Below are 72,089 nucleotides of genomic sequence, written 5' to 3'. Positions count from 1 at the left end.
ACCAGGCAGCCCACACCACCCATCCCTCACCCAGCAGCCCACACCACCCGTCCCTCACCAGGCAGCCCACACCACCCGTCCCTCACCAGGCAGCCCACACCACCCGTCCCTCACCCAGCAGCCCACACCACCCGTCCCTCACCTGGCAGCCCACACCACCCGTCCCTCACCAGGCAGCCCACACCACCCGTCCCTCACCAGGCAGCCCACACCACCCGTCCCTCACCAGGCAGCCCACACCACCCATCCCTCACCCAGCAGCCCACACCACCCGTCCCTCACCAGGCAGCCCACACCACCCGTCCCTCACCAGGCAGCCCACACCACCCGTCCCTCACCAGGCAGCCCACACCACCCATCCCTCACCCAGCAGCCCACACCACCTGTCCCTCACCAGGCAGCCCACACCACCCATCCCTCACCCAGCAGCCCACACCACCTGTCCCTCACCTGGCAGCCCACATTACCCGTCCCTCACCAGGCAGCCCACACCACCCGTCCCTCACCTGGCAGCCCACACCACCCGTCCCTCACCAGGCAGCCCACACCACCCGTCCCTCACCAGGCAGCCCACACCACCCGTCCCTCACCCGGCAGCCCACACCACCCGTCCCTCACCCAGCAGCCCACACCACCTGTCCCTCACCTGGCAGCCCACACTACCCGTCCCTCACCAGGCAGCCCACACCACCCGTCCCTCACCAGGCAGCCCACACCACCCGTCCCTCACCAGGCAGCCCACACCACCCGTCCCTCACCCGGCAGCCCACACCACCTGTCCCTCACCTGGCAGCCCACACTACCCGTCCCTCACCAGGCAGCCCACACCACCCATCCCTCACCCAGCAGCCCACACCACCTGTCCCTCACCCAGCAGCCCACACCACCTGTCCCTCACCAGGCAGCCCACACCACCCATCCCTCACCCAGCAGCCCACACCACCTGTCCCTCACCAGGCAGCCCACACCACCCGTCCCTCACCTGGCAGCCCACACCACCCGTCCCTCACCAGGCAGCCCACACCACCCGTCCCTCACCAGGCAGCCCACACCACCCGTCCCTCACCAGGCAGCCCACACCACCCGTCCCTCACTCACATCTCATTACTCAACTAGGTGAATTTCTATATTTTCACGAGTGATTGTGCAAGTCGGAGAAAATAATATTTATAAAAAAATTGAGACGATTCAAATATTATGTAATAATTACACATTGCCAGATATTCATCTTAAAATGTTAATCATATACACAGTAACAGTACCAATAATCAGAAAAAAGTGTTCAGTCTGAATAAGAGAAGTGCTCCATGTTGGGGGTAATGAGAAGTGCTCCATAATGGGTGTATGAGAAGTGCTCCATAATGGGTGTATGAGAAGTGCTCCATAATGGGTGTATGAGAAGTGCTCCATAATGGGTGTATGAGAACTCTGACGGGTGTATGAGAAGTGCTCCACGACGGGTGTATGAGAAGTGCTCCATAATGGGTGTATGAGAACTCTGACGGGTGTATGAGAAGTGCTCCACGACAGGTGTATGAGAAGTGCTCCACGACGGGTGTATGAGAAGTGCTCCATAATGGGTGTATGAGAACTACGACGGGAGTTCAAGATTTTGTACAAAGTCAGAAAGACAAGACGGAATCTCAACATATTTATAATTTTGCCAACATCGGCTAAGAAAACATGTGTGTATGGCAGCTACTGTTAGTGTTATAATTTGCTGTAGATAGACATTACTTTGTAACTTGTAGAATATATTATTAGTACACAATTGTGAGTGAAGTATTACATTTCTCAAACTGGTTGATCTGTCTCATAATGTTAAGATTTTAATATACTGTAATGATATATATATGTCCCTTATTGCCACTTTTAGCTCCTTTAAAAGTGAATCGTATCTAAAGCATCTTGTAAATTTGTATTTTTCTATATAGAAAAAATTCCAGCGTTCATCTAGCAAATGTACAAAGGCGCCGGGTGCGTGTTAGTCTTAAGTTCACAGTATTGTGGAGACATTAAGTGATGCAGTATATTTTGAAATGAAACGACAACAACGGTCTTCCATTAATTAATCAGGGTAGCTGCAATATATACTTTGTGGGGTCCACTGTGTTGGTCAGTGTAGCATAGTACACTGTGTTGGTCAGTGTAGCATAGTACACTGTAAGACCACCGTGTTGGTGTGTGTAGCATAGTACACTGTAAGACCACCGTGTTGGTGTGTGTAGCACAGTACACTGTAAGACCACCGTGTTGGTGTGTGTAGCATGGTACACTGTAAGACCACCGTGTTGGTCAGTGTAGCATGGTACACTGTAACACCACAGTGTTGGTCAGTGTCACACAGTTCTCTAGTCTTGACCCTCCATAAAGCAAGACAAAGTTATCCCTCAAATAACACAAGAATGCAACCCTTCTTAGTCTGAAGTTTATAAAGCTTAGTCTTAAGTTTATAAAGAAAATTATTTACAGTAATATTTTTACAGTTAGTCTAGATTTAAGCAAATATTATATTTATTTTTAGGTAGTTATGCTTAATTAATGTTGAGACAAAAGCAAGACAACTCTGTTAGTGAATAAGGAGGCTGTAGATACATGAAGATGGTAAATCCAACAATGCATGCCTTTGGCTGGCCCACTTCAGAGGGTGGCTGACCTGTTATTCCTTTTGAAATTTTGCTTGTCAGTGGGAAGAAGTGTAGTACAAACACCTGTAGATTTTTCTTCTTTTTTAACAAGTCTATACATATTTGCAAGCGAACGGCCAGTAGCTAGCTATCGTATGTTTGCGAGATGAAAACTTGCACTTTTCTGGCCTTAGTCTATAGGTCATCAGCATTCCTAGGATGAACGTGCCTTATTCTGAAGACCGCTGGCTCAGCGGGGGAAGTCAACACCACTAGGCATACGAAAGGAGCTCAACATGCCTCCATAAGGTGGTGACCAGATCTGAAGCATCATACCGTGATGACGGAGGAACTAGTTAAAGGTTCACGGAAGCCATCAAGTTGACTACCTTGTGTCTGATCAGTCTGAATTCAGAGTGCCAATAATACATGTGTAAAAACTAGTTTTTTAAGCTTTAATGTAGGCCAGTATGTACTGAATTAATTATATGCTGCTAATTGAACAAGATAATTGTTTGATAATTAGTGAACTTGTTCTAATATTATTCCTTGTCACAATGTTGGTATGGATGGCCTTGATGGGCAGTGTTGGTAGTGCAAGGAAACTAGTCTAGGCTGCTCACCCTCTAGCTGACGACTGCTTCTCTGGCACAAGGGGGACATGCGCTCCCAATGGTGACATGGGACTTTTGGCTCCTTTCAGGCACCTGGTCACTGTGACAATACAAAAGTTCTGGTTCATTGAGAATTGTTCGTGGTGATGATACATCAATCCAGGCTTTTGTGAGATATACGTACAGCTACACGTGACGCTGGCACGCTGTTTTAGCATACACAGTACTTGTCTACACTGTTCAGACATGACTGGAGTTCTACCACACCTCTCGGTTTTACGGTGAAACTCCCAAGAACAGATGTTGCCAAACCTGCATGCCAGTGAGCAGAATATGATAGTGTAATGTTTAAGAGCACCATAAGGTCATGCCAGTGAGCAGAATATGATAGTGTAATGTTTAAGAGCACCATAAGGTCATGCCAGTGAGCAGAATATGATAGTGTAATGTTTAAGAGCACCATAAGGTCATGCCAGTGAGCAGAATATGATAGTGTAATGTTTAAGAGCACCATAAGGTGATGTAAATATACTTAATAAAATTAGAACTTTCATTTATATATTTGGATATTGTGTTTCACTTGACCCTCTCACCACAAGCAACAACAGAGTCATGTATTGATCGCTGGTCAACACTGATCAACAACTAGCCGTGATCACAACCTCAACTCTGCAACCCCCCCCCCCCCACTGCCACAATTTCAACTCTGCAACCCCCCCCCCCCACTGCCACAATTTCAACTCTACAACCCCCCCCCCCCATTGCCACAATACATGTCTCCTGGTACACAAAAGTTTACAACGTGTGCGCTGTATAAGAATAAAACTCGACCGCATACATCAAGTAGTCAGCTCTCAGCTGGTTGTATAATATGGGAAACAAAAAGGTATAACAAATTCCTATATTATTCACCCCCCATACCCCCATACCCCATGTTGAGTGGCAGTGTACCTCACACCCATCCTGTGAATGGTAGCGGCAAGGCACACTTCCTCTCACTTATAGCCTCTTATCACTTAGCAATATGTAGGTATCTGGGAGGTAGACAACTGTTGTGGGTTGCATCTTTGACAACACGAGTACTGTACTTGACTTATGAGGCCCTCAACAAGACAGGTGTCCTGTCCCCCAAGTCTGGGGTACTATAAGGACACTAAACGGTTATAAGACTGGTCCTCACCATTATAATCTGACTAATGCCTCAACCTGTTTAGTGTGGCAATAGTGACAATTATTTGATCGAAATGTATATTTTATATTCATTGAATGTCTCGCCCTCAGGAGTTCAAGTTACTTCAAGCTCCTCATGTATAAAACTCACAGGGAAGGATAAGTACACAACTGACATAACCTTTATATCATATGATGCAGCCCATCCTCCTGCGTTGGTAGTACTGTTCCAGTACTTATAGTAATGACAAGGACCAGAGTACATTTACCAATATTCAACGCAATTAGAAAGTAGAAATCGGACATATTGAATTCGGACAGATTGTTAAAGATTTTCTATTTATGTTGCAGAGACAAACTGAAGTAACCTAACCTTCCTGTGCCTAATACACACTCTCCGAGGCCTAATATAGTACTGCTATGTTAGAGTTGGGATTTTTTTTTTTTTTGCTTATTTTTTTGCCGACACTATAAAGTGAATAGTACAAAACTCTACTACGGTATCTGAGTAGTACATCAATGTTTGTACAGTACTGTACTATGGTGTTATATAAAGTACTATCTAAACAAGAGGATGCCTTGTATGATAACTATAAAATTGTCAAGGTGTAATTAGTATTGGTAAAAGTAGAATCTACAAAAAAATATTATATTAACAACAGTTAATCTGGGCTAACAACCATACTAACCAGGCATGACAGAGCGGATCTCATCGGAACCTTTAAAATACTAAACAATTTGGAGAATGTTGATCCGGACAATTTCTTCAAAAAAGTCAGATGTGCCACGAACGAGGAGCAACGGGTTCAAGCTCGACAAGCCACAATGTAGGACAGAAAACAGAGATGCTTCCTCACCCATTGGGCAACCCGTTCTCGCACTTTCTTACACTCAATATTGACTTATTAAATAAGTGCATATGTGGCATACTAATTTATTGTGAATATTTTAGTTTACCTTGAAAAGCTTCATAGAAAACACCGACCTTTACCTAACCTTCTTAATATGTTAAGATAAGCATCTTATTGCTTTGTAATAACAGTTATTACTTAATCTATACCTATATTAGGTTAAGTAATAATTGTAATTACGAAGCAATAAGATGCTTATCTTAACATACTAAGAAGGTTAGGTAAGGTCGGTGTTTTCTATGAAGCTTTTCAAGGTAAACTAAAATATTCACAATAAATTAGTATGCCACATATGCACGTATTTAATAAGTCAATATTGACTAAACGAAAGTGCGAGAACGGGTTGCAACGGGTTATAAACCCGTGGAACTGCCTACCTGCCAAAGCCGTAAGTGCCAAAACTGCTAAGTTTTAAAATACAGCTGGAAAAATCATCAGAGCATATGGGGGAAGACCTTTAACAAGCTGCCGGCTTTCTGTCCTCTTCGAGGTCACTAATATTTGTGGCCCTCAGGTAAACTCAGGTAAACTCAGTAATCTACTAAGAGTTCCTAGCTGTGTAAGGTTGTGTAATAGAGAACAACTTGACTTATGTGCAGCTTACGTGAAGTTATGTCTGGTCTGGAGGCGAGGACGTTGAGATAATCAAATACATCACAAAGGAATAGTGTAGCTTAGGCTATTTATACCATCCTGAAGGTCAGGACCCGAGTTCATGAAGCAGTTACACAAGCACTTACGAACCCCCAGGGGCCAGATTCACGAAGCAGTTACGCAAGCATTTGCGAACGTGTACATCTTTCCTCAATCTTTGACGGCTTTGGTTACATTTATTAAACAGTTTACAAGCATGAAAACTTGCCAATCAACTGTTGTTATTGTTATAAACAGCCTCCTGGTGCTTCGGAGCTCATTGACTGTTTAATAATTGTAAACAAAGCCGCCAAAGATTGAGAAAAGATTTACAGGTTCGTAAGTGCTTGCGTAACTGCTTCGTGAATCCCGGTCCGTCTAATTACCACAAGCTTCACAAAGCTTCCTGGCAGTACGTTAGTAATGAATAAATATGATATATTTACTTATTATAATGTTGGTGCTGAATGTACATCAAGAAAAAACATAATTTTAATCTGAAAAAGTATCTTTTTATAAAGAAATTAGACGAAAATAAAGAGCTGGTGACGCCAAATCAAGTCGACGATCCAAGCGTCGGTTAGGTTAGGTTAGGTTAAGTTAGGCGGTAATTAGACGGACCCAGTACAGATAGTTCTTCCTTATCTCCCCAAGACCCAAAATCTACACCTAGTAAAATCACAATCAAATACAAAGTACATAAAATAGGAGGGCATCTAGGAGGCAATGTCCTGAAGGGGCGCTACATGGGCTATACAACTCAGTTTCCGTTCTCGCACTTGGTTATAGTCAATATCTTGCTTATGAATAAGTGCATATGTGACATATTAATTTAACAACAAACCACCGAACCCAACGTTAAGCTCCACAAGTTACCTTATTCAGCGAGGTGGCCGCACTACCCCCGTGCCTCCTGGTGATGTGCCTGGTGCTGGTCTTGGTGGTGGTGGTGTGTTGCACAGAGATGCTCTCTCTTGGTGGTGTGTTACACAGAGATGCTCTCACTTGGTGGTGTGTTACACAGAGATGCTCTCTCTTGGTGGTGTGTTACACAGAGATGCACTCACTTGGTGGTGTGTTGCACAGAGATGCTCTCACTTGGTGGTGTGTTACACAGAGATGCACTCACTTGGTGGTGTGTTACACAGAGATGCACTCACTTGGTGGTGTGTTACACAGAGATGCACTCACTTGGTGGTGTGTTGCACAGAGATGCTCTCACTTGGTGGTGTGTTACACAGAGATGCACTCACTTGGTGGTGTGTTACACAGAGATGCTCTCTCTTGGTGGTGTGTTACACAGAGATGCTCTCACTTGGTGGTGTGTTGCACAGAGATGCACTCACTTGGTGGTGTGTTACACAGAGATGCACTCACTTGGTGGTGTGTTGCACAGAGATGCACTCACTTGGTGGTGTGTTACACAGAGATGCACTCACTTGGTGGTGTGTTGCACAGAGATGCACTCACTTGGTGGTGTGTTACACAGAGATGCACTCACTTGGTGGTGTGTTACACAGAGATGCTCTCACTTGGTGGTGTGTTACACAGAGATGCTCTCACTTGGTGGTGTGTTGCACAGAGATGCTCTCTCTTGGTGGTGTGTTACACAGAGATGCACTCACTTGGTGGTGTGTTGCACAGAGATGCACTCACTTGGTGGTGTGTTACACAGAGATGCACTCACTTGGTGGTGTGTTACACAGAGATGCTCTCACTTGGTGGTGTGTTACACAGAGATGCTCTCACTTGGTGGTGTGTTACACAGAGATGCACTCACTTGGTGGTGTGTTACACAGAGATGCTCTCTCTTGGTGGTGTGTTACACAGAGATGCACTCACTTGGTGGTGTGTTGCACAGAGATGCACTCACTTGGTGGTGTGTTACACAGAGATGCACTCACTTGGTGGTGTGTTACACAGAGATGCTCTCACTTGGTGGTGTGTTACACAGAGATGCTCTCACTTGGTGGTGTGTTGCACAGAGATGCTCTCACTTGGTGGTGTGTTGCACAGAGATGCTCTCACTTGGTGGTGTGTTACACAGAGATGCTCTCACTTGGTGGTGTGTTACACAGAGATGCTCTCACTTGGTGGTGTGTTGCACAGAGATGCTCTCACTTGGTGGTGTGTTACACAGAGATGCTCTCACTTGGTGGTGTGTTGCACAGAGATGCTCTCACTTGGTGGTGTGTTGCACAGAGATGCTCTCACTTGGTGGTGTGTTACACAGAGATGCTCTCACTTGGTGGTGTGTTACACAGAGATGCTCTCACTTGGTGGTGTGTTACACAGAGATGCTCTCACTTGGTGGTGTGTTGCACAGAGATGCTCTCACTTGGTGGTGTGTTGCACAGAGATGCTCTCTCTTGGTGGTGTGTTGCACAGAGATGCTCTCTCTTGGTGGTGTGTTGCACAGAGATGCTCTCACTTGGTGGTGTGTTACACAGAGATGCTCTCACTTGGTGGTGTGTTACACAGAGATGCTCTCACTTGGTGGTGTGTTGCACAGAGATGCTCTCACTTGGTGGTGTGTTGCACAGAGATGCTCTCTCTTGGTGGTGTGTTGCACAGAGATGCTCTCTCTTGGTGGTGTGTTACACAGAGATGCTCTCACTTGGTGGTGTGTTGCACAGAGATGCTCTCACTTGGTGGTGTGTTGCACAGAGATGCTCTCACTTGGTGGTGTGTTGCACAGAGATGCTCTCTCTTGGTGGTGTGTTGCACAGAGATGCTCTCACTTGGTGGTGTGTTGCACAGAGATGCTCTCTCTTGGTGGTGTGTTGCACAGAGATGCTCTCTCTTGGTGGTGTGTTGCACAGAGATGCTCTCACTTGGTGGTGTGTTACACAGAGATGCTCTCACTTGGTGGTGTGTTACACAGAGATGCTCTCACTTGGTGGTGTGTTGCACAGAGATGCTCTCACTTGGTGGTGTGTTGCACAGAGATGCTCTCTCTTGGTGGTGTGTTGCACAGAGATGCTCTCTCTTGGTGGTGTGTTGCACAGAGATGCTCTCACTTGGTGGTGTGTTACACAGAGATGCTCTCACTTGGTGGTGTGTTGCACAGAGATGCTCTCACTTGGTGGTGTGTTGCACAGAGATGCTCTCACTTGGTGGTGTGTTGCACAGAGATGCTCTCTCTTGGTGGTGTGTTGCACAGAGATGCTCTCACTTGGTGGTGTGTTGCACAGAGATGCTCTCTCTTGGTGGTGTGTTGCACAGAGATGCTCTCTCTTGGTGGTGTGTTGCACAGAGATGCTCTCACTTGGTGGTGTGTTACACAGAGATGCTCTCACTTGGTGGTGTGTTACACAGAGATGCTCTCACTTGGTGGTGTGTTGCACAGAGATGCTCTCACTTGGTGGTGTGTTGCACAGAGATGCTCTCTCTTGGTGGTGTGTTGCACAGAGATGCTCTCTCTTAGTGGTGTGTTGCACAGAGATGCTCTCACTTGGTGGTGTGTTGCACAGAGATGCTCTCACTTGGTGGTGTGTTGCACAGAGATGCTCTCTCTTGGTGGTGTGTTGCACAGAGATGCTCTCACTTGGTGGTGTGTTGCACAGAGATGCTCTCACTTGGTGGTGTGTTGCACAGAGATGCTCTCTCTTGGTGGTGTGTTGCCAAAGACACACCAATACTGTCAGGACACTCCCCCCCAACACTGGACCATGTTAGGACACTACCCCCCAACACTGGACCATGTTAGGACACTACCCACCAACACTGGACCATGTTAGGACACTACCCACCAACACTGGACCATGTTAGGACACTACCCACCAACACTGGACCATGTTAGGACACTACCCACCAACACTGGACCATGTTAGGACACTACCCACCAACACTGGACCATGTTAGGACACTACCCACCAACACTGGACCATGTTAGGACACTACCCACCAACACTGGACCATGTTAGGACACTACCCACCAACACTGGACCATGTTAGGACACTACCCACCAACACTGGACCATGTTAGGACACTACCCACCAACACTGGACCATGTTAGGACACTACCCACCAACACTGGACCATGTCAGGACACTACCCACCAACACTGGACCATGTCAGGACACTACCCCCCAACACTGGACCATGTTAGGACACTACCCACCAACACTGGACCATGTCAGGACACTACCCACCAACACTGGACCATGTTAGGACACTACCCACCAACACTGGACCATGTCAGGACACTACCCACCAACACTGGACCATGTTAGGACACTACCCACCAACACTGGACCATGTCAGGACACTACCCACCAACACTGGACCATGTTAGGACACTACCCACCAACACTGGACCATGTCAGGACACTACCCACCAACACTGGACCATGTCAGGACACTACCCACCAACACTGGACCATGTTAGGAGAAAGTGACGTGTCCCGTTTTCTGTTTTAGCTCCTCTGGCTTAAGTTGTTTCACTAGGAAACTAACCTTAAATTAACTGTTTTTATGACGTTTTGAAACCTTAGGAGATGTTGCCGTCCTCCTGACCTGCCAGGAGATGTTGCCGTCCTCCTGACCTGCCAGGAGATGTTGCCGTCCTCCTGACCTGCCAGGAGATGTTGCCGTCCTCCTGACCTGCCAGGAGATGTTGCCGTCCTCCTGACCTGCCAGGAGATGTTGCCGTCCTCCTGACCTGCCAGGAGATGTTGCCGTCCTCCTGACCTGCCAGGAGATGTTGCCGTCCTCCTGACCTGCCAGGAGATGTTGCCGTCCTCCTGACCTGCCAGGAGATGTTGCCGTCCTCCTGACCTGCCAGGAGATGTTGCCGTCCTCCTGACCTGCCAGGAGATGTTGCCGTCCTCCTGACCTGCCAGGAGATGTTGCCGTCCTCCTGACCTGCCAGGAGATGTTGCCGTCCTCCTGACCTGCCAGGAGACACAAAACTTACTGTTTTGGGCACATTTCATTTGTAAATTAAATTTTCATTTTGTATTACGGCAATTTGCGGCCGTAGCGCATATGAGGGAAGAGTGACGTGGGTAATGACATATGAGGGAAGAGTGACGTGGGTAATGACATATGAGGGAAGAGTGACGTGGGTAATGACATATGAGGGAAGAGTGACGTGGGTAATGACATATGAGGGAAGAGTGACGTGGGTAATGACATATGAGGGAAGAGTGACGTGGGTAATGACATATGAGGGAAGAGTGACGTGGGTAATGACATATGAGGGAAGAGTGACGTGGGTAATGACATATGAGGGAAGAGTGACGTGGGTAATGACATATGAGGGAAGAGTGACGTGGGTAATGACATATGAGGGAAGAGTGACGTGGGTAATGACATATGAGGGAAGAGTGACGTGGGTAATGACATATGAGGGAAGAGTGACGTGGGTAATGACATATGAGGGAAGAGTGACGTGGGTAATGACATATGAGGGAAGAGTGACGTGGGTAATGACATATGAGGGAAGAGTGACGTGGGTAATGACATATGAGGGAAGAGTGACGTGGGTAATGACATATGAGGGAAGAGTGACGTGGGTAATGACATATGAGGGAAGAGTGACGTGGGTAATGACATATGAGGGAAGAGTGACGTGGGTAATGACATATGAGGGAAGAGTGACGTGGGTAATGACATATGAGGGAAGAGTGACGTGGGTAATGACATATGAGGGAAGAGTGACGTGGGTAATGACATATGAGGGAAGAGTGACGTGGGTAATGACATATGAGGGAAGAGTGACGTGGGTAATGACATATGAGGGAAGAGTGACGTGGGTAATGACATATGAGGGAAGAGTGACGTGGGTAATGACATATGAGGGAAGAGTGACGTGGGTAATGACATATGAGGGAAGAGTGACGTGGGTAATGACATATGAGGGAAGAGTGACGTGGGTAATGACATATGAGGGAAGAGTGACGTGGGTAATGACATATGAGGGAAGAGTGACGTGGGTAATGACATATGAGGGAAGAGTGACGTGGGTAATGACATATGAGGGAAGAGTGACGTGGGTAATGACATATGAGGGAAGAGTGACGTGGGTAATGACATATGAGGGAAGAGTGACGTAGGTAATGACAGCCAAAGAAATATCAAATCTTTCTAACTAAACAAATTTATTAATAAAAGACAATTATCATGTCTTCAGTAGCGCAAAAACCCAACCACATTTACCTGGAATGAGCCACAACTGTCTCAAGAGTTTGCCAGACCTCTGAGGCCCGAGGGTAACAAGGTGAGCCAGACCTGTCACCTCACCCTAGACCAGACCGGATCCGGCCAAGACAGCAGTAACAAGGTGAGCCAGACCTGTCACCTCACCCTAGACCAGACCGGATCCGGCCAAGACAGCAGTAACAAGGTGAGCCAGACCTGTCACCTCACCCTAGACCAGACCGGATCCGGCCAAGACAGCAGTAACAAGGTGAGCCAGACCTGTCACCTCACCCTAGACCAGACCGGATCCGGCCAAGACAGCAGTAACAAGGTGAGCCAGACCTGTCACCTCACCCTAGACCAGACCGGATCCGGCCAAGACAGCAGTAACAAGGTGAGCCAGACCTGTCACCTCACCCTAGACCAGACCGGATCCGGCCAAGACAGCAGTAACAAGGTGAGCCAGACCTGTCACCTCACCCTAGACCAGACCGGATCCGGCCAAGACAGCAGTAACAAGGTGAGCCAGACCTGTCACCTCACCCTAGACCAGACCGGATCCGGCCAAGACAGCAGTAACAAGGTGAGCCAGACCTGTCACCTCACCCTAGACCAGACCGGATCCGGCCAAGACAGCAGTAACAAGGTGAGCCAGACCTGTCACCTCACCCTAGACCAGACCGGATCCGGCCAAGACAGCAGTAACAAGGTGAGCCAGACCTGTCACCTCACCCTAGACCAGACCGGATCCGGCCAAGACAGCAGTAACAAGGTGAGCCAGACCTGTCACCTCACCCTAGACCAGACCGGATCCGGCCAAGACAGCAGTAACAAGGTGAGCCAGACCTGTCACCTCACCCTAGACCAGACGGGATCCGGCCAAGACAGCAGTAACAAGGTGAGCCAGACCTGTCACCTCACCCTAGACCAGACGGGATCCGGCCAAGACAGCAGTAACAAGGTGAGCCAGACCTGTCACCTCACCCTAGACCAGACGGGATCCGGTCAAGACAGCAGTAACAAGGTGAGCCAGACCTGTCACCTCACCCTAGACCAGACCGGATCCGGCCAAGACAGCAGTAACAAGGTGAGCCAGACCTGTCACCTCACCCTAGACCAGACGGGATCCGGCCAAGACAGCAGTAACAAGGTGAGCCAGACCTGTCACCTCACCCTAGACCAGACGGGATCCGGCCAAGACAGCAGTAACAAGGTGAGCCAGACCTGTCACCTCACCCTAGACCAGACGGGATCCGGTCAAGACAGCAGTAACAAGGTGAGCCAGACCTGTCACCTCACCCTAGACCAGACCGGATCCGGCCAGATGGTGGGTGGAGGCGCTGCCCTCCAGGTCAGCCACCAGGGTGACATAGTCGACCAGGTCCACGACGCCCGTCAAGGCCTCCACCAGCGACGACTCGTCCACCTGCGGACGTCAACACTTGTACACCCTCCACCCGTCAAACACACCCGTCAAATACACAAGTTTCCAGTCAAATATCATCAATAAAGAGCCTGACATTCAGACAGTTCAGTAATATAGTTTTAAAAAAGACAGGCGTTCCAGGAGGTGTCGACGGAGGACAGAGCTGGCTAGGACAGTGCCGGATAGGAGAGTGCCGGATAGGACAGTGCCGGATAGGACAGTGCCGGATAGGACAGTGCCGGATAGGAGAGTGCCGGATAGGAGAGTGCCGGATAGGACAGTGCCGGATAGGACAGTGCCGGATAGGAGAGTGCCGGATAGGAGAGTGCCGGATAGGAGAGTGCCGGATAGGAGAGTGCCAAGGTACACTAACCTGACAAGGAAGATTGTCGTGGATGTTGGGTCGACAGCGCCAGTCGACCTCCCGACACAAGGCCTTGTAGTCGACCTGTCCGTCCTCTGTCATGCTGAGAAGGGGAACAGGGGTCAGTATGGGGTCATACTCTATCCTCCAGACTATCCCCGTCCCTCACCAGTGACAACAGACTATCCCCGTCCCTCACCAGTGACCACAGACTATCCTCGTCCCTCACCAGTGACCACAGACTATCCCCGTCCCTCACCAGTGACCACAGACTATCCTCGTCCCTCACCAGTGACCACAGACTATCCTCGTCCCTCACCAGTGACCACAGACTATCCCCGTCCCTCACCAGTGACCCTAGACTATCCTCGTCCCTCACCAGTGACCACAGACTATCCTCGTCCCTCACCAGTGACCACAGACTATCCTCGTCCCTCACCAGTGACCACAGACTATCCTCGTCCCTCACCAGTGACCACAAACTATCCTCGTCCCTCACCAGTGACCACAGACTATCCTCGTCCCTCACCAGTGACCACAGACTATCCCCGTCCCTCACCAGTGACCACAGACTATCCTCGTCCCTCACCAGTGACCACAGACTATCCTCGTCCCTCACCAGTGACCACAGACTATCCTCGTCCCTCACCAGTGACCACAGACTATCCTCGTCCCTCACCAGTGACCACAGACTATCCTCGTCCCTCACCAGTGACCACAGACTATCCCCGTCCCTCACCAGTGACCACAGACTATCCTCGTCCCTCACCAGTGACCACAGACTATCCTCGTCCCTCACCAGTGACCACAGACTATCCTCGTCCCTCACCAGTGACCACAGACTATCCCCTTCCCTCACCAGTGACCACAGACTATCCTCGTCCCTCACCAGTGACCCTAGACTATCCTCGTCCCTCACCAGTGACCCTAGACTATCCCCGTCCCTCACCAGTGACCCTAGACTATCCCCGTCCCTCACCAGTGACCACAGACTATCCTCGTCCCTCACCAGTGACCACAGACTATCCTCGTCCCTCACCAGTAACCACAGACTATCCTCGTCCCTCACCAGTGACCCTAGACTATCCTCGTCCCTCACCAGTGACCACAGACCGTCCCTCACCAGTGACCACAGACTATCCTATGTGGTGTGAGTGACGGAGTTACCTGAAGGTTACCTGTTAATGAGTGCATCAATGAGGGTGCTAGTGAGGGGCGGCCGGATGGCTTTGAGTGCCGCCCTCACAGTGCCGGATGGTAGCCGCCCACGGCCCTCCACGTCACGCCCACGGAGGCCGGATATCAGGTCCTGGACCCCTGCAGGGAGAAGCCAAACTTGAAGCAGACGTCAACAACAGCCCTGAGGCACTCCACCCACTCCCAGGGAGCTCCACCCACTCCCAGGGAGCTCCACCCACTCCCAGGGAGCTCCACCCACTCTCAGGGAGCTCCACCCACTCTCAAGGAGCTCCACCCACTCTCAGGGAGCTCCACCCACTCTCAGGGAGCTCCACCCACTCTCAGGGAGCTCCACCCACTCCCAGGGAGCTCCACCCACTCCCAGGGAGCTCCACCCACTCTCAGGGAGCTCCACCCACTCTCAAGGAGCTCCACCCACTCTCAGGGAGCTCCACCCACCTTCAGGGAGCTCCACCCACTCTCAGGGAGCTCCACCCACCCTCAGGGAGCTCCACCCACTCTCAGGGAGCTCCACCCACTCTCAGGGAGCTCCACCCACTCTTAGGAAGCTCCACCCACTCTCAGGAAGCTCCACCCACTCTCAGGGAGCTCCACCCACTCTCAGGGAGCTCCACCCACCTTCACGGAGCTCCACCCACTCTCAGGGAGCTCCACCCACTCTCAGGGAGCTCCACCCACCTTCAGGGAGCTCCACCCACTCTCAGGGAGCTCCACCCACTCTCAGGGAGCTCCACCCACTCTCAGGGAGCTCCACCCAGCCTCAGGGAGCTCCACCCACTCTCAGGGAGCTCCACCCACCTTCACGGAGCTCCACCCACTCTCAGGGAGCTCCACCCACCCTCAGGGAGCTCCACCCACTCTCAGGGAGCTCCACCCAGCCTCAGGGAGCTCCACCCACTCTCAGGGAGCTCCACCCACCTTCACGGAGCTCCACCCACTCTCAGGGAGCTCCACCCACTCTCAGGGAGCTCCACCCACTCTCAGGAAGCTCCACCCACCTTCAGGGAGCTCCACCCACTCTCAGGGAGCTCCACCCACCTTCAGGGAGCTCCACCCACTCTCAGGGAGCTCCACCCACCTTCAGGGAGCTCCACCCACTCTCAGGGAGCTCCACCCACCTTCAGGGAGCTCCACCCACTCTCAGGGAGCTCCACCCACTCCCAGGGAGCTCCACCCACTCTCAGGAAGCTCCACCCACCTTCAGGGAGCTCCACCCACTCTCAGGGAGCTCCACCCACCTTCAGGGAGCTCCATCCACTCTCAGGGAGCTCCACCCACCTTCAGGGAGCTCCATCCACTCCCAGGGAGCTCCACCCACTCTCAGGGAGCTCCACCCACCTTCAGGGAGCTCCACCCACCTTCAGGGAGCTCCACCCACTCCCAGGGAGCTCCACCCACTCCCAGGGAGCTCCACCCACCCTCAGGGAGCTCCACCCACCTTCAGGGAGCTCCACCCACCTTCAGGGAGCTCCACCCACTCCCAGGGAGCTCCACCCACTCCCAGGGAGCTCCACCCACCTTCAGGGAGCTCCACCCACCTTCAGGGAGCTCCACCCACCTTCAGGGAGCTCCACCCACTCCCAGGGAGCTCCACCCACTCCCAGGGAGCTCCACCCACTCCCAGGGAGCTCCACCCACCCTCAGGAAGCTCCACCCACCCATCAAGGAGCCCCACCCACCTTCAGGTGTAGGATCTTACCTTCAAAGTTGTGCCTCTTCAGGTGTAGGGCCGTCAGGTGTGTAAGGTTGTGACGGGTGAGGGGGCGGGGCCTCTCCTGGCGGTGACGCCGAACCAGTGTCTTCACCTGTTGCTGAGTCACTGTTGTCCCTCCTGTAACACTGTCACTGGTCAGTGTACCTGGCACTGGTCAGTGTACCTGGCACTGGTCAGTGTACCTGGCACTGGTCAGTGTACCTGGCACTGGTCAGTGTACCTGTCACTGGTCAGTGTACCTGGCACTGGTCAGTGTACCTGGCTCTGGTCAGTGTACCTGGCTCTGGTCAGTGTACCTGGCACTGGTCAGTGTACCTGGCACTGGTCAGTGTACCCTGGCACTGGTCAGTGTACCTGGCACTGGTCAGTGTACCTGGCACTGGTCAGTGTACCTGGCACTGGTCAGTGTACCTGGCACTGGTCAGTGTACCTGGCACTGGTCAGTGTACCCTGGCACTGGTCAGTGTACCTGGCACTGGTCAGTGTACCTGGCACTGGTCAGTGTACCCTGGCACTGGTCAGTGTACCTGGCACTGGTCAGTGTACCTGGCACTGGTCAGTGTACCTGTCACTGGTCAGTGTACCTGGCACTGGTCAGTGTACCTGTCACTGGTCAGTGTACCTGGCACTGGTCAGTGTACCTGGCACTGGTCAGTGTACCTGGCACTGGTCAGTGTACCCTGTCACTGGTCAGTGTACCTGGCACTGGTCAGTGTACCCTGTCACTGGTGAGTGTACCCTGGCACTGGTCAGTGTACCCTGTCACTGGTCAGTGTACCTGGCACTGGTCAGTGTACCCTGTCACTGGTCAGTGTACCTGGCACTGGTCAGTGTACCTGGCACTGGTCAGTGTACCTGGCACTGGTCAGTGTACCCTGTCACTGGTCAGTGTACCTGGCACTAGTCAGTGTACCCTGGCACTGGTCAGTGTATCTGGCACGGGTCAGTGTACCCTGGCACTGGTCAGTGTACCCTGGCACTGGTCAGTGTACCTAGCTGGCACTGGTCAGTGTACCCTGTCACTGGTCAGTGTACCCTGGCACTGGTCAGTGTACCTGGCACTGGTCAGTGTACCTGGCACTGGTCAGTGTACCCTGTCACTGGTCAGTGTACCTGGCACTGGTCAGTGTACCTGGCACTGGTCAGTGTACCTGGCACTGGTCAGTGTACCCTGTCACTGGTCAGTGTACCTGGCACTGGTCAGTATACTCTAGCTCACGCCCTCAATATCATTATTATTAATGAACAAATCCACAGATGCCTTGATTAGGGTTCGAATCCATACACAGGGTGTTCCCAGACTTGTTCTTGTCGCCTGTACCACGACATACAAGCTGTACATGGGTTCGAATCCTCCCCACAGCTCCTGTGGATTAATAATATAGTTATTGTGAGTTCTCTGAGAATTATTAATAATTTTACTGTTGTAGAACCGAGTAGAAACATGTCTGACCTAGAGCTGAGGCCAGCGCCGCCACCGCCAGGGAGGTGGACACGAACCCTGACTTGTCTGGGTCTCGGGCTGCTAGACGGTGTAGCAGGTCAGCCAGCTGGTGGTGATCCAGGCACCTGCGAGCCTCGTCCAGGGCCACGTTGTAGTTAGCCTGTGGGAACTGTCAGAGAGAGTAGTCAAGCCATTCACCTATGTATTCATACATGTTCTTCCCCATGTATATATGTATGTATACATGCGCATATACAAGCAGTTCAACGCACATATGCATATGTATACGCGTGACCCCAGGCCTGTGACCCCAAGGGCAAAGAGCCGCCAAGACTGACAGTCTCTTGTTTCCCAATCGTTCCCGCCATCCTCCTGACGTCACCAGACCGGCGGTGAAGCAAGCCGCTGTCTTCCTGTAACAGAGCCGTTCACTGTCACAGATCGCGGCGCGATAAGAGCCAGATATGTGTGTATTTCGCCCGCGATCTCCGGCTTGTTGGTTCAGTAACGGGGAATATGGCGCCGGCTCTTGGAATGTTGTTGTGGCCGCCATGTTAGGCTTCTGCTCTCTTTGTTTACATCTGCGCGCGCAACGTCAGCCAGGCAGCCGTCAGCAGCTGACGCCTTGTGTACGTCAGCAGCTGACTCCATACACCAGTAGCTGACTCCATACACCAGTAGCTGACTCCATACACCAGTAGCTGACTCCATACACCAGTAGCTGACTCCATACACCAGTAGCTGACTCCATACACCAGTAGCTGACTCCATACACCAGTAGCTGACTCCATACACCAGTAGCTGACTCCATACACCAGTAGCTGACTCCTTACACCAGTAGCTGACTCCATACACCAGTAGCTGACTCCATACACCAGTAGCTGACTCCATACACCAGTAGCTGACTCCATACACCAGTAGCTGACTCCATACACCAGTAGCTGACTCCATACACCAGTAGTTGACTCCATACACCAGTAGCTGACTCCATACACCAGTAGCTGACTCCATACACCAGTAGTTGACTCCATACACCAGTAGCTGACTCCATACACCAGTAGCTGACTCCATACACCAGTAGTTGACTCCATACACCAGTAGCTGACTCCATACACCAGTAGCTGACTCCATACACCAGTAGCTGACTCCATACACCAGTAGCTGACTCCTTACACCAGTAGCTGACTCCTTACACCAGTAGCTGACTCCATACACCAGTAGCTGACTCCTTACACCAGTAGCTGACTCCTTACACCAGTAGCTGACTCCATACACCAGTAGCTGACTCCATACACCAGTAGTTGACTCCATACACCAGTAGCTGACTCCATACACCAGTAGTTGACTCCATACACCAGTAGCTGACTCCATACACCAGGAGCTGACTCCATACACCAGTAGCTGAATCCATACACCAGTAGCTGACTCCATACACCAGTAGCTGACTCCATACACCAGTAGCTGACTCCTTACACCAGTAGCTGACTCCATACACCAGTAGCTGACTCCATACACCAGTAGCTGACTCCATACACCAGTAGCTGACTCCATACACCAGTAGCTGACTCCATACACCAGTAGCTGACTCCATACACCAGTAGCTGACTCCATACACCAGTAGCTGACTCCTTACACCAGTAGCTGACTCCATACACCAGTAGCTGACTCCATACACATGTAGCTGACTCCATACACCAGTAGCTGACTCCACACACCAGTAGCTGACTCCATACACCAGTAGCTGACTCCATACACCAGTAGCTGACTCCACACACCAGTAGCTGACTCCATACACCAGTAGCTGACTCCTTACACCAGTAGCTGACTCCTTACACCAGTAGCTGACTCCATACACCAGTAGCTGACTCCATACACCAGTAGCTGACTCCACACACCAGTAGCTGACTCCATACACCAGTAGCTGACTCCATACACCAGTAGCTGACTCCACACACCAGGAGCTGACTCCATACACCAGTAGCTGACTCCATACACCAGTAGCTGACTCCATACACCAGTAGCTGACTCCTTACACCAGTAGCTGACTCCTTACACCAGTAGCTGACTCCATACACCAGTAGCTGACTCCATACACCAGGAGCTGACTCCATACACCAGTAGCTGACTCCATACACCAGTAGCTGACTCCATACACCAGTAGCTGACTCCACACACCAGTAGCTGACTCCATACACCAGTAGCTGACTCCATACACCAGTAGCTGACTCCATACACCAGTAGCTGACTCCATACACCAGTAGCTGACTCCATACACCAGTAGCTGACTCCACACACCAGGAGCTGACTCCATACACCAGTAGCTGACTCCACACACCAGGAGCTGACTCCATACACCAGTAGCTGACTCCATACACCAGTAGCTGACTCCACACACCAGTAGCTGACTCCATACACCAGTAGCTGACTCCATACACCAGTAGTTGACTCCATACACCAGTAGCTGACTCCATACACCAGTAGCTGACTCCATACACCAGTAGTTGACTCCATACACCAGTAGCTGACTCCATACACCAGTAGCTGACTCCATACACCAGTAGTTGACTCCATACACCAGTAGCTGACTCCATACACCAGTAGCTGACTCCATACACCAGTAGCTGACTCCATACACCAGTAGCTGACTCCTTACACCAGTAGCTGACTCCTTACACCAGTAGCTGACTCCATACACCAGTAGCTGACTCCTTACACCAGTAGCTGACTTCTTACACCAGTAGCTGACTCCATACACCAGTAGCTGACTCCATACAACAGTAGTTGACTCCATACACCAGTAGCTGACTCCATACACCAGTAGTTGACTCCATACACCAGTAGCTGACTCCATACACCAGGAGCTGACTCCATACACCAGTAGCTGAATCCATACACCAGTAGCTGACTCCATACACCAGTAGCTGACTCCATACACCAGTAGCTGACTCCTTACACCAGTAGCTGACTCCATACACCAGTAGCTGACTCCATACACCAGTAGCTGACTCCATACACCAGTAGCTGACTCCATACACCAGTAGCTGACTCCATACACCAGTAGCTGACTCCATACACCAGTAGCTGACTCCATACACCAGTAGCTGACTCCTTACACCAGTAGCTGACTCCATACACCAGTAGCTGACTCCATACACATGTAGCTGACTCCATACACCAGTAGCTGACTCCACACACCAGTAGCTGACTCCATACACCAGTAGCTGACTCCATACACCAGTAGCTGACTCCACACACCAGTAGCTGACTCCATACACCAGTAGCTGACTCCTTACACCAGTAGCTGACTCCTTACACCAGTAGCTGACTCCATACACCAGTAGCTGACTCCATACACCAGTAGCTGACTCCACACACCAGTAGCTGACTCCATACACCAGTAGCTGACTCCATACACCAGTAGCTGACTCCACACACCAGGAGCTGACTCCATACACCAGTAGCTGACTCCATACACCAGTAGCTGACTCCATACACCAGTAGCTGACTCCTTACACCAGTAGCTGACTCCTTACACCAGTAGCTGACTCCATACACCAGTAGTTGACTCCATACACCAGGAGCTGACTCCATACACCAGTAGCTGACTCCATACACCAGTAGCTGACTCCATACACCAGTAGCTGACTCCACACACCAGTAGCTGACTCCATACACCAGTAGCTGACTCCATACACCAGTAGCTGACTCCATACACCAGTAGCTGACTCCATACACCAGTAGCTGACTCCATACACCAGTAGCTGACTCCACACACCAGGAGCTGACTCCATACACCAGTAGCTGACTCCACACACCAGGAGCTGACTCCATACACCAGTAGCTGACTCCATACACCAGTAGCTGACTCCACACACCAGGAGCTGACTCCATACACCAGTAGCTGACTCCATACACCAGTAGCTGACTCCATACACCAGTAGTTGACTCCATACACCAGTAGCTGACTCCATACACCAGTAGTTGACTCCATACACCAGTAGCTGACTCCATACACCAGTAGCTGACTCCATACACCAGTAGTTGACTCCATACACCAGTAGCTGACTCCATACACCAGTAGCTGACTCCATACACCAGTAGCTGACTCCATACACCAGTAGCTGACTCCTTACACCAGTAGCTGACTCCTTACACCAGTAGCTGACTCCATACACCAGTAGCTGACTCCTTACACCAGTAGCTGACTCCTTACACCAGTAGCTGACTCCATACACCAGTAGCTGACTCCATACACCAGTAGTTGACTCCATACACCAGTAGCTGACTCCATACACCAGTAGTTGACTCCATACACCAGTAGCTGACTCCATACACCAGGAGCTGACTCCATACACCAGTAGCTGAATCCATACACCAGTAGCTGACTCCATACACCAGTAGCTGACTCCATACACCAGTAGCTGACTCCTTACACCAGTAGCTGACTCCATACACCAGTAGCTGACTCCATACACCAGTAGCTGACTCCTTACACCAGTAGCTGACTCCATACACCAGTAGCTGACTCCATACACCAGGAGCTGACTCCATACACCAGTAGCTGACTCCATACACCAGTAGCTGACTCCATACACCAGTAGCTGACTCCACACACCAGTAGCTGACTCCATACACCAGTAGCTGACTCCATACACCAGTAGCTGACTCCATACACCAGTAGCTGACTCCATACACCAGTAGCTGACTCCATACACCAGTAGCTGACTCCACACACCAGGAGCTGACTCCATACACCAGTAGCTGACTCCACACACCAGGAGCTGACTCCATACACCAGTAGCTGACTCCATACACCAGTAGCTGACTCCACACACCAGTAGCTGACTCCATACACCAGTAGCTGACTCCATACACCAGTAGTTGACTCCATACACCAGTAGCTGACTCCATACACCAGTAGCTGACTCCATACACCAGTAGTTGACTCCATACACCAGTAGCTGACTCCATACACCAGTAGCTGACTCCATACACCAGTAGTTGACTCCATACACCAGTAGCTGACTCCATACACCAGTAGCTGACTCCATACACCAGTAGCTGACTCCATACACCAGTAGCTGACTCCTTACACCAGTAGCTGACTCCTTACACCAGTAGCTGACTCCATACACCAGTAGCTGACTCCTTACACCAGTAGCTGACTTCTTACACCAGTAGCTGACTCCATACACCAGTAGCTGACTCCATACAACAGTAGTTGACTCCATACACCAGTAGCTGACTCCATACACCAGTAGTTGACTCCATACACCAGTAGCTGACTCCATACACCAGGAGCTGACTCCATACACCAGTAGCTGAATCCATACACCAGTAGCTGACTCCATACACCAGTAGCTGACTCCATACACCAGTAGCTGACTCCTTACACCAGTAGCTGACTCCATACACCAGTAGCTGACTCCATACACCAGTAGCTGACTCCATACACCAGTAGCTGACTCCATACACCAGTAGCTGACTCCATACACCAGTAGCTGACTCCATACACCAGTAGCTGACTCCATACACCAGTAGCTGACTCCTTACACCAGTAGCTGACTCCATACACCAGTAGCTGACTCCATACACATGTAGCTGACTCCATACACCAGTAGCTGACTCCACACACCAGTAGCTGACTCCATACACCAGTAGCTGACTCCATACACCAGTAGCTGACTCCACACACCAGTAGCTGACTCCATACACCAGTAGCTGACTCCTTACACCAGTAGCTGACTCCTTACACCAGTAGCTGACTCCATACACCAGTAGCTGACTCCATACACCAGTAGCTGACTCCACACACCAGTAGCTGACTCCATACACCAGTAGCTGACTCCATACACCAGTAGCTGACTCCACACACCAGGAGCTGACTCCATACACCAGTAGCTGACTCCATACACCAGTAGCTGACTCCATACACCAGTAGCTGACTCCTTACACCAGTAGCTGACTCCTTACACCAGTAGCTGACTCCATACACCAGTAGTTGACTCCATACACCAGGAGCTGACTCCATACACCAGTAGCTGACTCCATACACCAGTAGCTGACTCCATACACCAGTAGCTGACTCCACACACCAGTAGCTGACTCCATACACCAGTAGCTGACTCCATACACCAGTAGCTGACTCCATACACCAGTAGCTGACTCCATACACCAGTAGCTGACTCCATACACCAGTAGCTGACTCCACACACCAGGAGCTGACTCCATACACCAGTAGCTGACTCCACACACCAGGAGCTGACTCCATACACCAGTAGCTGACTCCATACACCAGTAGCTGACTCCACACACCAGGAGCTGACTCCATACACCAGTAGCTGACTCCATACACCAGTAGCTGACTCCATACACCAGTAGTTGACTCCATACACCAGTAGCTGACTCCATACACCAGTAGTTGACTCCATACACCAGTAGCTGACTCCATACACCAGTAGCTGACTCCATACACCAGTAGTTGACTCCATACACCAGTAGCTGACTCCATACACCAGTAGCTGACTCCATACACCAGTAGCTGACTCCATACACCAGTAGCTGACTCCTTACACCAGTAGCTGACTCCTTACACCAGTAGCTGACTCCATACACCAGTAGCTGACTCCTTACACCAGTAGCTGACTCCTTACACCAGTAGCTGACTCCATACACCAGTAGCTGACTCCATACACCAGTAGTTGACTCCATACACCAGTAGCTGACTCCATACACCAGTAGTTGACTCCATACACCAGTAGCTGACTCCATACACCAGGAGCTGACTCCATACACCAGTAGCTGAATCCATACACCAGTAGCTGACTCCATACACCAGTAGCTGACTCCATACACCAGTAGCTGACTCCTTACACCAGTAGCTGACTCCATACACCAGTAGCTGACTCCATACACCAGTAGCTGACTCCATACACCAGTAGCTGACTCCATACACCAGTAGCTGACTCCATACACCAGTAGCTGACTCCATACACCAGTAGCTGACTCCATACACCAGTAGCTGACTCCTTACACCAGTAGCTGACTCCATACACCAGTAGCTGACTCCATACACATGTAGCTGACTCCATACACCAGTAGCTGACTCCACACACCAGTAGCTGACTCCATACACCAGTAGCTGACTCCATACACCAGTAGCTGACTCCACACACCAGTAGCTGACTCCATACACCAGTAGCTGACTCCTTACACCAGTAGCTGACTCCTTACACCAGTAGCTGACTCCATACACCAGTAGCTGACTCCATACACCAGTAGCTGACTCCACACACCAGTAGCTGACTCCATACACCAGTAGCTGACTCCATACACCAGTAGCTGACTCCACACACCAGGAGCTGACTCCATACACCAGTAGCTGACTCCATACACCAGTAGCTGACTCCATACACCAGTAGCTGACTCCTTACACCAGTAGCTGACTCCTTACACCAGTAGCTGACTCCATACACCAGTAGCTGACTCCATACACCAGGAGCTGACTCCATACACCAGTAGCTGACTCCATTCACCAGTAGCTGACTCCATACACCAGTAGCTGACTCCACACACCAGTAGCTGACTCCATACACCAGTAGCTGACTCCATACACCAGTAGCTGACTCCATACACCAGTAGCTGACTCCATACACCAGTAGCTGACTCCATACACCAGTAGCTGACTCCACACACCAGGAGCTGACTCCATACACCAGTAGCTGACTCCACACACCAGGAGCTGACTCCATACACCAGTAGCTGACTCCATACACCAGTAGCTGACTCCACACACCAGTAGCTGACTCCATACACCAGTAGCTGACTCCATACACCAGTAGTTGACTCCATACACCAGTAGCTGACTCCATACACCAGTAGCTGACTCCATACACCAGTAGTTGACTCCATACACCAGTAGCTGACTCCATACACCAGTAGCTGACTCCATACACCAGTAGTTGACTCCATACACCAGTAGCTGACTCCATACACCAGTAGCTGACTCCATACACCAGTAGCTGACTCCATACACCAGTAGCTGACTCCTTACACCAGTAGCTGACTCCTTACACCAGTAGCTGACTCCATACACCAGTAGCTGACTCCTTACACCAGTAGCTGACTCCTTACACCAGTAGCTGACTCCATACACCAGTAGCTGACTCCATACAACAGTAGTTGACTCCATACACCAGTAGCTGACTCCATACACCAGTAGTTGACTCCATACACCAGTAGCTGACTCCATACACCAGGAGCTGACTCCATACACCAGTAGCTGAATCCATACACCAGTAGCTGACTCCATACACCAGTAGCTGACTCCATACACCAGTAGCTGACTCCTTACACCAGTAGCTGACTCCATACACCAGTAGCTGACTCCATACACCAGTAGCTGACTCCATACACCAGTAGCTGACTCCATACACCAGTAGCTGACTCCATACACCAGTAGCTGACTCCATACACCAGTAGCTGACTCCATACACCAGTAGCTGACTCCTTACACCAGTAGCTGACTCCATACACCAGTAGCTGACTCCATACACATGTAGCTGACTCCATACACCAGTAGCTGACTCCACACACCAGTAGCTGACTCCATACACCAGTAGCTGACTCCATACACCAGTAGCTGACTCCACACACCAGTAGCTGACTCCATACACCAGTAGCTGACTCCTTACACCAGTAGCTGACTCCTTACACCAGTAGCTGACTCCATACACCAGTAGCTGACTCCATACACCAGTAGCTGACTCCACACACCAGTAGCTGACTCCATACACCAGTAGCTGACTCCATACACCAGTAGCTGACTCCACACACCAGGAGCTGACTCCATACACCAGTAGCTGACTCCATACACCAGTAGCTGACTCCATACACCAGTAGCTGACTCCTTACACCAGTAGCTGACTCCTTACACCAGTAGCTGACTCCATACACCAGTAGCTGACTCCATACACCAGGAGCTGACTCCATACACCAGTAGCTGACTCCATACACCAGTAGCTGACTCCACACACCAGTAGCTGACTCCATACACCAGTAGCTGACTCCATACACCAGCAGCTGACTCCATACACCAGTAGCTGACTCCATACACCAGTAGCTGACTCCACACACCAGGAGCTGACTCCATACACCAGTAGCTGACTCCACACACCAGGAGCTGACTCCATACACCAGTAGCTGACTCCATACACCAGTAGCTGACTCCACACACCAGGAGCTGACTCCATACACCAGTAGCTGACTCCATACACCAGTAGCTGACTCCATACACCAGTAGTTGACTCCATACACCAGTAGCTGACTCCATACACCAGTAGTTGACTCCATACACCAGTAGCTGACTCCATACACCAGGAGCTGACTCCATACACCAGTAGCTGACTCCATACACCAGTAGCTGACTCCATACACCAGTAGCTGACTCCATACACCAGTAGCTGACTCCTTACACCAGTAGCTGACTCCATACACCAGTAGCTGACTCCATACACCAGTAGCTGACTCCACACACCAGTAGCTGACTCCACACACCAGTAGCTGACTCCATACACCAGTAGCTGACTCCATACACCAGTAGCTGACTCCATACACCAGTAGCTGACTCCATACACCAGTAGCTGACTCCATACACCAGTAGCTGACTCCATACACCAGTAGCTGACTCCATACACCAGTAGCTGACTCCATACACCAGTAGCTGACTCCATACACCAGTAGCTGACTCCATACACCAGTAGCTGACTCCACACACCAGTAGCTGACTCCACACACCAGGAGCTGACTCCATACACCAGTAGCTGACTCCATACACCAGTAGCTGACTCCATACACCAGTAGCTGACTCCATACACCAGTAGCTGACTCCACACACCAGGAGCTGACTCCATACACCAGTAGCTGACTCCACACACCAGGAGCTGACTCCATACACAAGTAGCTGACTCCATACACCAGTAGCTGACTCCATACACCAGTAGCTGACTCCATACACCAGTAGCTGACTCCACACACCAGGAGCTGACTCCATACACCAGTAGCTGACTCCATACACCAGTAGCTGACTCCATACACCAGTAGCTGACTCCATACACCAGTAGCTGACTCCATACACCAGTAGCTGACTCCATACACCAGTAGCTGACTCCATACACCAGGAGCTGACTCCATACACCAGTAGCTGACTCCATACACCAGGAGCTGACTCCATACACCAGTAGCTGACTCCATACACCAGTAGCTGACTCCATACACCAGTAGCTGACTCCATACACCAGTAGCTGACTCCATACACCAGTAGCTGACTCCATACACCAGTAGCTGACTCCATACACCAAGCGTCAGGCAGCATATCACTTCAGGAGTCAGAATTAATGTAAACAACAGATCAACAAATGTTCCTCTGTTGCCTCTGAGGCAACAGAGGAACAACAAGACTCAAGAGGCTCCTGTGGCTCCGTCAACAGCTCCGGCCGTCCTCTACACGACGCTAACTGTTGCCTCTGTAAGACTCAAGAGGCTCCTGTGGCTCCGTCAACAGCTCCCGCCGTCCTCTACACGACGCTAACTGTTGCCTCTGTAAGACTCAAGAGGCTCCTGTGGCTCCGTCAACAGCTCCGGCCGTCCTCTACACGACGCTAACTGCCCAACCATGTAATTATATCCACCAACAAACATCGCAACTTGCAATATTTGCAATGTTGATTCACAACGAATATTTCTTGCCCGGCTATTTTTGTGGATGAGGCTACACCCACCAGTGGTCGCTACACCCACCAGTGGTCGCTACACCCACCAGTGGACGCTACACCCACCAGTGGTCGCTACACCCAGCAGTGGTCGCTACACCCAGCAGTGGTCGCTACACCCAGCAGTGGTCGCTACACCCAGCAGTGGTCGCTACACCCAGCAGTGGACGCTACACCCAGCAGTGGACGCTACACCCAGCAGTGGTCGCTACACCCAGCAGTGGACGCTACACGCAGCAGTGGACGCTACACCCAGCAGTGGACGCTACACGCAGCAGTGGACGCTACACCCAGCAGTGGACGCTACACCCAGCAGTGGACGCTACACGCAACAGTGGACGCTACACCCAGCAGTGGTCGCTACACCCAGCAGTGGACGCTACACCCAGCAGTGGACGCTACACCCACCATTGGTCGCTACACCCAGCAGTGGTCGCTACACCCAGCAGTGGTCGCTACACCCACCAGTGCACGCTACACCCACCAGTGGTCGCTACACCCAGCAGTGGTCGCTACACCGACCAGTGGACGCTACACCCACCAGTGGACGCTACACCCACCAGTGGACGCTACACCCAGCAGTGGACGCTACACCCAGCAGTGGACGCTACACCCACCAGTGGTCGCTACACCCAGCAGTGGACGCTACACCCAGCAGTGGACGCTACATCCACCAGTGGTCACTACACCCAGCAGTGGACGCTACACCCACCAGTGGACGCTACACCCACCAGTGGACGCTACACCCACCAGTGGACGCTACACCCACCAGTGGACGCTACACTCAGCAGTGGACGCTACACCCACCAGTGGACGCTACACCCAGCAGTGGACGCTACACCCAGCAGTGGACGCTACACCCTGCAGTGGACGCTACACCCAGCAGTGGTCGCTACACCCAGCAGTGGTCGCTACACCCAGCAGTGGACGCTACACCCAGCAGTGGACGCTACACCCACCAGTGGACGCTACACCCACCAGTGGACGCTACACCCAGCAGTGGACGCTACACCCACCAGTGGTCGCTACACCCAGCAGTGGACGCTACACCCAGCAGTGGTCGCTACACCCAGCAGTGGTCGCTACACCCAGCAGTGGACGCTACACCCACCAGTGGTCGCTACACCCAGCAGTGATCGCTACACCCACCAGTGGACGCTACACCCAGCAGTGGACGCTACACCCACCAGTGGTCGCTACACCCAGCAGTGGACGCTACACCCACCAGTGGACGCTACACCCACAAGTGGACGCTACACCCACCAGTGGACGCTACACCCACCAGTAATCGCTACACCCACCAGTGGACGCTACACCCACCAGTGGACGCTACACCCAGCAGTGGTCGCTACACCCAGCAGTGGTCGCTACACCCACCAGTGGACGCTACACCCACCGGTGGACGCTACACCCAGCAGTGGACGCTTCACCCAGCAGTGGACGCTACACCTAGCAGTGGACGCTACACCCACCAGTGGACGCTACACCCACCAGTGGACGCTACACCCAGCAGTGGACGCTACACCCAGCAGTGGACGCTACACCCACCAGTGGTCGCTACACCCAGCAGTGGACGCTACACCCACCAGTGGTCGCTACACCCAGCAGTGGACGCCACACCCAGCAGTGGTCGCTACATTCAGCATTGGTCGCTACACCCACCAGTGGTCGCTACACCCAGCAGTGGTCGCTACACCCAGCAGTGGACGCTACACCCAGCGGTGGACGCTACACCCAGCAGTGGTCGATACACCCAGCAGTGGACGCTACACCCACCAGTGGTCGCTACACCCAGCAGTGGACGCTACACCCAGCAGTGGACGCTACACCCAGCAGTGGACGCTACACCCACCAGTGGGCGCTACACCCAGCAGTGGTCGCTACACCCAGCAGTGGACGCTACACCCACCAGTGGTCGCTACACCCAGCAGTGGACGCTACACCCACCAGTGGTCGCTACACCCACCAGTGGTCGCTACACCCACCAGTGGTCGCTACACCCAGCAGTGGACGCTACACCCAGCAGTGGACGCTACACCCAGCAGTGGACGCTACACCCAGCAGTGGTCGCTACACCCAGCAGTGGACGCTACACCCAGCAGTGGACGCTACACCCAGCAGTGGACGCTACACCCAGCAGTGGTCGCTACACCCAGCAGTGGTCGCTACACCCACCAGTGGACGCCACACCCAGCAGAGGACGCTACACCCAGCAGTGGTCGCTACACCCAGCAGTGGACGCTACACCCAGCAGTGGACGCTACACCCACCAGTGGACGCTACACCCAGCAGTGGACGCTACATCCAGCAGTGGACGACACACCCAGCAGTGGACGCTACACCCAGCAGTGGACGACACACCCAGCAGTGGTCGCTACACCCACCAGTGGACGCTACACCCACCAGTGGACGCTACACCCACCAGTGGACGCTACACCCATCAGTGGTCACTACACCCACCAGTCGTCGCTACACCCAGCAGTGGTCGCTACACCCAGCAGTGGACGCTACACCCAATAGTGGTCGCTACACCCAGCAGTGGACGCCACACCCAGCAGAGGACGCTACACCCAGCAGTGGTCGCTACACCCAGCAGTGGACGCTACACCCAGCAGTGGTCGCTACACCCAGCAGTGGTCGCTACACCCACCATTGGTCGCTACACCCAGCAGTGGACGCTACACCCAGCAGTGGACGCTACACCCAGCAGTGGTCGCTACACCCAGCAGTGGTCGCTACACCAAGCAGTGGTCGCTACACCCAGCAGTGGTCGCTACACCAAGCAGTGGTCGCTACACCCTGCAGTGGACGACACACCCAGCAGTGGACGCTACACCCAGCAGTGGTCGCTACACCCAGCAGTGGTCGCTACACCAAGCAGTGGTCGCTACACCCAGCAATGGACGACACACCCAGCAGTGGACGACACACCCAGCAGTGGACGACACACCCAGCAGTGGACGCTACACCCAGCAGTGGACGACACACCCAGCAGTGGACGACACACCCAGCAGTGGACGCTACACCCAGCAGTGGACGACACACCCAGCAGTGGACGCTACACCCAGCAGTGGACGCTACACCCAGCAGTGGACGCTACACCCAATAGTGGTCGCTACACCCAGCAGTGGTCGCTACACCCAGCAGTGGACGCTACACCCAGCAGTGGACGCTACACCCAGCAGTGGTCGCTACACCCAGCAGTGGTCGCTACACCAAGCAGTGGTCGCTACACCCAGCAATGGACGACACACCCAGCAGTGGACGACACACCCAGCAGTGGACGACGCACCCAGCAGTGGACGCTACACCCAGCAGTGGACGACACACCCAGCAGTGGACGACACACCTAGCAGTGGACGCTACACCCAGCAGTGGACGACACACCCAGCAGTGGACGCTACACCCACCAGTGGTCGCTACACCCAGCAGTGGACGCTACACCCACCAGTGGTCGCTACACCCAGCAGTGGACGCTATACCCAGCAGTGGACGCTACACCCAGCAGTGGTCGCTACACCCAGCAGTGGTCGCTACACCCAGCAGTGGTCGCTACACCCAGCAGTGGACGCTACACCCAGCAGTGGTCGCTACACCCAGCAGTGGTCGCTACACCCAGCAGTGGTCGCTACACCCACCAGTGGTCGCTACACCCACCAGTGGTCGCTACACCCACCTGTGGTCGCTACACCCACCAGTGGTCGCTACACCCAGCAGTGGTCGCTACACCCAGCAGTGGTCGCTACACCCACCAGTGGTCGCTACACCCAGCAGTGGACGCTACACCCACCAGTGGTCGCTACACCCAGCAGTGGACGCTACACCCACCAGTGGACGACATTCATTCGTAGAAGTTCGCAAACAGGACACCTAGGGGAGAACCCATGTGGATGAAACAATCGGGATGATAGCGGACAAAGTGTACCGTGATCCGGCCTGTACTCCTCTTGACATACCAGAAAACAGTGTAAGGAAACTACTCCAAGCTTGTACTAAAGAGGCACCCTTCTTGAGCCCGGATGGGCACATGTATAAGCAAGTAGATGGGGTCGCCATGGGTTCTCCCCTAGGTGTCCTGTTTGCAAACTTCTACATGGGTACCATCGAGCAAAAAGTCTTAGTCGACATGAACTTGAAACCGGCCATATACTGCAGGTATGTTGACGACATTTTTACACAGGTACCTGATGTCAGACATCTGCAGGAGCTGAAGGAGGCATTTGAGCGGAATTCTGAGTTGCGTTTCACTTACGAGATGGAGAAGGATGGGAAGCTGCCCTTTCTAGATGTAACAGTCATGGAAAGGAGCGGAGTTTTCCACACTGCAGTCTACACTAAGGAAACAAACATAGGAATGTGCCTGAATGCCAACAGTGACTGCCCGGACAGGTACAAGAGAAGTGTTGTTAACGCTTATGTCGACCGTGCTCTCAGCCACAGCTCAGGATGGAAGCAAGTCGATGAAGAACTCTGTAGGGTAAGGCAGGTCCTAGTCAACAACGGCTTCTCCAATGGTTTCGTTGAAGACATCATAAGAAGGAAAGTGAAACGCCATGCAACCTCTGAAGAGACAACTAACACAACACCTATACCCCCTATTAGACTATTTTACAGGAACTTCTTTTCCACAGCTCATAAAACGGAGGAAAGGGTCCTGAAAGATATTGTTAATAGAAACGTTATCCCTACAGACAAAAATCAGAAGGTACAACTGACGATCTACTATAAAACCAAGAAAACGGCCAGCCTACTCATGAGAAACTCTCCAGACACAAAGCAGAACGCTTTAAAAGAGACCAAAGTCGTCTATGCCTTCAAATGCCCTCTTGGGGACTGTAAGCCTCAAAGAATTCAGTATATAGGCAAGACAACAACATCTCTTTCCAGGCGATTAACGATGCATAAGCAACAGGGCTCCATTAAGGAACATATAATCTCTTCCCACAACCAAACCATCACCAGAGAAATCTTAACAAAAAACACGGAAATCATCGATAGATACAGCGATAGCAGGCGGCTAGATATCTGCGAGGCACTACACATTAAGAAGTCAACACCAGCAATCAACAGCCAATTAATGCACAACTATATTCTACCCACTTCAAGACTCCGCACCAATATAGAAGCATCAAGAAATATGGGCCAATAGGCCCTTTGCAGTTACTTCCATTCTTCCCTTTAACTTACAAAATATTATACCCATTGTTTCGTGTTCTGTCTTGTGTTGAAAGTTTGTTTTCACCTCATCCAAAACTGTTGTAACATATCACCTCACCCAAATGCACGTATAAAATCGAAGCTGTTTAAACTGTTTAGTTATAGTTGTGTGTGTGTAAACTAAAGTCTTTGAAAATGTAATAAGTTATTACGAAACGCGTTCAAGTGTCACTTGATATATATATATGTCGTACCTAGTAGCCAGAACGCACTTCTCAGCCTACTATGCAAGGCCCGATTTGCCTAATAAGCCAAGTTTTCATGAATTATTATATTTTCTCTAATTTTTTCCTTATGAAATGATAAAGCTACCCATTTCATTATGTATGAAGTCAATTTTTTTTATTGGAGTTAAAATTAACGTAGATATATGACCGAACCTAACCAACCCTACCTAACCTAACCTAACCTTTCTTTATAGGATAGGTTAGGTTAGGTAGCCGAAAAAGTTAGGTTAGGTTAGGTTAGGTAGTCGAAAAACAATTAATTCATGAAAACTTGGCTTATTAGGCAAATCGGGCCTTGCATAGTAGGCTGAGAAGTGCGTTCTGGCTACTAGGTACGACATATATATATATATATATATATATATATATATATATATATATATATATATATATATATATATATATATATATATATATATATATATATATATATATGTCGTACCTAGTAGCCAGAACGCACTTCTCAGCATATATATATATATATATATATGTCGTACCTAGTAGCCAGAACGTGCTTTTTGGCCTACTATGCAAGGCCTGATTTGCCTAATAGGCAAAGTTTTCCTGAATTAATCAATTTTCTCTAATTTTTTTCTTATGAAATGATAAAGCTACCCATTTCATTATGTACGAGGTCAATTTTTTTTATTGGAGTTAAAATTAACGAAAATAGATGACCGAACCTAACCAACCCTACCTAACCTAAACTAACCTATCTTTATAGGTTAGGTTAGGTTAGGTAACCGAAAAACTTAGGTTAGGTTAGGTTAGGTAGGTTAGGTAGTCGAAAAACAATTAATTCATGAAAACTTGGCTTCTTAGGCAAATCGGGCCTTGCATAGTAGGCTGAGAAGTGAGTTCTGGCTACTAGGTACGACATATATATATATATATATATATATATATATATATATATATATATATATATATATATATATATATATATATATATATATATATATATATATACATATATATACATATATATATATATATGTATATATATACATATATATATATATATATATATATATATATATATACATATATATATATATATATATATATATATATATATATATATATATATATATATATACATATATATATATATATATATATATATATATATATATATATATATATATATATATATATATATATATATATATATATATATATGTATATATATATATATATATATATATATATATATATATATATATATATATATATATATATGTATATATGTATATATACATATATACATATATACATATATATATATATACATATATACATATATACATATATACATATATACATATACATATATACATATATACATATATACATATATACATATATACATATATATATACATATATACATATATACATATATACATATATATATATATATATACATATATACATATATATATATATATATATATATATATATATATATATATATATATGTATATATATATATATATATATGTATATATATATATATATATATGTATATATGTATATATACATATATACATATATTATTAAATATGACCGAAAAAGTAAGATTAATAATTCTAACACGAATTTTCTCAATCTTTCGTACATTATGCTTCACTGTTGGAGGTAAATCAAAAATCACTTCTCCAAAATTCATTTTTATTTCTAGTCTGACGCGACACGGGCGCGTTTCGTAAAACTTATTACATTTTCAAAGACTTCACAAATACACAACTGATTAGAACTTGCGTTTCCCTGATTTTATATCTACATTTGAGTGAGGTGGGAAGGGTGATGTGGCATTACATTTGAGTGAGGTGGGAAGGATGATGTGGCATTAACACAAGACAGAACACTAGAGGATATTAATAGGGTATTAAAAGTATCAACACAAGACAGAACAGAAACAATGGGTATTGAATAGAAGTGTTTGTAGAAAGCCTATTGGTCCATATTTCTTGATGCTTCTATATTGGAGCGGAGTCTTGAGGTGGGTAGAATATAGTTGTGCAATAATTGGCTGTTGATTGCTGGTGTTGACTTCTTGATGTGTAGTGCCTCGCAAACGTCAAGCCGCCTGCTATCGCTGTATCTATCGATGATTTCTGTGTTGTTTACTAGGATTTCTCTGGCGATGGTTTGGTTATGGGAAGAGATTAAATGTTCCTTAATGGAGCCCTGTTGTTTATGCATCGTTAAACGCCTAGAAAGAGATGTTGTTGTCTTGCCTATATACTGGGTTTTTTGGAGCTTACAGTCCCCAAGTGGGCATTTGAAGGCATAGACGACGTTAGTCTCTTTTAAAGCGTTCTGTTTCGTGTCTGGAGAGTTTCTCATGAGTAGGCTGGCCGTTTTTCTGGTTTTATAGTAAATCGTCAGTTGTATCCTCTGATTTTTGTCTGTAGGGATAACGTTTCTATTAACAATATCTTTCAGGACCCTTTCCTCTGTTTTATGAGCTGTGGAAAAGAAGTTCCTGTAAAATAGTCTAATAGGGGGTATAGGTGTTGTGTTAGTTGTCTCTTCGGAGGTTGCATGGCTTTTCACTTTCCTTCTTATGATGTCTTCGATGAAACCATTGGAGAAGCCGTTATTGACTAGAACCTGCCTTACCCTACAGAGTTCTTCGTCGACTTGCTTCCATTCTGAGCTGTGGCTGAGAGCACGGTCGACGTATGCGTTAACAACGTCGACCGTGCTCTCAGCCACAGCTCAGAATGGAAGCAAGTCGACGAAGAACTCTGTAGGGTAAGGCAGGTTCTAGTCAATAACGGCTTCTCCAATGGTTTCATCGAAGACATCATAAGAAGGAAAGTGAAAAGCCATGCAACCTCCGAAGAGACAACTAACACAACACCTATACCCCCTATTAGACTATTTTACAGGAACTTCTTTTCCACAGCTCATAAAACAGAGGAAAGGGTCCTGAAAGATATTGTTAATAGAAACGTTATCCCTACAGACAAAAATCAGAGGATACAACTGACGATTTACTATAAAACCAGAAAAACGGCCAGCCTACTCATGAGAAACTCTCCAGACACGAAACAGAACGCTTTAAAAGAGACTAACGTCGTCTATGCCTTCAAATGCCCACTTGGGGACTGTAAGCTCCAAAAAACCCAGTATATAGGCAAGACAACAACATCTCTTTCTAGGCGTTTAACGATGCATAAACAACAGGGCTCCATTAAGGAACATATAATCTCTTCCCATAACCAAACCATCGCCAGAGAAATCCTAGTAAACAACACAGAAATCATCGATAGATACAGCGATAGCAGGCGGCTTGACGTTTGCGAGGCACTACACATCAAGAAGTCAACACCAGCAATCAACAGCCAATTATTGCACAACTATATTCTACCCACCTCAAGACTCCGCTCCAATATAGAAGCATCAAGAAATATGGACCAATAGGCTTTCTACAAACACTTCTATTCAATACCCATTGTTTCTGTTCTGTCTTGTGTTGATACTTTTAATACCCTATTAATATCCTCTAGTGTTCTGTCTTGTGTTAATGCCACATCATCCTTCCCACCTCACTCAAATGTAATGCCACATCACCCTTCCCACCTCACTCAAATGTAGATATAAAATCAGGGAAACGCAAGTTCTAATCAGTTGTGTATTTGTGAAGTCTTTGAAAATGTAATAAGTTTTACGAAACGCGCCCGTGTCGCGTCAGACTAGGAATAAAAATGAATTTTGGAGAAGTGATTTTTGATTTACCTCCAACAGTGAAGCATAATGTACGAAAGATTGAGAAAATTCGTGTTAGAATTATTAATCTTACTTTTTCGGTCATATTTAATAATATATGTCTACAGGAAAGACTGCTACCAAAATATACTAATATACATATATATATATACATATATACATATATACATATATACATATATACATATATACATATATACATATATATATATACATATATACATATATACATATATACATATATACATATATATATATACATATATACATATATACATATATACATATATATATATATATATATACATATATACATATATATATATATATATATATATATATATATATATATATATATATATATATATATATATATATATATATATATATATTAGTATATTTTGGTAGCAGTCTTTCCTGTAGACATATTTTATTAAATATGACCGAAAAAGTAAGATTAATAATTCTAACACGAATTTTCTCAATCTTTCGTACATTACGCTTCACTGTTGGAGGTAAATCAAAAATCACTTCTCCAAAATTCATTTTTATTTCTAGTCTGACGCGACACGGGCGCGTTTCGTAAAACTTATTACATTTTCAAAGACTTCACAAATACACAACTGATTAGAACTTGCGTTTCCCTGATTTTATATCTACATTTGAGTGAGGTGGGAAGGGTGATGTGGCATTACATTTGAGTGAGGTGGGAAGGATGATGTGGCATTAGAGGATATTAATAGGGTATTAAAAGTATCAACACAAGACAGAACACGAAACAATGGATATTGAATAGAAGTGTTTGTAGAAAGCCTATTGGTCCATATTTCTTGATGCTTCTATATTGGAGCGGAGTCTTGAGGTGGGTAGAATATAGTTGTGCAATAATTGGCTGTTGATTGCTGGTGTTGACTTCTTGATGTGTAGTGCCTCGCAAACGTCAAGCCGCCTGCTATCGCTGTACCTATCGATGATTTCTGTGTTGTTTACTAGGATTTCTCTGGCGATGGTTTGGTTATGGGAAGAGATTATATGTTCCTTAATGGAGCCCTGTTGTTTATGCATCGTTAAACGCCTAGAAAGAGATGTTGTTGTCTTGCCTATATACTGGGTTTTTTGGAGCTTACAGTCCCCAAGTGGGCATTTGAAGGCATAGACGACGTTAGTCTCTTTTAAAGCGTTCTGTTTCGTGTCTGGAGAGTTTCTCATGAGTAGGCTGGCCGTTTTTCTGGTTTTATAGTAAATCGTCAGTTGTATCCTCTGATTTTTGTCTGTAGGGATAACGTTTCTATTAACAATATCTTTCAGGACCCTTTCCTCTGTTTTATGAGCTGTGGAAAAGAAGTTCCTGTAAAATAGTCTAATAGGGGGTATAGGTGTTGTGTTAGTTGTCTCTTCGGAGGTTGCATGGCTTTTCACTTTCCTTCTTATGATTGTCGGGAAACCGACACACACACACAACCACACACAAATAACACAGTCTCCCCTAGTCTATACTCCCTTCAGGATGGAAAATGGGAGACACCGTGACGTCATCAAAGTCATCGTATATTTACATTATGAAATATTGTTAATAGATTAGTTTAGTATCTAAAGTTAACAAAAAAGTAATCACTAAGAATGAATATAATTATTTACATCAAATAGTAGCTAGGTTCCCTTGTTAATGTAAAATTACTTTGAGTGGAGAACCAGAGCATAAGAGCGTCACCCCGGAGAGGAAGGCGTCCATACATACAACATCAACAAAACATGGGATGAGCTTACCACGCTGTCTTAACTGGTGTAACAGCTAGACACCCCATTTACGTGTCAACACCAGCCACACAGCCTAACAACATCACAACGACATCTGTATCCGTCTACCAAGTATTGTTTATTATTCAAGTGCACTGTTTAATATAAATATGTAGATGGTTATGTCGTAGGACATCCCCAAAAACACCGTACGTGTACCCCATTACCACCCTCACAGTTCATGTCATACCTGTAATTGATATGTTTAGGGAACTTTGATTAATTCCTTGCATCCCATACAGGTAAATTGTGAGAGGAGCTTCAAGAATCTGTGCAGACAGTTGGTTCATACACATAATTAACTACTTGTTTGCCAAGCCTTGTCCTTCCCTCCAGCCGCCATTACGTGGCACAAAGAGGCAGGGCCACACCCATCTTGAGGCTACACCTACACGCCTTACTAGGCCCATTCTACTGGCACAGCTAAGACATTATAGCAGTAGCAGTAGTTATAATTAATTACTTATAATGAAATAACTGAAATAATAGTTTTAAAGGTAAACAATTGGTAGTTTAAGAAGGGACCATAACATAGTGGTTTAAGCTACCAATTGTCCCTCCAATAGTGTGTAAGAAGATTTCAGGCAGTTTACCAGTACATACAGTCCACTTAATTAATACTTACTTACTAAGAAAATAAATAAGACATAACTTTATTTTATTAAATCAATTTGAAAAGAGAGATTAGCTGCCTGGATTTTTCCCCACATTGTTTGGTCCTACGGAACCGGATTATATTTAGTTCTTTGAACTAGATATTATACATACATATAGTGATAGTGCAATATTACCCACACATTATAGCAGGAAGACACTGCTATATTTTTTGCATATTTTCTAGCCTAACTTTTCAATCTCATAGCAAACAGAACTTACAACAAGCACTATTATTGTTCTGACAGTATCAAAGGAACAATTGTGTTTTTTCATTTCATAACAAGAGGTTGATAAGAGGCTACTTTACTTATAAGTTACTTATATATGTTTTTTTGTATTATTGCATTATTATTGCCATTACTGTAACATTTACTGCATGCCACATCATTTACTACTAATTCTTGCACAAGGGTAGAACATTTTAGGCTGGTGTTGTACAGCAACCTAGTCTAATTTATTGTCCTAACCTGGTGTAAGGGTAAGAATTTTACACTTGTCTAGAGTTGAACACATATTACAACCTAGCAAGTACATATTTGTATGCAGTATTTAAGACAACCCGAGTTGTGTTGTCAATATGATATCAATATAACATTAGTACAATTTAACTATAATCATTTCACCTTTGAGTGTTAACCTGTGTCTCTGTACCAACCAAGAGTGATAATGATGGGCTAACTTGCGGATACCAGCATTGATACAGGTCTACCACTCAAATTATAGTGTGTATGATTTTACAGTTTATATTTAAATATAGTCTATACGACTAACAAGTACTTCCAAAATGTCTACTGTCAAAAATGTCCAAATAACCCTCACAGGATTGAGGGATCATTTATCACGGCAGATTAGCACATGTGATGACATAAGTAAACAAACTCCAGTTAACTATGTAGCATTGGAAAATTATCTTAGGCTTGCACGGAACAAATATGACCGTGTGTTGCAACAAATGAAAGACTATCAAGTTTTACTTCAGAATACCAGTGTTGGTGGAGAAACATTACAAGATGTTATACGAGAACATTCCGATTATGAAGATACAATGTTTACACAGTTGCAATACTTTGATGATATCATACATGCCCATAAAGCTAATATAAATATTGTAACCACAACTTCCCAGAAACAGACAGCACCAGAAGTCAAATTGCCATCACTTAGTTTACCAACTTTTTCTGGAAGAGAAGACGAGAGTTGGGACGGTTTCTGGAGCAAATTTGTCGATTCTGTGGATTCTAATGCTAATGTGCCAAAAACAACAAAGTTTACATACTTACAGAGTGTCTTGAAGGATGAAGCGTATCAGGTAGTCTGTAATCTAAATCACACAGATGATGATTATGACAATGCAGTGCAACTCCTGAAAGATAATTACGCTAAACCTGAAAGGACTATCAGAATTCTAACACAGAGACTGTTAGACATTAAACCTCCAAATAATACTGCAGTCTCACTCCAAACCTTCAGATTGGAGCTTGAGTCCATACTCAAGGCACTTAAAAATAAAGTGAACCTGGATGAGTCAGACTGGATAATACAAGTCCACATGACACGGAAATTACCCAGGGACATACTGGATAAGTTGTTTGTATTAGTAGGTAAGTCATCCTTGACTGTAAATGAGATTACAAAGGGTTTACAAACCATCATAGAACGAGAAAGAGTTAATCCAGAAGAAAAAACATCTAAACCCACATCTGCTACTAATAGTAAACAACAGAGTACAAACAGTGCTCCAAACAAAGCTAAAACATCTTCCCCCTCCACAAAGTGGAATCAGGGCAGTGTAGGAACATATGCAGTTGGTCCTTCCAAACCTACAGTCAACGCATCACCCAAGACGGTGACTCCTCAAGATACTGTTAATGTCTGGAAACCATGTGTGTTTTGTGAGCAATCACATTCCATGTACAATTGCAGACGCTACCCTGATCGTGCAACACGCATAAAACGACTCAAGGAGTTATATAGATGTAGCAAGTGTATAAGGGAACATCATCCCGACAATTGCACAACAGTAATGCGCATCTGCACTAAGTGCCATAAGGGTCAACACCATACTGCACTTTGTGGGGACACAAGTATAAAGTCTCCCAAACCACAGGAGGAGGAAGGAGCTACAGCATCAGTAAAACTTTGTACTGTGTTACCTGACATAAGTGTCTTCACAACCAGGTCTAACCATCAATCAGCTCTACCTACTGCACGATTGATCATTAGAAATGGAAAGAATAAAGCCACCGTACGTGGATTATTTGATCAGGGGTCCCAACTGACCTTTATATCCAAGGAGTTGGTAGATAAACTGAAACTTACACCTGTAGAGGAGACACGGATAAACATAAAAGGATTCCTGACTAACTCAGGAGCCCGAACTTACGGGGTAGTACGACCCACAGTACGACTAGGTGGTTATGTACGAAAAGTACCAGCACTAGTAGTAGATAGATTTCCAACAGACCTGTATATAGAAGGTCTAGGAACAACAGCCAAATTCCTAGAAGAAAAGGGAATGCCTTTGGCTGATAACATTACATCGGACAACCTTTCCGATATTGGAATCCTTATGGGATCAGATGTCTACCATAAGTTTATCATAGGAAAGGAAGATTACCACGGTATGAACGTGTTACCATCTGCAGGTGGCTATTTACTAACAGGCCCAGTATTACGGCTAAAACAACCCGCACCTGTGGATCACCAACATGCCAACACAGTAATGGTTGCATGACTAGGAGAACAGTCTCCACTGCAACTCAGAGACATTTCCGAGGATGAGCTTGATCCCCCAGTATATAAGTTATGGGACCTGGCAACTCTCGGCATTGTCCCTGAACAGCCTAGTCCAGATGATGACTGGACTTATAAACAATACCTAGACTCAGTTATCTACAGAGATAATCAGTACTGGGTCAGGTTACCATGGAAGCTGAATCACCCTCAGCTACCCATCAATTACTTCATGGCACAAAATCAATTAAGATCACAGGTGTTACGTTTACAAAGACAACCTGAGAACTTGAAATTGTACCATGAAATAATACAGAAGCAGCTCGATGACAAATTTATCGAAGTTGTAACAAATGATAACCCAAAGGAAGGACATTATCTGCCACACCACCATGTTCAGAAGGATTCTGCGACTACCCCACTACGGATAGTATTTAATTGCAGTGCTAAGATGGGGCAGAATAGTGTTTCATTAAATGATTGCCTTCAAACAGGCCCAAGCCTAACACAAAGGCTTTTTGACGTGCTGTTAAAGTTTCGTATAGGGACTTATGCATATACGGCCGACATTAGCAAGGCATTCCTTAGGGTAGGTCTTCAAGAAGAAGACCGGAACTACACAAAGTTCCTATGGATTAAGGATCCTAATGATCCAAATAGTGAAATAATCACTTATAGGTTTGCGTCTGTTTTGTTCGGAGCCACGAGCTCACCATTTCTGCTTCAAGCTACCTTGGATACGCACTTGAAGAAGTCCAATAGTCCGAACAAGACAGAAATCAGCGAAAACCTGTATGTGGATAACTTTCAAGGAACAGCCAACAGTGAAAGTAAGCTGTTGGACATATACCATGAGGCCAATCGAGAATTAATGGGAGCCAATATGCCTCTCCAGTCTTGGGTCTCTAACAATGACAAATTAAAACAACTGATCACAACTGAATTTCCCGACTACCAAGTACCCGAGATGACAAAGGTACTAGGTGTCCAATGGAACACGACAACCGATCAGTTGACAATCAAGTCAGTGGAAACAGATACCACTAACTTAACAATGAGAAAATTGCTATCACAAGTCAGCAAACCCTTCGACCCATTAGGCTTATTAAGTCCAATACTAATTAATGGGAAGATGATAATACAGGAATGTTGGCAACAAAAGATAGGCTGGGATGATCTTCTAACACCTGCCCTACAAGAAAAATGGCAAGGGTTAGTGAAAGATTTAAGCATCCTAGAGTCTGTCAAGTTCCCTAGGAACACAACAGTAAATGAAAAAGAACCAATTAAGCTGCATGTATTTTGTGATGCCTCAGGAAAGGCTTATGGTACAGTAGCTTACCTGGTCTCAAATGGGCAAGCCAATTTGCTCACATCAAAGGCCAGAGTGGCACCTTTAAAGAAGAGATCACTGCCACAACTGGAATTAACAGCCTTACTGCTAGGTGTAAGATTGGCTCATTATCTGATCAAGGCCTTAAGCCACATCCACTTTACAGAAACAGTAGTATGGTCAGATAATGAGGCAGTGCTACAGTGGGTTAAAAACAATAACAGTAAGAATCCTTACGTGAGTAACCGCGTTAAGGAAATACGAGAGTTGTCAGCAGGGTATAAACTAAGATATGTACCTACTAAAGAGAATCCAGCTGACTATCTCTCCCGAGGCCTGACTTTACGGCAATTAACAAAGGCAGAGATGTGGTTCAACGGACCTCAGTGGCTAATCAGCGACCAGTGGCCTGAACAAAAGCCACAAGTCATTGTGACCAATGTCACTGTTCCCACTGAGAACCCGGAACTACCTCAGACTTTGGTAATTGATCCTGCTCGGTACTCTGAACTGAACAAACTTGTAGGTGTCACCCAAGTAGTGTTTGATTTTCTAAAGAAAATAGGAATCAAGCATAAATTCCCTAGTGCCTTAAGGTACTGGGTTAAAAGAGCTCTGACCGACACATTCGGGACAGAAATTGACAATGTTCCTAAGAAGCTACAACATGATCTGGGTCTCTGGTTAGACACTGACAATTATAACTTGATAAGATGCGGAGGACGCTTACAACATGCTGACATAGATCTGGAAGCAAAAAATCCAATATTGCTCCCTCGTCACCACATAGTAAGCAAACTAATTGTGTTACATATACACAAATACTGCACTCTGCATGGTGGGGTATTAGATACTCTCACAGAATTAAGACAACACTACTGGCTACCCCAAGGTAGACAGACAGTAAAATCCATAATCAAATCCTGTGTTGTATGCCGGAGATACGATGCCAGAGTGTGTCCATATCCTGGCCCTCCTCCACTTCCGAAGGAACGAGTCGTACATATTCATCCTTTTGAGACAACAGGAGTAGATTTCACAGGAGCACTAACACTGACAGGCACTAAAGACAAGAAACCAGTAAAGGCCTATATCTGTCTTTTTACTTGTGCCACAACAAGGGCAGTCCATCTAGAAGTGACTCCCGATATGAGTGCCGAAGCATTCTTACAGGCTTTCCGCAGGTTTGCTTCACGTAGATCTTGTCCCAAGTTAATGATTTCAGACAATGGGTCCAACTTGGTGGCAGGAGAAGCATGCCTGAGGAAAATCTGGACACACCCCAATGTGAGGAGGTGGTTCACCAGCTCACTTACAATAGTGCTCTTATGCCTGTGGGAGCCAGTACACTTGTTAAGTGCACTTGTTAAGTGGGCGGACTTAAGTTTTGTACCAACAACCGAAACATCTAGTGTTTGGGCTCATGTGAGAGCCCCAGTCATCAGCAGTCCATAAATGTTACCCTGGCCGGGGTGGCATGTCTGTGGACAGTGCTAGAGCTGATAGCATCATCTCATTGTATGGCATGGAGCCAGACAACTTTGCGCGCGAACGCCTAGGCCGCAGGCGTGGGGTGAGACATGTGGGGCCCCACGCTCGCTGGCCACTTGAGTGGTTGTCATGGAGACAGCCGCCATCTTAGTAAACATCTTGAGCCGCCATGTTGGTCGGCCATCTTGGAGCTGCCCTAGGGGCTATGCTACACCGTCGCTGATTGGATGAGAGGGGTAGGCCGCTGTATGCCTTCCTCTCATTGGTTATTTCGAGAAGGACGCGGGAAGAGCCGGTGTGAGCATCATTCTGAACTCAGCCGCCACCTTGTCAAGACGCATCCTGTACTCAATTCGGCCAAATTGATGTATAGGGCGTCGTGGTGGCTGGACTACAACTGCTGATGCTTCCTGCTTCACCTACGACATCGGTCGTCACAGAATCCGGCCGAAGTCGTCGCTTGGAGGGGTTTAAGACATTATTGTATGCAGGGGGTAGAGGTACAGTGATCTGGGATCGTGGGGGAATGTGCATACGAGCAGCAACAGACTCGTAGATCCCATACCAGTGATGATTAGACTTGCTAGTGCTCTGTAGCAGTCGATGGGAACGGGGAAATTCGTGTCAGTGTTAAGGCAATTTCCCAAGGTTGGTGTGAGACGCTATCGTTGTGCGTGTCACCTGGGTATGAACGCTTCACTTCACCGGGGAGTCGAGGGTGCGAACTCGGCCGTGTTGAGTGGGAGGGGTTCGAGTGTGCGCCAATTTTCCGTATAAATACTACGGTCAGGAACTACCGCCGCCTACGCCACCCGGAGCGAGCCAGCCACCTATAGCGGGGTGCCTGATGTATGGGAATGGTGTGTAAAGCCGGCAGTGTGAATGAGTAAGTACCTATGTGTGTATTTCGGTGATTAGTGGTCTCTAAAGCTTGAATTCGAGGTCAAGTGTTCCGTCACATTGTCACGCAGCACCTGTTCAGGTGGAGTGAATTGTGGGCGAGGAGATTAATCACCTGTGTTGTCATCTTGTCAGTCCAGAGGGACTTATGTCTGGTGTACACAGACGTACAGTGTGTGTGTGTGTGTGGGTACACACGGGAACACAGAATATACATAGATTAGCCAAGGACGGAGAGGATGTCCATGTAATAAATTCTTTTATTTCATTGTGGTAATCATTTTTGATCGTCCGTGGGACGGAGTGATATCATTTCCATGTGTGGTCTTGCAGGTGTGGAATTCCAACACTGAGCGCTCAGGTATGTGTAACGCCAGTGATTCCTGGCAATGATTATTGTGGAGTGTGCCACAGTGTGGCTTAAATTTCTTGTAGTGTTCCCAGGGCCGTGACAAGTGTGATTTATATAAATATATATATTGTGGTTGCAGTATTAATTAACGTAATTTTGGTGAGGTTTGGTGAGTGACGAGGCCGTCTAGAGAGACCGCCCCCGCTCTGTCGAGTAACGTAACTCTCGAGTGTTTATCGGCATGCGTGACCGATAAATCACTCACCCATGTGATTTAAGGAGTGTGAGATTCTCCTTAGTGTTCCCAATAACGTTTGATAGCTGTAGGCTACATGTGTCAGCGGTAATTATATATATATATATATAATCGTAGTGTCACGGTGCCCAGTGTTAATGTGTTATTTACTGTGTGGTGATTGCAATATATTGACCTATGTTCTAGGGGTCATTTGCAGCAGTAAGTAAGTAAGTGTGTGCAGTATCCTAATATTTGGAAATTAGAGTACTTGCCGTGTGTGTTATTGCAAAGGGGGTTGTTATTTGATGGTGATTGTTGCTAGTGTTGAGCAATCACCATATGTGATTGCAGTTCAGTAAAACCATTGTGGGGCAGTGTTCTAGAGGGTTCATGTCCTGTATGTTATTTTGCTAGATTCTGCAGTATTGTCATTGCAACCGGATTGTAACGTAAATCACTGTGATTTGTTAGTGTGATTTGTCATTGTCGTGGGGGAACTCGGCTGTAGACGAGTACTTGGATATACAAATATATTCTCCTGGTTATCTGGTAGGACATCGAAGTCCAGTATTCAGTGAGGTGATTGCGAGGCAATTAATATAACGTAACCAAGGGAACGCCCATTGCTTTAAGAGAATTTGTTCTTTGACAATTTGAGTAACGTAGAATGCGTTTGGGTTAATTTACTTTCCTGTAAGCAGCTACGGTAGTCTCGAGGAGCCTAGCCATCAGCCAGATAAGAATTAGAGTATTGTCTGTCGTAATTAACGGTCAGTGGGCCGGGTAATTGACGTGTTTCAGGAAGTCAAAGTAATTAATCTCGATCCTTGTTTGATCGACTCACACGAAGGCTACATTGTTCCATTAACGTAACGTCGTTATCTACCCGGAAGTACCGGCACTTGATTGACTCGTGAGAGGAGTAGCGTCATTTTAGAATAACGTAAACGTGGGGCTAATTACTGTTATTAGTCGCCTGAATTGGTCTGAGTATGGAAGGCTTAGACGGAATTCGTACCTTAATGTAAATTGCTGAGCCAGTGTGAAAGGTTGCGTATTTTAATTGTTTAATTATTGATCTTGAGGATAGTAATTAATTACTCTAAAGGTAATCACGAGTGATTACCGTTCTCTTAGCACTTTGGACATTGCAAATCAGAGTTTACCATCGCTGAGTGATTAGTAACCGATTAACGTAAATTAACGTAACTAGTAAAGAGATTAATCAGCTGTCTGGAAGTACAGGGATTAATGGGATTTTCTCACTGAATGCTCGACGGGTAGAGTGTTGTTTGATTTCCGCGTTACTAGTGACAGTTGTAAGAGTTGTTAATTTAACGTAAATGTTAACTTGTAATTAACGTAAATGTTATTGTGTTATTAACGTAAATCAATTGTTATTGATTGTTGATCGTCCGTGGGACGTAGTGTTAACGTAAGGATTAATTTGAGGAAGGGTGCTGGAGTTGCCAGTGAACCCATTAGTTATTGTTGTCATTGGAAGACTACTGATTTGATTGCATTGCAACCGCTGTTGCAGGTGTAGACTGCACTGAGGCGTAGAACAGTTAGGAGGTTACTGGAGACGTGTTTCAGAACCTACTGTGTCATTTGTTGTAATTGTGATTATAGATCTGTTAGTTCTTGCTTGCTTGTTGATTCCTCTGTGGTCACGCTTATGTTCGAGTTAGTTCATTATGCAGTCCGAGGGGCTGGTGTCTAGCTGTCATTGATAGTGTCACAGGAAGGATTTCGAGTAACGTCATTGACATTTCTTTTGTTTTGTTGTAGTAGTTAGTACTTTATTGAATAAACTAAGTTGTTATGGTTAACACTGTCTTTTCGTTACACCCCCACACATTATTATTGTTATGCAAATGTTCTTCACACTCGACTAACATTGAGACGAATTTTCTGAGCTTTGGATCAAATATACGGCACCACACAACAATAAATTATTGTTGTGAGAGCCCGTGACCTACTCGTTAGATTCGCTTCGGCGATTGGCGAAGGTCGGCGGCCTAAGTGGGGGGGATTTCAATTTTCATTGGGGTCTCGGCGTTTGCTCGCGCCTAGTCAATTGTTCATACATGGTCCCAAAGTGAGGAATGAGCTGGTTACTACACTGGTGTGTTAGCTAAGCAAGTCCTTCCTCAGGCGACCTAGTTGAATATCACGACAGGAATAAAGGTTAAAGAATAAAGAAAGTTCTTAGAAATTTTCCGAGCTAAAATTCCTTATACCAATTTTAATTTATTCCAAAACTTCTCACAAGTTAAAAACTAACAAAAACTCTCACACCCAAGGTACGCACAGCCCTAACTCAACGGCAGTGCTATTGGAAATTCATACCTCCCAGAGCACCATGGCATGGAGGCTTCTATGAACGGATGGTTGGTACGGTGAAACGGTCTTTACGGAAAACCCTACACCGCCAAAAGATTGACCTTCAGGAGCTTCAAACAGTAATCATAGAAATAGAAGCACGAGTTAACAACCGACCACTTACCTACCTCTCTGATGATGCTTTGCAGCGTGAACCATTAAGTCCAGCTCATTTGATGTATGGGAGACCTCTCAAAACACTTGTGTCCCTTACGGATGAGGAACCAGAGGATCCTTCATATGTCAAAGAGAGTGATTTGGTTCAACGTTTCAAACATCTTTCAGGGGTGATAAGTCGGTGGAATGACGTATGGACTCGTGAATACCTAACAGCTCTGAGGGAGTATCATTACGGGGCAAACAGTCCCTATAATAGAATTAACTTGAACCCTGGTGACATAGTTCTGGTGGATAGTGACGGACCACGCTCGGAGTGGCCTATAGGAGAAATAGTCTCTGTTCATCCAGACAGCCAGGGCATCTTGAGAATAGTGAAAGTAAAATGCAAAGGCAACACTACTCTCAAAACTTTAGAGAAATTAGTACCTTTAGAACTGGCCAGGAAAGAAGACGTACAACGACTTCCAGCACCCGATACGCCAGTACGGGACATACGTCCCCAACGGACTGCTGCACAACAATGTAAACTCAAATTAAAGCAGCACTATAATTCTGAGGGAGAAGAATAAAGTGATCGCAGTCCTTACCGGGACTTCGACCCGTGTTCTGCCCCTGGGAATTATGTCGGGAAACCGACACACACACACAACCACACACAAATAACACAGTCTCCCCTAGTCTATACTCCCTTCAGGATGGAAAATGGGAGACACCGTGACGTCATCAAAGTCATCGTATATTTACATTATGAAATATTGTTAATAGATTAGTTTAGTATCTAAAGTTAACAAAAAAGTAATCACTAAGAATGAATATAATTATTTACATCAAATAGTAGCTAGGTTCCCTTGTTAATGTAAAATTACTTTGAGTGGAGAACCAGAGCATAAGAGCGTCACCCCGGAGAGGAAGGCGTCCATACATACAACATCAACAAAACATGGGATGAGCTTACCACGCTGTCTTAACTGGTGTAACAGCTAGACACCCCATTTACGTGTCAACACCAGCCACACAGCCTAACAACATCACAACGACATCTGTATCCGTCTACCAAGTATTGTTTATTATTCAAGTGCACTGTTTAATATAAATATGTAGATGGTTATGTCGTAGGACATCCCCAAAAACACCGTACGTGTACCCCATTACCACCCTCACAGTTCATGTCATACCTGTAATTGATATGTTTAGGGAACTTTGATTAATTCCTTGCATCCCATACAGGTAAATTGTGAGAGGAGCTTCAAGAATCTGTGCAGACAGTTGGTTCATACACATAATTAACTACTTGTTTGCCAAGCCTTGTCCTTCCCTCCAGCCGCCATTACGTGGCACAAAGAGGCAGGGCCACACCCATCTTGAGGCTACACCTACACGCCTTACTAGGCCCATTCTACTGGCACAGCTAAGACATTATAGCAGTAGCAGTAGTTATAATTAATTACTTATAATGAAATAACTGAAATAATAGTTTTAAAGGTAAACAATTGGTAGTTTAAGAAGGGACCATAACATAGTGGTTTAAGCTACCAATTGTCCCTCCAATAGTGTGTAAGAAGATTTCAGGCAGTTTACCAGTACATACAGTCCACTTAATTAATACTTACTTACTAAGAAAATAAATAAGACATAACTTTATTTTATTAAATCAATTTGAAAAGAGAGATTAGCTGCCTGGATTTTTCCCCACAATGATGTCTTCGATGAAACCATTGGAGAAACCGTTATTGACTAGAACCTGCCTTACCCTACAGAGTTCTTCGTCGACTTGCTTCCATTCTGAGCTGTGGCTGAGAGCACGGTCGACGTATGCGTTAACAACACTCCTCTTGTACCTGTCAGGGCAGTCGCTGTTGGCATTTAGGCACATTCCTATGTTTGTTTCCTTTGTGTAGACTGCAGTGTGGAAACCTCCGCCCTTTTCCATGACTGTTACATCTAGAAAAGGCAGCTTCCCATCCTTTTCCGTCTCGTAAGTGAAACGCAGCACGGAACTCTGCTCAAATGCCTCCTTCAGCTCCTGCAGATGTCTGACATCAGGTACCTGTGTAAAAATGTCGTCAACATACCTGCAGTATATGGCCGGTTTCAAGTTCATGTCGACTAAGACTTTTTGCTCGATGGTACCCATGTAGAAGTTTGCAAACAGGACACCTAGGGGAGAACCCATAGCGACCCCATCTACTTGCTTATACATGTGCCCATCCGGGCTCAAGAAGGGTGCCTCTTTAGTACAAGCTTGGAGTAGTTTCCTCAGAATACTTTCTGGCATGTCAAGAGGAGTACAGGCTGGATCACGATACACTCTGTCGGCTATCATTCCGATTGTCTCGTCCACAGGTACGTTGGTAAACAGCGATTCTACGTCCAACGAGGCTCTTATCCCTGTGGCCCGTGCGCCCCGCAGTAAGTCCACAAATTCCTTTGGAGACTTCAGGCTGAAGGCGCAAGGAACATAAGGAGTCAGCAGGCCGTTGAGTCGCTTCGCCAATCTGTACGTGGGTGTGGGTATCTGGCTAATGATTGGCCGAAGTGGGTTTCCAGGCTTGTGCGTCTTGACATTTCCATACGCATATCCAGGTTTATATTCCCCAATGATCTTTGGCAGGTGGAGTCCGGATTTCTTGGCGTTCACAGTTTCGATCAGTTTGTTGACCTTTGCTTTTAATTCGGCTGTAGTGTCCTTCGTTACCCTTTGGAACTTAGTTTGGTCAGAGAGTATGATGTTCATTTTCGCCAGATATTCGTCTTTTTTAAGAATGACATATATTGGCGACTTGTCACCTCTCCTGACAACTATCTCCTTGTTCTCACGAAGGCTTTTAGCTGCCGCTCTAAGCTCGGGGGACAGTATGGTGCTTCTGTAGTTGCCTCGATTCTTTCCTCCTTCTGCAATAAGTTCTGCTTGTAAGGTATCTTTGGTAGTGACCTTCTTTTGTGTCTCGAGGTCGAATATGTCGTCCAACAGAATTCGTGTTAGAATTATTAATCTTACTTTTTCGGTCATATTTAATAAAATATATATATATATATATATATATATATGTCGTACCTAGTTGCCAGAACGCACTTGTCAGCCTACTATGCAAGGCCCAATTTGCCTAATAAGCCAAGTTTTCATGAATTAATTGTTTTTCGACAACCTAACCTACCTAACCTAACCTAACCTAACTTTTTCGGCTACCTAACCTAACTTAACCTATAAAGATAGGTTAGGTTAGGTTAGGTAGGGTTGGTTAGGTTCGGTCACATATCTACGTTAATTTTAACTCAAATAAAAAAAATTGACCTCATACATAATGAAATGGGTAGCTTTAACATTTCATAAGAAAAAAAATAGAGAAAATATATTAATTCAGGAAAACGTGGCTTATTAGGCAAATCGGGCCTTGCATAGTAGGCTGAGAAGTGCGTTCTGGCTACTAGGTACGACATATATATATATATATATATATATATATATATATATATATATATATATATATATATATATATATATATATATATATATATATATATATATATATATATACATATAACTCACACACGGGTTAGAGAAGCTAAAATATGGCTCCTAGAAAAGAGAAGGTGTACAACGAAGGTGAGATGTGAAGAAACGAAAGGTAAATGGGTAAAAAAATTAATACAAATTAATATTAAACAATATTTTGATTCATGAGAATGTTAATTTAACATTTAGAAAGAAGCGGTTTGAATACGACGCAAGGAAAGAAACACAGAAAACGGACCAAAACACAGAGAACGGACTCTTTCACGGGAAACTTATATATTTCAAGCTGTCGTTAAAATAATCTCCATTTGGCTTCTAAAATGATAAAGATGTCTACGCCGGTGCCACATATTCTGGAATTGGGCTGATATAAGTGGTTTATAAAGGCTTCAACCAGCCCGACTGTTGTGGAGTGCGATGTGTTCATGCTGTGACCCGTCCATTCATTGTACAAACCCAACCGTGTTTACCCTAACTGAAGAAACATGTACGTAGATCCTGAATACACATGTGTAGCGCATGCGCAGAGATGCAGCTTCACATACACTATACACATTCAGTGAAGGTAAGACAGGTGTGGGAGGCAGGTGTAGGAAGCAGGTGTGTGCTGGAGTACCTGGTCAGCGTGCTCCTCTAGGTACTGGAGAGTGAACTGGTCAGCACTCGTCACCCTGAAGACGTGAGAGTTGATGGTGACGACGGCGCCCACGTACAGGTCTTGTCCTCCCACGTGTCCGGCTCCCGCCACGTGTCCGGCTCCCGCCACGTGTCCGGCTCCCGCCACCACCAGCCCGCGTCCCAAGAACATCCCCGCCCGCATACCTGTTGGTGAATATCACAACTGACTTACGAGGTCCCTGAGAGAGACCTACGAGGTCCATAAGAGGGACCTAAGAGGTCCTGGGCTGAAGCTGATGTTTGGCCACCTCCAGTTCTCACGACGTCACAAAAATGGCCCGTTGATCAATGTATATATGAACACTGAGACAGGTGTGGGAGTGTACACACCAACCCTAAGACAGGTGTGGGAGCGTATACACCAACACTGAGACAGGTGTGGGAGTGTACACACCAACACTGAGACAGGTGTGGGAGTGTACACACCAACACTGAGACAGGTGTGGGAGTGTACACACCAACACTGAGACAGGTGTGGGAGTGTACACACCAACACTGAGACAGGTGTGCGAGTGTACACACCAACACTGAGACAGGTGTGGGAGTGTACACACCAACACTGAGACAGGTGTGGGAGTGTACACACCAACACTGAGACAGGTGTGGGAGTGTACACACCAACACTGAGACAGGTGTGGGAGTGTACACACCAGCACTGAAAATGTCTATACACCGAGTCATACAAGTGTGTGTGTGTATGTCTGGTAACATACTTTTTTTTTTTTTTGAGATATATACAAGAGTTGTTACATTCTTGTACAGCCACTAGTACGCGTAGCGTTTCGGGCAAGTCCTTAATCCTATGGTCCCTGGAATACGATCCCCTGCCGCGAAGAATCGTTTTTTCATCCAAGTACACATTTTACTGTTGCGTTAAACAGAGGCTACAGTTAAGGATTTGCGCCCAGTAAATCCTCCCCGGCCAGGATACGAACCCATGACATAGCGCTCGCGGAACGCCAGGCGAGTGTCTTACCACTACACCACGGAGACTTCATGTATACAGGAAGAAATATGTATATTTATCACTGAGAATGTTCAGTAATATGATAAATAATTGTTGTTACGAACCTGAGTTGATCTTAGGCACCTCGTAGACGGAAATAGTGGAGTCGTAGACGTAGAAATTAATTACGAATTCTCTATCCTTGTCAATGTCGCAGCTGGAGACCAACTTGGCCCCGAAGCGCAGGATCTTGTCCTCACTGCCGGACCTGTCGGGGAGGACAACACTCTCACAGAACACCTCTATAAGTGGAGACTAAGGCAGCGTCTGGGATATGCTCTCGGACGCAGGTTCGAATCCTCGTCACGGCCCTTGTGGATGTGTTCTCTACGAGTGGATCAATTTAGGATAGTCTATCCTGTCCGGAAGGACAACACCGTCACAGAAAACGTCTACAAGTAGATCTATTTAGGGTAGACTAACCTGGTTTACAGGACCCCATGGGCGTGTGTTTACAATGAACTGTGACGGATGTGAGGAAAGTAATTCAGAGTCTTCTCCTGACTGGCGTCTATAATTATAACAAATTAATAAATTTCCTGCGAATTAACCCACATGGACCGGATATGATGGCCAGACAGGAGGGGATATATGAGGACAAGTCAGTGCCCGACCCTTGGGGCAGTCGGGGGATCGAACTGTGACCTACATGAAGGAAGGAGAACACAAATACCCACCTGAGCTCACGCGCGTGCATGCCCCCCACCAGGGTAGAGACGGAGGTGGGGAGGGGGTGGATGGGGTCCCTCGGGGGCTCCTCCAGCCAGCGGGGGTCCAGGGTCGTGGTTCGAGGCTCCCGGGGGCCCACTACCCGCCTCTGCAAGTACTGGTAGGCACTCGGCCGCTGCTCTACAACAGTAATAGTCTTACAACTGATTTTGTCACCAATAATATTTATACAAATTAATATATTGTGTATATTGTATTAATACATGATACAGCAGAGAGAGAGAGAGAGAGAGAGAGAGAGAGAGAGAGAGAGAGAGAGAGAGAGAGAAAGAAAGAGAGAGAGAGAGAAAGAGAGAGAGAGAGAGAGAGAGAAAGAGAGAGAGAGAGAGAGAGAGAGAGAGAGAGAGAGAGAGAGAGAGAGAGAGAGAGAGAGAGAGAGAGAGAGAGAGAGAGAGAGAGAGAGAGAGAGAGAGAGAGAGAGAGAGAGAGAGAGAGAGAGAGAGAGAGAGAGAGAGAGAGAGAGAGAGAGAGAGAGAGAGAGAGAGAGAGAGAGAGAGAACGAGAGAGAACGAGAGAGAGAGAGAGAGAGAGAGAGAGAGAGAGAGAGAGAGAGAGAGAGAGAGAGAGAGAGAGAGAGAGAGAGAGAGAGAGAGAACGAGAGAGAACGAGAGAGAGAGAGAACGAGAGAGAGAGAGAGAGAGAGAGAGAGAGAGAGAGAGAGAGAGAGAGAGAGAGAGAGAGAGAGAGAACGAGAGAGAGAGAGAGAGAGAGAGAGAACGAGAGAGAGAGAGAGAGAGAGAGAACGAGAGAGAGAGAGAGAGAGAGAGAGAGAACGAGAGAGAGAGAGAGAGAGAGAGAGAGAGAGAGAGAGAGAGAGAGAGAGAGAGAGAGAGAGAGAGAGAGAGAGAGAGAGAGAGAGAGAGAGAGAGAGAACGAGAGAGAGAGAGAGAGAGAGAGAGAGAGAGAGAGAGAGAGAGAGAGAGAGAGAGAGAGAGAGAGAGAGAGAGAGAGAGAGAGAGAGAGAGAGAGAACGAGAGAGAGAGAGACAGACAAACAAACAGACAGACAGACAGACAGACAGACAGACAGACAGACAGCTAGAGACAAAGAGACACATTAACACATAACTAACCTATGCCATAGACAGTGGTGTAGTAGACAGTAGTGAAGGGGTCACACTCACACAGCCTCAGACAGCGCCCCGCTACCCCCACCGTCGACCCCAGCACCAAGTCTCTGGGGTCCAGAAACACCGGATCCTCCGCCACCTGCCCAAACGGCTCGACTCTCACTCCTCTCTATATTGCTTCATCCCTCACTCATATAACATATAAAACAACTCCTATTAAACCATAAATATATCAGTCAGAGGCTATACAGCAGCTGGTGCATGAGGCGGACAATATAAGTGACGGGTCAGACAGTATAAGGTACAGTACCTGGGGCCTTCTGTCCATAAGGTGGGCCCGTCCACCTTTCAGACCCACCTGGTTAAGGGTGGGGCGACCCACTCCACCCACTCCGCCCACTGCACTCAACCCACGCAAGTCCTGAAACACAAGCACCATGAGAGAGTACTGGGGCAAGCACAGTACCCCGGGGGACTGAGTACTGGAGCAAGCACAGTACCCTGGGGGACTGAGTACTGGAGCAAGCACAGTACCCTGGGGGACTGAGTACTGGAGCAAGCACAGCACCCTGGGGGACTGTACTGGAGCAAGCACAGCACCCCGGGGGACTGAGTACTGGAGCAAGCACAGCACCCTGGGGGACTGTACTGGAGCAAGCACAGCACCCCGGGGGACTGAGTACTGGAGCAAGCACAGTACCCTGGGGGACTGAGTACTGGAGCAAGCACAGTACCCTGGGGGACTGAGTACTGGAGCAAGCACAGCACCCTGGGGGACTGTACTGGAGCAAGCACAGCACCCCGGGGGACGGAGTACTGGAGCAAGCACAGTACCCCGGGGGACTGAGTACTGGAGCAAGCACAGTACCCCGGGGGACTGAGTACTGGAGCAAGCACAGCACCCCGGGGGACTGAGTACTGGAGCAAGCACAGCACCCCGGGGGACTGAGTACTGGAGCAAGCACAGTACCCCGGGGGACTGAGTACTGGAGCAAGCACAACACCCCGGGGGACTGAGTACTGGAGCAAGCACAGTACCCCGGGGGACTGAGTACTGGAGCAAGCACAGTACCCTGGGGGACTGAGTACTGGAGCAAGCACAGCACCCTGGGGGACTGAGTACTGGAGCAAGCACAGTACCCTGGGGGATTGAGTACTGGAGCAAGCACAGTACCCTGGGGGACTGAGTACTGGAGCAAGCACAGTACCCTGGGGGACTGAGTACTGGAGCAAGCACAGCACCCTGGGGGACTGTACTGGAGCAAGCACAGCACCCCGGGGGACGGAGTACTGGAGCAAGCACAATACCCCGGGGGACGGAGTACTGGAGCAAGCACAGTACCCTGGGGGACTGAGTACTAGAGCAAGCACAGCACCCTGGGGGACTGAGTACAGGAGCAAGCACAGTACCTTGGGGGACTGAGTACTGGAGCAAGCATAGTATCCTAGGGGACTGAGTACTGGAGCAAGCACAGTACCCTGGAGGACTGGAGCAAGCACAGCACCCTGGGGGATTGAGTACTGGAGCAAGCACAGCACCCTGGGGGACTGAGCACTGGAGCAAGCACAGCACCCTGGGGGACTGAGCACTGGAGCAAGCACAGTACCCTGGGGGACTGAGTACTGGAGCAAGCACAGCACCCTGGGGGACTGAGTACTGGAGCAAGCACAGTACCCTGGGGGACTGAGTACTGGAGCAAGCACAGTACCCTGGGGGACTGAGTACAGGAGCAAGCACAGTACCTTGGGGGACTGAGTACTGGAGCAAGCATAGTACCCTAGGGGACTGAGTACTGGAGCAAGCACAGTACCCTGGAGGACTGGAGCAAGCACAGCACCCTGGGGGATTGAGTACTGGAGCAAGCACAGCACCCTGGGGGACTGAGCACTGGAGCAAGCACAGCACCCTGGGGGACTGAGCACTGGAGCAAGCACAGCACCCTGGGGGACTGAGCACTGGAGCAAGCACAGTACCCTGGGGAACTGAGTACTGGAGCAAGCACAGTACCCTGGGGGACTGAGTACTGGAGCAAGCACAGTACCCTGGGGGACTGAGTACTGGAGCAAGCACAGCACCCTGGGGGACTGAGTACTGGAGCAAGCACAGTACCCTGGGGGACTGAGTACTGGAGCAAGCACAGTACCCTGGGGGACTGAGTACTGGAGCAAGCACAGTACCCTGGGGGACTGAGTACTGGAGCAAGCACAGTACCCTGGAGGACTGAGTACTGGAGCAAGCACAGTACCCTGGGGGACTGTACTGGAGCAAGCACAGTACCCTGGAGGACTGAGTACTGGAGCAAGCACAGTACCCTGGGGGACTGTACTGGAGCAAGCACAGTACCCTGGGGGACTGAGTACTGGAGCAAGCACAGTACCCTGGGGGACTGGAGCAAGCACAGTACCCTGGGGGACTGGAGCAAGCACAGTACCCTGGGGGACTGGAGCAAGCACAGTACCCCGGGGCACCGTGCGACCCACCAGTACCGAGCCAGTCTATGACCGTCCCACACCCCAGACCAGTCACCATGACAAGTCTGGTGACGCCGGCTACTGACCTTGGGTATGGGGGCGCGCCTGAGGATCTTGGTGGGTAGGTGAGGGGGGGTGGGGGTGAGGGCGTCCTGGTGGGGGGTGAGGTGGTGGACTCGAACCTCCGCCGTGTTGTCCTCCAGGTAGTAACGGAGCTCCACTCGCTCCGTGACGGGGGTGGTCACCCCGCCGGGGCTCGAACCCTCGTCTGTCCACTCACCGTAGAACCTGAACCAGTAAACACCATCACAGTTGTCATGTTACGTATGACAGATGTCATGTTATGTATGACAGTTGTCATGTTACGTATGACAGTTGTCATGTTACGTATGATAGTTGTCATGTTACGTATGATAGTTGTCATGTTATGTATGACAGTTGTCATGTTACGTATGATAGTTGTCATGTTACGTATGATAGTTGTCATGTTATGTATGACAGTTGTCATGTTACGTATGATAGTTGTCATGTTACGTATGACAGTTGTCATGTTACGTATGACAGTTGTCATGTTACGTATGACAGTTGTCATGTTATGTATGACAGATGTCATGTTACGTATGATAGTTGTCATGTTATGTATGACAGTTGTCATGTTACGTATGACAGTTGTCATGTTACGTATGACAGTTGTCATGTTACGTATGACAGTTGTCATGTTACGTATGACAGTTGTCATGTTACGTATGACAGTTGTCATGTTACGTATGACAGTTGTCATGTTACGTATGACAGTTGTCATGTTACGTATGACAGTTGTCATGTTACGTATGATAGTTGTCATGTTACGTATGACAGTTGTCATGTTATGTATGACAGTTGTCATGTTACGTATGATAGTTGTCATGTTATGTATGACAGATGTCATGTTACGTATGATAGTTGTCATGTTATGTATGACAGTTGTCATGTTACGTATGACAGTTGTCATGTTACGTATGACAGTTGTCATGTTACGTATGACAGTTGTCATGTTACGTATGATAGTTGTCATGTTATGTATGACAGTTGTCATGTTACGTATGATAGTTGTCATGTTACGTATGACAGTTGTCATGTTATGTATGATAGTTGCCATGTTACGTATGATAGTTGTCATGTTACGTATGACAGTTGTCATGTTACGTATGATAGTTGTCACAATGGGAATCTTTTTTATTCAATTTCCAAACGATTTTATTTAGAGAGATGGAGGGGTAGATGAAGTGTAAATTTCCTAAACCAAAGATTCATAATACAATAAAGTTATAACTTTAGAATAATCTCAGTTGAGGACAAAGGAACTTTTAGACCATCACAAATATATAGATAACTATCCAGGTGGTTTGACTGGTGGAGGGGGGGGGGTGGTTTATCATAGTAGCCGTCGAGGACGGACACCCGGACGCTCCGAGGACGGGCGTCCCGGATGCTCCGAGGACGGACACCCGGACGCTCCGAGGACGGACGTCCCGGACGCTCCGAGGACGGACACCCGGACGCTCCGAGGACGGACGTCCCGGACGCTCCGAGGACGGACACCCGGACGCTCCGAGGACGGACTCCCCCCACAAGTATGTTAAAGAAGAGGGTGCAGTTGAGCCACGAGACCCACTAAACCACAGAGGAACAGAAAGATTAAAGGTTTGAAGTTGTGACGTACCTACAGAGGACTTGTCCGGACTTGTGACCTACCTGAGGACTTGTCCGGACTTGTTGACGAAGGTTGCCAGGGGGTGACGCCGGGGCCAGTCCTCCGAGAACTGCAGCTTGCCCACGCCCGCCACCCCTGACTCCCCCGTCTGTCCTCCACGCCCCCAGACGACGCCACACACCGCCAGACGACGCCACACACCGCCAGACGACGCCACACACCGCCAGACGACGCCACACGTCCCCAGACGACGCCACACGCCGCCAGACGACGCCACACGCCGCCAGACGACGCCACACGTTCCCAGACGACGCCAGACGACGCCACACGCCGCCAGACGACGCCACACGCCGCCAGACGACGCCACACGCCGCCAGACGACGCCACATGTAAAATATCAACAAAGAGCACCTGTTGTAAGGTCACGATCACCAACTACCTAAACTTGTCGCCAACAAAAATGTAACGTACTGAGCGGAATGTAAATGTTGCTCCTCACTGGACGGTCAAAGAGACGTCAAGTGGACCAAGACGTCAAGTGGAGCAAGACGTCAAGTGGAGCAAGACGTCAAGTGGAGCAAGACGTCAAGTGGAGCAAGACGTCAAGTGGACCAAGACGTCAAGTGGAGCAAGACGTCAAGTGGACCAAGACGTCAAGTGCACCAAGACGTCAAGTGGAGCAAGACGTCAAGTGGACCACTTCACTTATTTATTTATTGATATATACAAGAGTTGTTACATTCTTGTACAGCCGCCAGTACGCGAAGTGTTCCGGGCGAGTCCTTAATACTATGTTCCCTGGATTACGACCCGCGAAGAATCGTTTTTAACAACTAGGAACCTACTTTACTGTTGGGTTAAACAGAGGCTACAGTTAAGGATTTGTGCCCAATAAATCCTCCCCGGCCAGGATACGAACCCAGGACAAAACGCTCGCGGAACGCCAGGTGAGCGTCATACCACTACACCACGGAGACTGCAAAGGATATAGCTGAGATACACAGGGAACTTGTGAGAAAACTCTGTGACTACTGTCTCAGCTTACTAGTAACCTGAGACAAGCTTTCGCTTTGATGTCCAAAGGGATTGGAAAGGATGGGAGAGATAAAGAGGGATAGGGAGATGACATTCAGGAAGAGGATGCGGGTACATAGTAAGCTGCCCTCTCCCTGTACAACCCGTTCTCGCACTTTCGTACAGTCAATATTGACTTATCAAATAAGTGCATATGTGACATATGTATTGATTGTGAATATTTTAGTTTACCTTGAAAAGCTTCATAGAAAACATCGACCTTACCTAACCTTCTTAGTATGTTAAGATAAGCATCTTATTGCTTCGTAATTACAATTATTACTTAACCTATTATAGGTATAGGTACCTATTTATAGGTATAGGTTAAAATACTAAAATAAATATTCTATTTAAACTAAAATATTCACAATAAATTAGTATGTCACATATTCACTTATTTAATAAGTCAATATTGACTGTACGAAAGTGCGAGAACGGGTAGCCCTGTAAGCTGGTACTAAGGAAGGCAGTATTGAGGACGATACAGCCACAGGCGTGAGAGAGTGACCTGCGGAGGTGTGACCGCGTGGGGGAGTGACCTGCGGAGGTCTGACCGCGTGGGGGAGTGACCTGCGGAGGTCTGACCGCGTGGGGGAGTGACCTGCGGAGGACTGACCGCGTGGGGGAGTGACCTGCGGAGGTCTGACCGCGTGGGAGAGTGACCTGCGGAGGTCTGACCGCGTGGGGGAGTGACCTGCGGAGGTCTGACCGCGTGGGGGAGTGACCTGCGGAGGACTGACCGCATGGGGGAGTGACCTGCGGAGGTCTGACCGCGTGGGGGAGTGACCTGCGGAGGTCTGACCGCGTGGGGGAGTGACCTGCGGAGGACTGACCGCGTGGGGGAGTGACTTGCGGAGGTCTGACCGCGTGGGGGAGTGACCTGCGGAGGATTGACCTTAGGGTACTGACCTTCGGGGGGAGGGTGGTGGGGTGCGGGGTGAGGTCAGGCCGAGGTGTGAGCCCCAGGCAGGTGAGGTAGGTCCTCGTGGCGGCGTCACAGCTCGTCACCAGGTACCGTCGTCCCAGCACCCGGACGTACTCGCCCACCTGTATCACAACAACAACACCACCTCACTCATATGTACTACTTCAACTTTATGCCGGGGGCCAGACTCATGAAGCAGTTACACAAGCACTTACGAACCTGGGGCCAGACTCATGAAGCAGTTACACAAGCACTTACGAACCTGTGGCCAGACTCATGAAGCAGTGACGCAAGCACTTACGAACCTGGGGCCAGACTCATGAAGCAGTTACGCAAGCACTTACGAACCTGGGGCCAGACTCATGAAGCAGTTACGCAAGCACTTATGAACCTGGGGCCAGACTCATGAAGCCGTTACGCAAGCACTTACGAACCTGGGGCCAGACTCATGAAGCAGTTACGCAAGCACTTACGAACCTGGGGCCAGACTCATGAAGCCGTTACGCAAGCACTTACGAACCTGGGGCCAGACTCATGAAGCAGTTACGCAAGCACTTACGAACCTGGGGCCAGACTCATGAAGCAGTTACGCAAGCACTTATGAACCTGGGGCCAGACTCATGAAGCAGTTACGCAAGCACTTACGAACCTGGGGCCAGACTCATGAAGCCGTTACGCAAGCACTTATGAACCTGGGGCCGGATTCATGAAGCAGTTACGCAAGCACTTACGAACCTGGGGCCAGACTCATGAAGCAGTTACGCAAGCACCTACGAACCTGGGGCCAGGCTCATGAAGCAGTTACGCAAGCACTTACGAACCTGGGGCCAGACTCATGAAGCAGTTACGCAAGCACTTATGAACCTGGGGCCAGACTCATGAAGCCGTTACGCAAGCACTTACGAACCTGGGGCCAGACTCATGAAGCAGTTACGTAAGCACTTACGAACCTGGGGCCAGACTCATGAAGCCGTTACGCAAGCACTTACGAACCTGGGGCCAGACTCATGAAGCAGTTACGCAAGCACTTACGAACCTGGGGCCAGACTCATGAAGCAGTTACGCAAGCACTTATGAACCTGGGGCCAGACTCATGAAGCAGTTACGCAAGCACTTACGAACCTGGGGCCAGACTCATGAAGCCGTTACGCAAGCACTTATGAACCTGGGGCCGGATTCATGAAGCAGTTACGCAAGCACTTACGAACCTGGGGCCAGACTCATGAAGCAGTTACGCAAGCACCTACGAACCTGGGGCCAGACTCATGAAGCAGTTACGCAAGCACTTACGAACCTGGGGCCAGACTCATGAAGCAGTTACGCAAGCACTTATGAACCTGGGGCCAGACTCATGAAGCCGTTACGCAAGCACTTACGAACCTGGGGCCAGACTCATGAAGCAGTTACGTAAGCACTTACGAACCTGGGGCCAGACTCATGAAGCCGTTACGCAAGCACTTACGAACCTGGGGCCAGACTCATGAAGCAGTTACGCAAGCACTTACGAACCTGGGGCCAGACTCATGAAGCAGTTACGCAAGCACTTATGAACCTGGGGCCAGACTCATGAAGCAGTTACGCAAGCACTTACGAACCTGGGACCAGACTCATGAAGCCGTTACGCAAGCACTTATGAACCTGGGGCCGGATTCATGAAGCAGTTACGCAAGCACTTACGAACCTGGGGCCAGACTCATGAAGCAGTTACGCAAGCACCTACGAACCTGGGGCCAGACTCATGAAACAGTTACGCAAGCACTTACGAACCTGGGGCCAGACTCATGAAGCAGTTACGCAAGCACTTATGAACCTGGGGCCAGACTCATGAAGCAGTTACGCAAGCACTTACGAACCTGGGGCCAGACTCATGAAGCCGTTACGCAAGCACTTATGAACCTGGGGCCGGATTCATGAAGCAGTTACACAAGCACTTACGAACCTGGGGCCAGACTCATGAAGCAGTTACGCAAGCACCTACGAACCTGGGGCCAGACTCATGAAGCAGTTACGCAAGCACTTACGAACCTGGGGCCAGACTCATGAAGCAGTTACGCAAGCACTTATGAACCTGGGGCCAGACTCATGAAGCCGTTACGCAAGCACTTACGAACCTGGGGCCAGACTCATGAAGCAGTTACGTAAGCACTTACGAACCTGGGGCCAGACTCATGAAGCCGTTACGCAAGCACTTACGAACCTGGGGCCAGACTCATGAAGCAGTTACGCAAGCACTTACGAACCTGGGGCCAGACTCATGAAGCAGTTACGCAAGCACTTATGAACCTGGGGCCAGACTCATGAAGCAGTTACGCAAGCACTTACGAACCTGGGACCAGACTCATGAAGACGTTACGCAAGCACTTATGAACCTGGGGCCGGATTCATGAAGCAGTTACGCAAGCACTTACGAACCTGGGGCCAGACTCATGAAGCAGTTACGCAAGCACCTACGAACCTGGGGCCAGACTCATGAAACAGTTACGCAAGCACTTACGAACCTGGGGCCAGACTCATGAAGCAGTTACGCAAGCACTTATGAACCTGGGGCCAGACTCATGAAGCCGTTACGCAAGCACTTACGAACCTGGGGCCAGACTCATGAAGCAGTTACGCAAGCACTTATGAACCTGGGGCCAGACTCATGAAGCCGTTACGCAAGCACTTACGAACCTGGGGCCAGACTCATGAAGCAGTTACGCAAGCACCTACGAACCTGGGGCCAGACTCATGAAACAGTTACGCAAGCACTTATGAACCTGGGGCCAGACTCATGAAGCAGTTACGCAAGCACTTATGAACCTGGGGCCGGATTCATCAAGCAGTTACGCAAGCACTTATGAACCTGGGGCCACATTCACAAATCTGGCCTCAGGTTCGTAAGTACTTGCGTAACTACTTCGTGAATCTGGTCCCCTGGTAGTTAGTCTTCCTGTTACACAAAAGAGAAGTTAGTAGTTAATAGTTGTTATTATCCCCCGCAACACTGTAGGCATTAAAGCATCAGTCGCAGCACATACTAACTCTGTCTACAAGTCCATTATGCTGTTTCTGACTCATGTTGTCTGTCTGTACTTTGACCTTAATAAAGAATTATTATTAATTATTATTTTTATTTGTCATCTAATTAACATGGAGATGACCCACCTGGAGGTGCGCTGGGACCCACCTGCAGGTGCTGGGACCCACCTGCAGGTGCGCTGGGACCCACCTGCAGGTGCTGGGACCCACCTGGAGGTGCTGGGACCCACCTGGGGGTGCTGGGACCCACCTGGGGGTGCTGGGACCCACCTGGAGGTGCTGGGACCCACCTGGGGGTGCTGGGACCCACCTGGGGGTGCTGGGACCCACCTGCAGGTGCTGGGACCCACCTGGAGGTGCTGGGACCCACCTGGAGGTGCTGGGACCCACCTGGGGGTGCTGGGACCCACCTGCAGGTGCTGGGACCCACCTGGGGATGCTGGGACCCACCTGGAGGTGCTGGGACCCACCTGGGGGTGCTGGGACCCACCTGCAGGTGCTGGGACCCACCTGGGGATGCTGGGACCCACCTGGAGGTGCTGGGACCTACCTGGAGGTCCTGGGACCCACCTGAGGGTGCTGGGACCCACCTGGGGGTCCTGGGACCCACCTGGGGGTGCTGGGACCCACCTGGAGGTGCTGGGACCCACCTGGAGGTGCTGGGACCCACCTGGGGGTGCTGGGACTCACCTGGAGGTGCTGGGACCCACCTGGAGGTGCTGGGACCCACCTGGGGGTGCTAGGACCCACCTGGGGGTGCTGGGACCCACCTGGGGGTGCTGGGACCCACCTGGGGGTGCTGGGACCCACCTGGAGGTGCTGGGACCCACCTGGAGGTGCTGGGACCCACCTGGAGGTAGTGGGACCCACCTGGGGGTGCTAGGACCCACCTGGAGGTGCTGGGACCCACCTGGGGGTGCTGGGACCCACCTGGGGGTGCTGGGACCCACCTGCAGGTGCTGGGACCCACCTGGGGATGCTGGGACCCACCTGGAGGTGCTGGGACCCACCTGGAGGTGCTGGGACCCACCTGGAGGTGCTGGGACCCACGTGGGGGTGCTGGGACCCACCTGGGGGTGCTGGGACCCACCTGCGGATGCTGGGACCCACCTGGGGGTGCTGGGACCCACCTGGGGGTGCTGGGACCCGCCTGCGGGTGCTGGGACCCACCTGCAGGTGCTGGGACCCACCTGGAGGTGCTGGGACCCACCTGGAGGTGCTGGGACCCACCTGGAGGTGCTGGGACCCACCTGGGGGTGCTGGGACCCACATAGAGGTGCTGGGACCCACCTGGGGGTGCTGGGACCCACCTAGAGGTGCTGGGACCCACCTGGAGGTGCTGGGATCCACCTGAAGGTGCTGGGACCCACCTGGGGATGCTGGGACTCACCTGGAGGTGCTGGGACCCACCTGGAGGTGCTGGGACCCACCTGGGGGTGCTGGGACCCACCTGGAGGTGCTGGGACCCACCTGGGGGTGCTGGGACCCACCTGGAGGTGCTGGGACCCACCTGGAGGTGCTGGGACCCACCTGGAGGTGCTGGGACCCACCTGGGGGTGCTGGGACTCACCTGGAGGTGCTGGGACCCACCTGGAGGTGCTGGGACCCACCTGGAGGTGCTGGGACCCACCTGGGGGTGCTGGGACCCACCTGGGGGTGCTGGGACCCACCTGGAGGTACTGGGACCCACCTGGAGGTGCTGGGACCCACCTGGAGGTGCTGGGACCCACCTGGGGGTGCTGGGACCCACCTAGAGGTGCTGGGACCCACCTGGAGGTGCTGGGACCCACCTGGAGGTGCTGGGACCCACCTGGGGGTGCTGGGACCCACCTGGGGGTGCTGGGACCCACCTGGAGGTGCTGGGACCCACCTGGAGGTGGGGTGACCCACCTGGAGGTGCTGGGACCCACTTGGAGGTGCTGGGACCCACCTGGAGGTGGGGTGACCCACCTGGAGGTACTGGGACCCACCTAGAGGTGCTGGGACCCACCTGGAGGTGCTGGGACCCACCTGGAGGTGGGGTGACCCACCTGGAGGTGCTGGGACCCACCTAGAGGTGCTGGGACCCACCTGGAGGTGCTGGGACCCACCTGGAGGTGGGGTGACCCACCTAGAAGTGCTGGGACCCGCCTGCAGGTGCTGGGATCCACCTGGAGGTGCTGGGACCCACCTGGGGGTGCTGGGACCCACCTGGAGGTGCTGGGACCCACCTGGAGGTGCTGGGACCCACCTGGAGGTGCCGGGGCCCACCTGGAGGTGCTGGGACCCACCTGGAGGTGCTGGGACCCACCTGCAGGTGCTGGGACCCACCTGCAGGTGCTGGGACCCACCTGGAGGTGCTGGGACCCACCTGGAGGTGCCGGGACCCACCTGGAGGTGCTGGGACCCACCTGGAGGTGCTGGGACCCACCTGGAGGTGCTGGGACCCACCTGGAGGTGCTGGGACCCACCTGGAGGTGGTGGGACCCACCTGGAGGTGGTGGGACCCACCTGGAGGTGCTGGGACCCACCTTGAGGTGCTGGGACCCACCTGGGGGTGCTGGGACCCTCCTGGAGGTGCTGGGACCCACCTGGAGGTAGTGGGACCCACCTAGAGGTGCCGGGACCCACCTGGAGGTGCTGGGACCCACCTGGGGGTGCTGGGACCCACCTGGAGGTGCTGGGACCCACCTGGAGGTGCTGGGACCCACCTGGAGGTGGGGTGACCCACCTGGAGGTGCTGGGACCCACCTAGAGGTGCTGGGACCCACCTGGAGGTGCTGGGACCCACCTGGAGGTGGGGTGACCCACCTGGAGGTGCTGGGACCCACCTAGAGGTGCTGGGACCCACCTGGAGGTGCTGGGACCCACCTGGAGGTGCTGGGACCCACCTGGGGGTGCTGGGACCCATCTGGAGGTGCTGGGACCCACCTGGAGGTGGGGTGACCCACCTGGAGGTGGTGGAGGGTCAGGTGAGGAGCCAGGGGGTGGGTGGAGGTGGGCACACGCTGTCGACCCACCAAAGTTCCTGCAACAGCAAAATACATTGAGGTAATTTCATTGAATTATTGCAATCAATTGAGTAGTTTGAATCACACAGATAAAACTACCTCATTGGACTCCTAAGCTGTCGTTATGCTGTACTCAGCTAGTTGTGCTTGCGGGGGTTGAGTTGTGGCTCTTTGGTCCCGCCTCTCAACTGTCAATCAACTGGTGTACAGGTTCCTGAGCCTATTGGGCTCTATCATATCTACATTTACTGCATGACTCAAAAAAGAGATTATGATAAACACAAATTACACTTATTGTTAATTTTAAAACCAATAATAGTTTAAGATATCAAGGCTCCAAATGCCACAGTGATATGAAATTAAATTTAAAGTTTAATATGTATAAAATTATTCTGAAAGAGTCGAGCCTTTGCTCTATATGGTATTCTGACTTATGCTTCAAGTGAAAGAAATATTTCAAGAACATTGAAAAGATTTGTAAATAAAAGTCTTGTGATATTTTAAGATTAAGACAAAGTGACGTATGTGAGAGATCTCTTTTTGGACGTCATCTGGACGTCATCCTAGAGGTTATCCTAGACGTCGTCTGGACGTCATCTGGACGTCATCCTAGAGGTTATCCTAGACGTCGTCTGGACGTCATCTTCAACCACTCACCCTTAAACCTCTCAACACACTGAGAAAAACATTTTATTCGACGGATGTGAACCAGGAGTCAAAATGCAAGTTGCTTATCATCAAGCAAGAGTCTTCTTCTTCTTCTTCTTGAGAAGTGGTGCAGTTTGCATGAAGGGTTGACCCTCCCGATGACTGCACCAGGACAAATGTATGTTGTACATTCTGCTATGGCGGTATGTCCACTCACAGGATGAATGGCGCTGCCCAATACTGTCACTATGGCGGTGTGTCCACTCACAAGATGAGTGGCGCTGCCCAATACTGTCACTATGGCGGTGTGTCCACTCACAAGATGAGTGGCGCTGCCCAATACTGTCACTATGGCGGTGTGTCCACTCACAGGATGAGTGACGCTGCCCAATACTGTCACTATGGCGGTATGTCCGCTCACAGGATGAGTGGCGCTGCCCAATACTGTCACTATGGCGGTGTGTCCACTCACAAGATGAGTGACGCTGCCCAATACTGTCACTATGGCGGTGTGTCCACTCACAAGATGAGTGGCGCTGCCCAATACTGTCACTATGGCGGTGTGTCCACTCACAAGATGAGTGACGCTGCCCAATACTGTCACTATGGCGGTATGTCCGCTCACAGGATGAGTGGCGCTGCCCAATACTGTCACTATGGCGGTGTGTCCACTCACAAGATGAGTGACGCTGCCCAATGCTGTCACTATGGCGGTATGTCCGCTCACAGGATGAGTGGCGCTGCCCAATACTGTCACTATGGCGGTGTGTCCACTCACAAGATGAGTGACGCTGCCCAATACTGTCACTATGGCGGTGTGTCCACTCACAAGATGAGTGGCGCTGCCCAATACTGTCACTATGGCGGTGTGTCCACTCACAGGATGAGTGGCGCTGCCCAATAAACTCGCCCCTCGGGGCAAAATTTAAATTTAATGTAGGGAGACGCGTTGACGTTAAGGAGAAGCAAGTCAAAAGTGTCAGATGTGTCGGGCCGTAGAGAGAAGAGTGGCGACGAAAACAGAGGTGGACGTAAGAGACTCGCCGCACCGTAAGGCGGGGTGACGTGGTCACGGCGGCAGCTGAACCACGCACGGCGTAGCGGTGCGCGCAAGACGTACTGGGACACCGACACTCACGCTTCTGTAAAGGGATGGAAAGAGCAGAACCGCCGTCACCAACACACACAGACACGGCAGACACCTCACCATGCCAAATGCCCCCCTCCAACACAGCAGAACCCGCGTCTGGGAGCCGTTACCACAGTCACAGGCGGGGGTGGGACATGGACCTCCACCGGGACACCCGTCACTACACGCAGCGCAGGCCCGACACCCACACACACCGGCCCAACAACACCAGGGGCCACAGCAGGTGTGGACGTACCCTGGACGGCCCCAAGCAGGTGTGGACGTACCCTGGACGGCCCCAGCAAGTGTGGACGTACCCTGGACGGCCCCAGCAGGTGTGGACGTACCCTGGACGGCCCCAGCAGGTGTGGACGTACCCTGGACGTACCCTGGACGGCCCCAGCAGGTGTGGACGTACCCTGGACGGCCCCAGCAAGTGTGGACGTACCCTGTATGCCCCCAGCAGGTGTGGACGTACCCTGGACGGCCCCAGCAGGTGTGGACGTACCCTGTATGCCCCCAGCAGGTGTGGACGTACCCTGTATGCCCCCAGCAGGTGTGGACGTACCCTGTATGCCCCCAGCAGGTGTGGACGTACCCTGTATGCCCCCAGCAGGTGTGGACGTACCCTGGACGGCGCCAGCGTTGTGAGTGGGCAGCTCCACCAGGCGAAGAGTGTCGTCCTCCAAGTGAAAATATATGATCACTTCCTGACGACCTCGGGACGACGCCTGCTCAGCCACCAACGCCCCGAAGCTCAGGATCTGGAAGACACAGCAACTGTTACTATCGTCATGAAGGTTGTGTTAGGTCCAGCACCACTAGTAGTGATAGTCCTACCACTCACTACTACTGGTTGAACACATCTCTCTCCCTGTCCATGACAGACAAAATAAAAGGTAAATATTCTGGTTAGCAGTGTAAATGCCCGGCCAAC

At 49.1% G+C, this 72,089-nt stretch overlaps 2 protein-coding genes across 2 annotated transcripts; one reads left to right on the top strand and one right to left on the bottom strand.

Moving 5' to 3' along the window:
• Positions 1 to 13,400: 13,400 nt before the first annotated feature.
• LOC123753535 (EF-hand domain-containing family member C2-like) lies at positions 13,401 to 56,237 on the bottom strand. The gene is made up of 8 exons (XM_069309753.1): positions 56,083 to 56,237; positions 55,471 to 55,613; positions 54,338 to 54,543; positions 18,258 to 18,417; positions 16,790 to 16,921; positions 15,069 to 15,207; positions 13,900 to 13,993; positions 13,401 to 13,526 (listed from the first exon to the last, which is right to left on the bottom strand). The coding sequence occupies exons 1-8, from the start codon at positions 56,100 to 56,102 to the stop codon at positions 13,401 to 13,403; spliced, it is 1,020 nt and encodes a 339-aa protein (XP_069165854.1). The 5' UTR covers positions 56,103 to 56,237.
• LOC138354276 (uncharacterized) lies at positions 39,933 to 43,399 on the top strand. Its single transcript, XM_069308257.1, has 2 exons — positions 39,933 to 40,147; positions 40,241 to 43,399. Exon 2 carries the CDS (start codon positions 41,440 to 41,442, stop codon positions 43,387 to 43,389), a length of 1,950 nt encoding a protein of 649 aa, XP_069164358.1. The 5' UTR covers positions 39,933 to 40,147; positions 40,241 to 41,439; the 3' UTR covers positions 43,390 to 43,399.
• Positions 56,238 to 72,089: the final 15,852 nt, after the last annotated feature.

This window comes from Procambarus clarkii, chromosome 6 (genome assembly GCF_040958095.1).
Source record: "Procambarus clarkii isolate CNS0578487 chromosome 6, FALCON_Pclarkii_2.0, whole genome shotgun sequence".
Lineage (NCBI taxonomy): Eukaryota > Metazoa > Arthropoda > Malacostraca > Decapoda > Cambaridae > Procambarus > Procambarus clarkii.
The sequence above is the reverse complement of the archived record's forward strand: the minus strand, read 5'-3'. Positions and strand labels throughout refer to the sequence as shown.

Excerpts from the sequence above, each read along its gene's own strand:
- LOC138354276 (XM_069308257.1), top strand. The coding sequence starts at position 41,440 with ATGTCTACTGTCAAAAATGTCCAAATAACCCTCACAGGATTGAGGGAT.
- LOC123753535 (XM_069309753.1), bottom strand. The coding sequence starts at position 56,102 with ATGCACGCGCGTGAGCTCAG. Across the intron at positions 55,614-56,082 it reads ATGCACGCGCGTGAGCTCAG|GTCCGGCAGTGAGGACAAGA; the intron begins GTGGGTATTTGT and ends CCTCCCCGACAG. Across the intron at positions 54,544-55,470 it reads GGTGCCTAAGATCAACTCAG|GTATGCGGGCGGGGATGTTC; the intron begins GTTCGTAACAAC and ends ATTCACCAACAG.